Below are 72,089 nucleotides of genomic sequence, written 5' to 3'. Positions count from 1 at the left end.
ACTGTGTAGATGTCTGACCACTGTGCTGTACACCTGAAGCTGAAGCTGAATAATATTGAATGTCAACTATAAATATAATCAATAGTGGAGTACAGCATAGAGAATAGAGTCAATGGAATTGTAACAGCTATATACAATATCACAGGGGTAGTTGATTGGGGGAGGGGAGTTATCACTTTGTGAGGGGTGTAAATGTCTAACTATTACATTGTTTTGTATACCTGAAACTAATTTAAAAAGTGTATGTTTAAAGATATCCACTGCAGCATTATTTGTAATTGCCAAGGTTGACAGCCTACATGTTCATTGAAAGGGAACTGGATAAGTACATTATAGTAATCTTTATACTAAACAACTTTAAAAAATAATGTCGTAGATATATATGTGCTGATAGAGAACAATCCTGAGAAAAGAAGGTCCCAAAACATCAAGTATGATCACTGTCTCTAGTTTTACTCCTTCTGTTCTCTCCAACTCACTCTAACCAATTCTTGGCAAGTTCTCTATTACTAATTACCTCAGTGATGCTAATGTTCAATCTCAGGTCTAATGTGCAATTCTCAGTTCTCACATTACTTGAAATAGTTGATCACTGCTTCATTCTTGAAACACTTTTTTTTCACTTGGCTTCCAGGCCATGACACACTCCTGTTTCCTCTTGGCCCTATTGGCTCTTTTCTCTGTCTCCTTTATAATTCTCTCTTCCTTTCCCCAACTTCCTCAATAATAGAGTTTCCAGGGCTTCATCCTGGTCCACCTTTTTACTATTTCTGTCCTCACTCCATATCCTATCTCAAGGCTTGAAATACATTTCATGTGCTGTTGTCTCATTAATTTACTTCTTCAGTCAACCCTCTCTCCATGAACTCCAGACTCATATAGACAACTGCCTATCAGATATCTCCTCTTAGCTGTCGAGTAGACATCTTAAACCTTTCTGTCCCAAACTGAACTTCTGAGTTCACTCCAAAACCTTCTCTTCTCTTAATCTTCTATATCTCAGTAAATGGCAACTCCACTTATCCAGCTGCTCAGGCCAAAAATCTGGGTGTCATCCTTGACTCCTCTCTTTCTCTCACACTCCATGTCTAATATTAAATTTACTGTGAAGCTAATGAAGCTTAAGTGCCAGAGCCCCTCACTTGAAGCAGTTTCTTTCAAAGTCCTAACAGTGGGATAACATGGCTATATGCTTTTGTAAAATTTGCAAAAGTAACATATTTTTTCCCCAAAGATTTATTGGGGAATTGGGGGAGGAGAACAGCATTTGGGAATTGGGAAAGGGGAATAGACCAGTTGCTGTCCTTTTATTCTTCAGTCTTGTTGTGGAGGACGTCGCTTCACTGGCCCATGTTGGTATTATTGTGTTTTTACTGGCTGAGGCAGTCGCTTGCCGGCTACTGGATAGCCGCTCACGGTAGCTTACGGGAGCCCACTGCAGCCCCATTGCAGCCTATGCTCTCACCGGCGACTCACGGCAGCCCAGCTCCTGGTCGAGCTGTTGTTCACCATCTTAGCTGTAGAGGGCGCAGTGTCACTGGCCCTTATGTGGGATCCAAACCGGGGCCCTGCTGCTCAGGCCTGGCATCCCAAGCCAACTCTTAACTAACATGCCACTCGGCCGGCCCCAACTTTTAAATATATTTAAATTGTTCATATAAATGCCTTATTTTCAGATCAATTATTTTTTTATTTTTGGAATTTTTGATGAACAATAATTTAAATATGTTAGGAAGGAAGCTAAATATGTAAACTGAGACAAAGAAGATTAGCTTGTCAAAACCTGTCTTGGAGTGGCCAGTTGGCTCAGGTGGTTAGAGCACAGTGCTCATAACACCAAGGTTACCGGTTCAACCTCCACATGGGCCACTGAGTTGCACCCTCCACAACTAGATTGAAACAACTACTTGACTTGGAACTGATGGGCCCTGGAAAAACACACTGTTCCCCAATAAAATTTAAATAAATAAATAAATAAAAATAAAATTGATGCTTTAAACCCACCCCCAAAACCTGTCTTAATATTGTCAAAATGGCAATTAAAACTCTATTAATGATAGAAATGAAATAGAAGTATCAATAATAAAGTATAAATTTTGATCAACTATGCTGGAGGAATTATCTTTTTCTTCTTTTATAGAAAATATTATAAACTCATCATATGGGCAGGTAAATAAATAGTATACAACCAACAGTATAGGAATAAGGCCTTATAGGGGTGTGTCAGGAAGTTAATATTAAATTATATTTCTAGATTTTCTGATGTTTGTAGTATTTGTCAGCTTTTATAAATTTATAATATATTGTGATTTCTTTTCCTATTGTACATAAACACTTTGTATTTAATTTTGTATCCTTTTTTAAACAGAGAACACCCCAAGTTGTATAAGCTTCAGGCCACACAAAACCTAGATCTACCCCTGCCCATATTCACTCCTTCAGCAAATGCCGTTGGCTCTACCTGCCACATATGTACAAAGTCGGAGCACTTATCATCTTCACTGCCACCATGCTGTCCTCAGTCACCATCATTTTCCACCTGTATTATTGCAATAATCTCTTAATTTTTCTTCCTGTTTCCTGCCTGGCCCTCATTCAGTCTAATCTCAACACAGCAGCCAGAGTGATCCCTTTAAACTGAAGTCACATCAGGTCCCTCCTCTGCCCAAAAATCTCTAATGATTTCCATCCTCACTCAGTAAAATCAGAAGTACTTTCTGTGGCCTTCAGAGACCTACGTGATCTGTGGTCCTCTATAACTTTCTGATCTCCTTTTCTACTCCACTCCTCTAATTTACCCCATTTTAGTCACCCTGGTTTTTTTGTTGTTTTTTTTTTTGCACATTCCAAAGCTACTTATGCCTTGGGACTTTGGCCTTGGCTATTCCCCCTGCTTGGAACACTCCTCTTTCAGATAGCTGCATGGCTTTCTCCCTCATTTCTTTCAGGTCACTGTTCAGATGTCTCTTTATCAGTGAGGCCTTCCTTGTATAAAATTTCAACCTCCCAATCATTGCTCTTCTCTGTCTTACTGTCCTGTATATGACTTATCACCATCGGACATGTAATACACACTTCCCTGTTCATTTGTTTATTTTCTTTCTCCCCCATTACAAACAAGCTCCACAAGGGGAAGGACATTTGTTGTTTTGCTCCTGAATGTATGAATGTATTCTTAGCACCTAGACATGTGTTGGCATATGGCAGGCATTCAATAAATATCTGTAGAATGGATGAATGAAGAAAGAATCCTATATGCTAACTTAATCAGTGGGCTTAGAAGGTGATCTTCCCTTTCTTCATTTTGCTTTAAAAATTGTTTATTTTTAAAATTGTGGCTAAAATATACATAGCATAAAATTTACCATTTTAACCACTTAAAAACATTTATTGGGGAAGAGTGTGTTTTTCCAGGACCCATCAGCTCCAAGTCAAGTCGCCATTTTCAATCTAGTTGCGGGAGGCGCAGCTCACCATTCCATGCGGGAATTGAACGGGCAACCTTGTTATTAAGAGCACGTGCTTTAACCAACTGAGCCCTCTGGTTGCCCCCATTTTAACCATTTTAAATGTACAGTTGTTTGGCATTAAATCTATTCACACTGCTTTGCAACTATCAGCACCATTCCATCTAAAGAACATTTTTCATTTTGCAAACTGAAACTGTACCTTCTTTCTTTTTTATACACTAGGTTAATGCCTGAATTTATTACAACAAACATTCATTGTTATAATGTTAAAAGGCCATTTCCATTTTGGGAGCAAACTAATCGGAAATTTGTATTCATTTTATAAAATGATAATTGAGAAACGACTGTGTTCCTATTCCTTGAACGGATTAAGTGTGAAGCTGTCCGGCTTTAAAAATGATTCATTAATGTGTTCCTCTGGGAGCTTGAATATTCAGTACCAGCTGTTTTCCTCAATAATATTTGAATTTAATATTTTACTTTAAGAAATCTGATATCAAAAGAATGGTAAACATTTAACTACTTATGGTATTGTTTTAATTTCACATTTTTTCTTTACTTAGAGTTTATTTAATTAGCAATACAATTGCAGTTGTGCATTAATACAAGAGAAGGAGGGAGGAAAGTTGCATGTATTGAGAGCCTACTACGTGTCAGGTTTATGATAGATATGCAAAGTGGCCTCCACTGCCACAGACCCCACTCACTTGTCAAATGCACTCCAGGCTGACTTTCACCATCTCCATTTCATGGCAATGCTCTTGACAAGAGCACCAATTACTTCCCTGTCATTAAATTTCAATCAGACACTTTTCAGTCCTTGTTTGTGTGACCTCCTAGTAGCAGTTAGCACAGATCACAACACCCTTCTTATGAAACCCCATCTTCCCTTGGTTCATCATCAGAGCATTCTGATTCTACTTCTTAAATAATTTTATTATCATTCCACTTCTGTCAATATCCACTGCCACTACCCACATTAGTCTGAAACACCATCACCTCTTGCCTGGACTACTCCAATAGTCTCTTTCAAAAGACATTTTACTGTGTGATAATTTCCCCCAGTTTTATTGATATATAACTGACAAAATTATAAAATATTTAAAGTTTACAACATGATGATTTGATATACGTATACATTGTGAAAGGATTCCCCCGTGTTCATTAACATATCCATTGTCTCACATATTAGCTTTTTTTTTCTGGTGAGAATATTTCTATTCTCTTAGCAAGTTTCAATTATACAACACAGTGCTATCAACTGTAGTCCAATAGCTTCTTAACTGGTCTCTTTGCTTCCAGTCTCTCCTATCTGCCCCCACTTCCCCACCAATCCATTTTCCATATCACTGCCAATGATCTCTCCGAACTATGACCAAACAGCTCCCTCAGTTATAACTCCTCAATGGATTCTTGCTCTGAAGTTCAGTATCCCTACTCTAGACTACTGAGTCCTTCATCCTCTGGTTCCTGCCTGACTTTGCAGACTGAGCTTGGGTCATTTTCCTTTTTCATCTTTCTCCTTGAGACCTCTTTGAGTTCTCGAATAAGTTACACATTATTTCATCTCTAGATCTTTGTACATACTCACCCTTCTGCCTGGACCACTCTTAATTCATTTATTCATTCATTCATTCAATGAATATTTATTAAGTGCCTGCTAGGTGGGAGGCATTTTTCTAAGTATTGAGGATAGAATAGTGAGTATAATAAAGATTCCTGTGCTTGTGAGGTTGCATTCTAGGAGGAAGAGAAAGATGAAAAATAATACATGTAATAAATTGATAAATTTCCTAGTGTTTTAGAAAGTGACAAGTGCTATGAGGGGAAAAACATAGAGAGCAAGTTAAATGGGATCAAGAATGCAAAGGAGGGTGAGTGAAATTATTAATAGGGAGATCAAGGTAAGCTTCATTGAGAGGGTGATACTTATACAAAGACTTGAAGGGGGTGAGACAAAAAGCTATGTGGATATCTGAAGGAAGAATTGTCTAGGGGGATGAAGAAGCCAGTGTAAACCTGTGAATGGGAATTTTGTGGGGTGTTTTGAGGAATAGCAAAGAGGATGGTGTGGATGGAGTGGAGTGACGGGGAGCATGGTAGGAGATGGGGCCAAAGAGGCTGCCTGAGGTTAGATCATGAAGGGGCATGTCAGCCGATTTACAGAGTTTGGTTTTTCTCTGACTGAGACATGAGGCTATTGGAGGGTTTTGAACAGAATAGCTATATAATCTAATTTATTTTATGAAAAGATTCCTCAGTCTGCTATGTTGACTGCTATGGGGGGAAGAAGATGGGGAAGCAGCAGGGAGAAGAAGTCAGGAGGCTATTGCAGTAATCCAGGATGATGGTGACTAGGGTCAGAGTAGTAGCGATTGAGGTGGAGAGAAGGGGTTGGATTGTGGATACATTGCAGTATAGCCATCTGAACTTGGTGGTTGAATATAGAATGTGAGATGTGAGTAGGGCCATACTCTATATGTAGGGCCTGAAGCTTATATAATTTGTGAGGCATTGTTTAAAAAATACAAAATTAAGTACAAAAGTAAGTATAGTAGTCTCCCCTTATCTGTGGGGTATACATTCCAAGACTCCCAGTGGATGCCTGAAACCGTGGATAGTTACCAAACCCTATATATGCTAGTTTTTTTTCCTATATGTAAATACTTATGATAAATTTAATTAATACTGGGTACAGTAAGAAATTAATAACAATAACAAATAATAAAATCGATTATAATAACATACTGTAATAAAAGTTATGTAAATGTGGCATTATTAAAGAAAATAAGGGTGACTTGAACACAAGCACTGCGATACCATGTCAGTTTATCTGATCACCAAGATGGCTACTAAATGACTAACGGGCAGGGAGCATATAAGCGTGGACAAGCTGGACAAAGGAATGATTCATGTCCTAGGTTGTCACGTCCAGCGTGGCAAGGGCAAACAGGTTTCTCTTAAGGGGTGACGCAGATTGAATAAGAGCAAGAGACAAAAGTAAGATTAAGAGCGAGACCAAGGGACTCAGCCAGAGAAGACTGAGTGAGCCCAAGGGACTCAGTCAGAGAATCTGATTGAGCCCCGAATCGGGTCAGCACATGGCTTTTATTGAGAAATTTGAAAAGAAGTGAAACTGTTTCATTGCTGTCAATCAATTTGCAACCTTGTGACTTATGTGTGCCTTAAGACCTTTTCCATTAGCATTCCCTTTGTGTTCCAACACATCCTGTGCCTTCACACTTCCTCCACATAGCCCCAAGACACTGTTACTGTGTCCTCCCAGGGGAGATAACTATTATCATTCTAATAGGTCCCAGTCACCTGAGACACTCCCCGAGAGAGCTTTACAGATATCATTCCATCCGGCCTCAGTTTTCCAAGACACTCTCTCTACTAATGGGTCAGAGGCTAATGTAGGGGGGTGGTCACGGAATCGGCTATAATGCAACACTAGGTGATGTGGGGCAGGACGATGCAAGATTTCATCATGCTACTCAGAACAGCATGCAATTTAAATTTTATAAATTGTTTATTTCTGGAATTTTCAATTTAATATTTCAGACTGTGTGTAACTGAAACTATGGAAAGCTAAACCACAGATAAGGGGAGACTATTGTAATATGATGCAGTTTCTTAGAAGATTTCACATATGACACAAGCATCAATTTAAATTGAAAATATGAGGGCGAGAATCATAGGTGGTCTCCAGAGGATGCTGTAGAAGTGATACTGAGTGAAGAAGAGAGGAAAAGAGACAACTGCCAGGGAAAGGAAATGACTGATCTTCCCCCTGGAAAAGTTGGTGAAGGCTCACAACCTTTAAGTCTTAGCTTGAAAGCAAGCCATGGGGATTAAGGCGTGGACATTTTTTTGGGACCATTATTCTGTCTACCATGATTCCCCATCTCTCTATTATGAAGAGGCTGTGTCTCTTGATCATCCAGACACTTTCCCTGTGGCATCTCCCACAGTGCATGGCTCTAGGCTTTCTGTTTATATTAACAGTAAAGTTATAGAAGAAACTTCTGGCTTTGGAATTTGTTGCTTTTTCTGTTTTGGTTTTAGTCAGGTGTACCTCAGAATAAAAAGGACGGTCTCAGTTCTCACTGGTAGAGTTCTCTGCCCCTGAGTCTAGACTCGCAGACCCTAGGAGGGCTCTTTTGTGTCCTGAGATATCTGGGTCTAATTTGCAATAGACTTTAAAGAATGAAGCTGATAATATACACTTCCAAGTGCCACTACAATTGGTGGTAGATAACCATTTCAGTTTTGGTCACACAAAAAATATAAAGTGTACTTCTCTCTTTATCACCAGTTGTTTAATTGTTACAGACTGATTGCTAGAAAAACAAGAGGAGAAGCTAAATTGCTTTTCCTGGCTCAAATCTATGGGGAATAAAAGCTAATTTCTGTGTAATTTTTGGCAAAAGCAGGAAGCAGTGCCTACATGGTTTCATTGGCTACTGTTTCATACCGCATCTTGCTAACATATGCTGGAGAAAATGCAATAGTTATGAGTAATAATAATAATAATGATAGATATTGTTGACTGGTAACCATAAGGCCCTTTTTTGGACAGAAAATAACTTATTGTCTTGGTTAATCATGCTAAATACTAAGAAAGAAAGTCACCCATAAGGATCATGGAGGAAAGAATTTTTTTATATATAGATTTTATTGGGGAATTGGGGGAGGGGAACAGTGTTGAGGAATCAAGGAAGGGGAACGGACAAGTTGCTGTCCTTTTGTTCTTCAGTCTAGTTGTGGAGGACTTTGCTTCACTGGCCCATGTTGGTATTATCATTGTGCTCTTCCTAGGTGAGGCAGTCGCTCACCGACCATTGGACAGCCGCTCACAGCAGCGCATGGCAGCTTCACCGGCTGCTCACGCTGGCTGCCGGCCACTCACAGTAGCTTACAGCAGCCCACTGCAGCCCCACTGCAGACTAAGCTGGTAATACTCTGGTTTGGTCTAGAGTTGGCCTCTGGGTGTGATGATTCTTGTGCCTCTTTGGCTGGGCCCTGGTGCAGAGCGATTTTAGAACAAAGGAGATCAAAAAGCACAACAGCCACCAAAAGAAACCAGATACTCTCACATGTAAAAACAACCGACAACCAACACTGAACATGCACAGAACTATCAAAAATACAAAAAAACAAAAGAAACACAAACAAAACAGCAACACCAAAAAAAAATTGCAGAAAAATGGAAAGAAGGAGGAAAAGTAGAGCGGGGAAAAGAAAAGAAGGGAGACAGAAGGGAGAAAAAAGTGTATATATATACATATATATATAAACATACACACATATATATATATATATATATATCTACAAAACTATATATGGATATATATACATATATACATATATAAAAAACTAAAAATGATAATAATAAAGTAGAAAAACAAAAACAAACAAAACAGAAAAAACAAGAACAACAACAAAAACCCTAAATCAGTGCCAGTCTTGGCTTAAGTCCACCAAGCTCTCCCCAGGTTGTCCTCTGCTGTACAAAAACTCCCCTGCATCTTGTGGAGGCAGAGCCGGCCACCTGGCGCCCACAGTGACCCTGGCAATGCAGTTCTAGATGAGTGGGGCTATGAGGTGTGGTTGGTAGTTTTTACAAAGTCAATGCCGTTTCTGCTGTCGCCGGCACAGACACGCATTGAGAGCACCGCAGCCGGGAGGTGGTGTTCTCTGCCGGGAGAGCCCAGCCGCAATTTTGAGCTGAGTCTTCTGACACAGACGCTGGACACCGTCGTGCTCTATGCTGAGCTCTTGGCAGGACTGTGGGGCGTAGGGAGGGAGCCCGTCGTCTTGCTGCTGTAACAATCTCCTATCTGCTTCCTGGGGCCCTGCATCGCCAAAGCCGTGGATACAGGCTGTGTCTCTGCACGCCTCCCTTCTCTCTTCCCCCACTTGCCCAGTTTGCCCACCTTCAAGTAATCCTCGTGCGAGTCTCTCAGCTGTTCTGTGTGATGAGCAGAGATTTCTCTGATGAGTTATGCCTGTTCAATTTGTGGTAATTTCCAGGGGAGAATTTAGGGAGCTCACCTTACTGCCGCCATTTGTATCAAGATTCTCTCCTATCTGTTTTCTGGACCCCTTCTCAACCCAAGTCCTTCCTCCATCATCAAATCTTTAGATGGGCCAATTGATTGATGATGGTTGATTTATTGATTTCCAGGACATTAGCAATGCTTAAGAGAAGGGGCTCTGTGCTGTAATGGGAAGTTTACTGAGCTAGCAACAAGAATTCTGGATTTTAGTCCTGACTCTGCCATTTATCTGTTATATGACTTTAGGAAAATCATGTGCCCTATATAGATCTCAGTTTTCCATCTCTATTTGATTTTTAAGGGCCCTTCTAATTCTGATATGCTATGGTTTTAAGGAACAATAGAATAAGAAGTCCTCCATTAAGGAGTAGAGAAGGGAACAGTTTTGGGAGTTGAAGTCAGAAGAGAGAAACTGAGATGTATCAGAAACCTACTATCACCTAAGATATTTTAAGTTAGATTCTTTTTTTTTAAGATTTTTATTGGGGAATTGGGGGATGGGAACAACGCTGGGGAATTGGGGGGAAGGGGAACAGACAAGTTGCTGTCCTTTTGTTCTTCAGTCTAGCTGTGGAAGATGTTGCTTCACTGGCCCAAGTTGGTACCATCATTGCGCTCTTCCTGGGTGAGGCAGATCAGTTGCCGGCTTCTGGATGGCCGCTCACTGCGGCTGCTGGCCGCTCACGCTGGCTGCTGGCTACACACGGTAGCGCATGGCAACCCACTGCAGCAGGGGCTGCAGCCTACGCCGCCGTCTCTGGTGACTCACAGCTGCCCAGCTCCAGGTTGAGATGTTGTTCAGCATCTTAGCTGTAGAGGGCAGTGTCACTGGCCCTCATATGTGGGATCTGAACTGGGGCCCTCTGGCGTCCCAAGCCAGCTCATAACCAACGCGCTGCTCGGCCGGCCCGGGATTTTCATTTTTTTAATTTTACTTTTCAATTATAGTTGACATACAAAATTATATTAGTTTTCGGTATACAACATTGTGATTAGACATTTATATAACTTACAAAGTGATCACCCCGGTAAGTCTAGTACCCATCTGACACCACACATAGTTGTTACAATATTATTGACTATATTCCTTATGCTGTATTTTACATCCCCATGACTATTTTTTAAATTTCTCTATTTATTATCTTTATTGGAGTGACATTGGTTAGTAAAATTATATAAGTTTCAAGTGTACATGTCTATAATACATTATCTATACATTGCATTGTGTGTTCATCACCCAGAGTCAGTTCTCCTTCCATCACCATATATTTGACCCCCTTTTCCCTCTTCTACCATCCCTCCACCCCCTTACAATCTGGTAACCACTAACCGTTGTCTGTGTCTATGAGTTTTTGTTTCTTTGTCTGTCTTGTTAGTTTGTTGCCTTCAGTTTTATATCCCACATGTGAGTGAAGTTATATGGTTCTCGACTTTTCCTGTCTGACTTATTTTGCTTAGCATGATAATCTCAAGATCCATCCATGTTGTCACAAATTGTTTAGTATGTCATCCTTTCTTATGGTTGGGTAATATTCCATTGTATACATGTTCTACATCTTCTCCCATGACTATTTTCATAACTGGCAATTTGTACTTCTTAATCCCTTTCACCTTTTCCACCCATTCCCCCAGCTCCCTCCCATCTGGTGATCATCAGTTTGTTTTCTGTATCTATGAGATTGTTTCTGTTTTGCTTGCTTGTTTATTTTGTTTTTTAGATTCCACATATAAGTGAAATCATATACTATTTGTCTTTTTCTGTCTGCCTTATTTTACTTAGTATAATATCCTCTAGGTCCATCTATTTTGTCACAAATGGCAAGGTTTCATTCTTTTTATGGCTGAGCAATATTCCATTGTACATATGTGCCACATCTTCTTTATTCATTCGTCTATCAGTGGACACTTAGGTTGCTTCCATAGCTTTGCTATTGTAAATAGTGCTTCAATGAAATAGGGGTGCATATATCTCTTCAAATTAGTGTTTTGGATTTCTTTGGATAAATACCCAGAAGTGAATTGCTGGGTCATATGGTAGATCTTTTTTAAAATAGTTTTTGAGGAACTTCCATACTGTTGTCCATAGTGGCTGCATCAATTTGCAATCCCACCAACAGTGCATGAGAGCTCGCTTCTATCCACACCCTCACCAATACTTGTTGTTTGTTGATTTATTGATGATGGCCATTCTGGCAGGTGTGAGGTGCTATCTCATTGTGATTTTAATTTGCATTTTCCTGATGATTAGTGATGTTGAGCATCTTTTCGTATGGCTGTTGGCCATCTGTATGTCCACTTTGGAGAAATGTCTATTCAGGTTCTCTGCCAATTTTTTTGATTATTTGTGTTTTTTTATGTTAAGTTGTATAAGTTCCTGATATAGTTTGGATATTAACCCCTTATCAGAGTACCACTGGCAAATATCTTCTCCCATTCAGTAGTAGGTTGTCTTTTCATTTTGTTAATGATTTCCTTCACTGTGCAAAAACTTTTCAGTTTGATGTAGTCCCATTTATTTTTTCTTTTGTTTCCCTTGCCCAAGGAAACATATCCAAAAAAAATTTTGCTAAGAGAAGTGTCAAAGGGTTTACTGCCTATGTTTTGGGGATTTTCATTTTCAAAGAGGAGGTCATGAAGACACATTTAATCCTAGAGGAAAAAATTGGACAAAGACTCATTCTGGGTGCCCCTCAAATCACTTAGCCCATGCAGAGCCACACATCTTAACAGTAAGAACAAAGAGTACCTTCACAGGCCTGGGAGCTAAGAACTTTGTAAAGAACCTGAAAAACTGCCCACACAGTAGTTCTAAGCATCTAGTATGGGGTTTGATTAAATTGACTTTGAAGTCCCTTTTAACATGAATGTTCTGTCATTGTATGATTCCAATTGATTCATTTTACAACATACAGTTCTGTTCAGGTGCTTTCTCTTCAGATCCAGAAACATGAATGACTATGGTATGTTACAAATTGCTATCCTGATCTTATTGTTTATATATGGATATAGTTATAATTAACATATAACATTGTGTAAATTTGAGATGTACAATGTGTTGGTTTGATTTATCCTGATCTTCCAAAAGAAATCTAAAAAGGAAAAAGAACCCAACATACTCACACAATAAGCACACACACACACACACACACACACATTCACACACACACAGAACACTTTGACAAGTTGGGTTTTTGCAAATTAAAGTAAACATGAAGAAAAAGGGCCATGACCTCTGGCCTTCAAAATTATCATTCCAATTGCCAAACTTAATGGAATGAGTTTGAATGCTATTTAATGATACTCGTGTGGGGGAGGAAAAAATAATTTCCTTCTACCTTTCTAAGTTTGTTTGATTATCAATTTGATTAGTAATCAGATTAATGAGAGGCAGATTAACAGAAAAGTATAACCCAATTTATTATATATGTACATATGTGTGTTCCCTACGAATATGAGACCCCAGGACAAATCCTGCAGTTGAGGTTGATACGCCATTCTGGACTAAGAAGAGGGAGGCAGGAGTCTGGGACTTCAAAGGGGAGCCAGGCAATTTACAGGTAAATGAGAAAGAAAAACCTTTGGTAAAAAAAATTCTTTCTAGGCCACTCAGAAACAATGGGACACAGAGTGGGGTCTATAAACAAAGTTTGCTAGGTTCCTCTGTGTCTGCCACACTTAGTTCATGTTGTGCTAAGGTGATTGCTCCCTTTCTTTCAGTAGGTTTTTCTATCTGGATTACTTTAGGCAGGTGAAGGGGGAGATAAAAGGCTCTTTGTGAGTCTTTTATTTCTTAAAAATAACCAGCTTAAAATAATCAATATCCCAAAAAGGCATATTTTGGGGTGGCAAACTCTGCTTCCTTTCACTCAGCAAGGAAGAAAATTCCAGTGTCAGTTTCCTCCAACCCTTCAGTTAGTTGGATGAATCTGGAGTCCAAACCAACCATTCCAACTGGCTGCCGGATGTCTGTGTGGCAATGAAAATGGAAGCAGAATCATTACACTCAGAAGCACCTGATGGATCACATCAAAAATTTTAAAATCACATTTTTATACCCCTAATACTTCATGCATAGTAGGTGTTTACGGTAGATGTGTTCAATGAATGAATAAAATACATCAGTGTGTGCAGGTCAGGACTGGGAGGGCAGGAGCAGGTTATTCCAGACTTTGTATCAAAGTCACAGAAGTGTCAGAGACCATGGTTCATTTGAGAAACAACAGGAAGTTCAGTTGACCTGAAGTATAGAGCACTCTGTGGTGGAGGTGCAACAGCTAGAAATGAGGCTGGACAGGAGGCTAGATCACCAACGGTGTTTAAATGCCACGCTGTGGGTTTGGACTCTTATCCAGAAAGCCACGGGGGTGGGGGCAGAAAGGGAGTAGAAATGGGTTTGACGCTGGGGTGGGCTTTTAAGTTGGAGTGTGGCGACATGATGATAGTTGTCTGTTAGAGACAACTCTGGCTTCTGGTGTAAAATGGATGAGGAGAGAGGAGCGTTGGGAAGTCAGCCAGGAGGCTGCAAACCTGGAGGCAAACTGCCTGGTTAGGAGGCCCTTTGGAAGTTGTGCAAAATGGATGAGGACCTGAGCAAGGCAGTGGTAGCGAGCGGAGATGAAATGTTATTTAGGACAGAATGAGCAGGCAAAATAGTGCTAGAAGATAGAAGCTAGCACCTTGACAGAGAGAGTGAAATTAGCACCCCCTCCAACAAAACCCAATAACATTTACCTCTAATCAAGTAAGGAACAGAGCCTTGTGATAACAGCAGCAGTGAACAATAGACCAGATGTGCGATGACAGTAAATCTAATATGCAATATGGCACTCAAGAGAGAACATGAGAGTCCTGGTCTGCTCTGGGCAGAAGGTGTCTGTGCCCTGGCGTTGGGGGCATGGGGAAGGGTGTAGGATAGACTCATTTTCCGCCTTACACTTGCAAAAGATATAAAGGTCTTGTAAACTCAAAGAAGAACCTTGAACCCTGGTCTGTGGAGCAACAAAGCATGGAAGAACTACAGGGCCAGAAGATTTGTCTTCAAATTGTTAGACCACCATGGGAAGAGGGGCAAAGCTGGCTTTGTGTGGCCTCAAGGGGGCAGAAGTTACAGGGGGCCTGCTTTACTCAGCCTCAAATTATGATGCAGAGAACCAAGCTGTGATCTGAGGAGCCAGCGAGTCACTGGAAGTTGTCCAGCCTAGAGGGCAGGGACCCTGTACATGGGACACACACACACCTCCAAACCCCCAAACAACCAGTGTGGATAGAGTCAGTGGATGACCTCTGAGGTTCTTACTGGCCCTGTGATATATAAATTCTGGCCAAGCGGGTGCATATTTCTCAGCAGTCCTGCCTCAGGGATGAGGTGGACAACAGTACCTCTCCGTTAGCTTTCTTATACTCGTTTGTTAAAAGGAAATAGGTCGCTTGGATGTTGCCAGACCAGGGAAGTTGCAGCTTCTAAGTCATCGTAACTTCTTGCGGTGGTTGGGGAGCCGGAGCAAAACCTGGCCATAGCCAGGAGCAACCAAGCGCGCATTGAGATAAACTTTGGCTTGGACTTTGCAAAACGAGAGGGGTGGGGCTTCTGGAATGGCTCCTCTGAAGAAGTCAATTGGCCCCGCGGGAATCGAAGGGGCGGGACTAGTTCATTGTTGCTATTGGTTCAGCGGGCAAGTTGAGGGATGGCAGCGAGGGGGCGGAGCTCGCGCGCGGAAGCAATTGGCTAGGCGAGAACGCACTGAGCGGAGCGGGCGGGTGGGTGAGCCCGCAAGCCGGCAGCCGGGACCCGCGAGCTGGGAAGCAGCTGCCGCGAGGGGCTCACGGGGCATTGGCACTGGGGCACGCGCTTGCGTCGCTGACTTGGATGCGGCGGAGACGCTTGTGCGCCTCGTGCGCTAGGGAAGCGAGCCTTTCAACAGCTGGCCTCGCCAGCCACAGTCTCAGGGAGCAACTGGGAGCGTTGCCGGTGCTGGCAAGAGGTGGAGGCAGGAGACCCGCTACCGCAGCGGAGACCAGAGCAGAGACGCAGCGGCTCCTGAGGATCCCGGTAAATGCCAGCTCTGCTCACAGAGAAGGCGTCCACGTCCCGCTGGCCTCCGGGGGCTGTGGGGCCTCGCAGACAGGGCCACTCTGGACCTTTGGTGAGGATTGCGGGAGGAGACGCGCAGGAGACCTGAATCGCCCCACCTACCCCTGCAGAGTCAGGTTTTCCAGAGTTGCGCCCAGGCTCTTCTTCCGCTTTGTCTTCTCCCTTCACCCTGGAACTTGCGGTACCTCCTCTGGCTGTGGTGCCGCACTAGGGGGCGCTCCAGCCGCTGCTCCAGCCGAGGTCACTCGGGGCCCTCCCCTGGGGTACGCTGGCAGTGGCATCCAGCTAGTGGGCACTGAAGGTGCGCTCTTCTGTTCGACTCCCACACCAGTCACCAGGGAGCCTTTACCCCTGGTCCAGCGGCACTCATCCAATTAATCATTAGCAGCCCCTCCCCCTGCCCCACAGATGACCCGGTCCTTGGCTTCAGGTACGTGTCGAGAATCTCGGCTTGAGGTTTCCAGCGCGGGTACAATTAGACGGTGTCCAATCTGACTGGGAGAGCAGGGCTCACCCACAAGGCGTGAGGAAGGGGGTCCTGAGTTGGGTTGGGCGGCAGTGGGGCTAGGGGAAGAAGCAAGTTGGAGAAACCTACGCTGTAGAAGAAAATGCTATCCCAGAACGCGGTGGAATCGTGGGACCATGTCCTTGGGACCCTGTCTGCTTTATATTTGGCTTCCTGCTTTTTGCGCTTTTATTTAAAGCCAACCACTACCGGAGAACTTTACAATGCTGCTAACTCCGAGGAGTGATTTGTATTGGAAAACTGGGTTCCAGCATGAGGACTACCCTTTGGGACTTTTCATCTTCTGTATCTTTTCTAGATTGAGAATGAGGCCTCAAATATCATGCCCAAATGTATACTGTTTTCCTGCCTGCCTGTGATCTAACTTTGGAACTTCATGCTGTTGAAAGAGTGTAAACTTGTGCAGCACAATTGGTAGGGCTCAGTCTTCATCTTAAGAAAACCACTCTTTGGGACAACACAATTGGGACCTCTCAAGTTCTGTTTTTTGTTTGCTTTTTTAAAGAATGTGGTATTCCAGTAGTCACATTTTGTTCTGTGCCTTTTCTTGTTTGTTTGTTTGATTTTTTTGGGAGGGAGTCACTCAAAGCATGGAGTAACTTGCACGAAGGTAGTTTTACGCTGACACTTGCTAAGCACAGAGAAAAGTGACAAGGGGACTAGGCCTGCTGGCACTGGTGCCCAAGCAATCCCAGCTATGCATATCAGAGGATGGGTGGAGCTGACTTGGGGTGGAGTAACACTGTGGGGGACAGGGCCACCTGAAGCCATCTTAGTTCCTGTGGTGGGTCATGTGCTTTCCATGTAGTCCTAGCCAAAGATCACACCTGCAGTGTGGCCCATGTGTTTGGGTTCCCCATCATACACATGTAGAGAAAGTGGCCTTTGAGTGGCTTCATGTGTCATCTCCAGCATCAGAAGAAAAGGTGAGGCACAGAGGTTTGGGAATGTGGAGGTAATGGTGGTGGCAGTGGTAGGGTGTGTGTGTGAGAGAGAGAAAGAGAGAAAGATATTTCCTTCAAAAGTTGAAGCAGCTCTCTGCCATGGAGACTGGCTACATGTTTATCTTCCTAGCATGCATTCCTGCCTTTGCTAGGCAGAAGGACTTTTGCTGGGTTGTTTCAGAGCCAGGGTGGTGGTACGTGTGCAACTCTGATTTAGTGTCCACTTGGGTCTATATGGGTACTGTGTTATATCCAACATGCTCCTGGAATTTTAAGAAGCTTTAAAGCCAAGCTTGGGGCTGATGTAGACTTAATTACTGGGGCCCAGTCTGAGCAAAGGTGCACTGCATGGAATCCAGTGGTCCTTTGCTCAGAAGAGACAAACAGTGTAAGCTGTGTCACTTACAGGAGGAGTGGACGGTCAGCCACAGTAATAATGGGAGCTCACATTAATTGTTTATTGGGGGGTAAGTACTTGGCTTGCATCATTTCCCTTAATCCTTCAGAAATTCTGTAAGGTAGACCCTATTATCATCTTCTGAAGCTCAAACAGGTTAGATGAATCACCCAGCTGGTCAATGACAGAGGTGGGATTTGAACGTAGGTCTGCTTGACACCAGCGCTTGAGCTTGAAAGCATTTTAATATTTACTGTCACAGAGGTTTCATAAAAGAGGTGGGATGTAAGCAAGGCTTTGAAGGTGGTGGGCCTTACTTAGGGATAGAGGACATTTGGCTGAGGGGGTGAACATGTTTGAAGGAACTCAAGGAAGACTGGCCTAGCTAGATTGGGGGATGGACACAGGGGCATGATGAAATATAAGGCTAGTGAGGCAGGGAAGGGTCATATTTTGGAGAACCTTGAAAAGAACTTGAGGTGTCATGCAGTGAGAAATAGGGAGATGTTAAGAATTTTTGAGAAAAAAACAGCATGACAAGACCAGTACCAATCACTTGGTGTGCCCTATCTGAGTCTCTGAGCCTGTCTCTGTCTCACTTTTTCTTGAGAATCTTGCCCAATTGTCATCATATTAAACCTTGTTTTTGAATTTCTTGAGCGCTTGCAGAGTGCTAGGTGAATGCAACCAAACAGATTCTTGGGTTCAGTGTGCAGAAAGAGCAAGTTAGGGGAGGGGCCAGTGGGTCAAGTTCAGCCTAGATGGGTGTGCTTCAGTCTACACAATGTTTTCAAAAGCCATTGGATTAGGGGTCAACATTGGAAAACCAAAAGATCTATAAAAAAAAAGTCAGGATTTCCAGCTTCTCTTGAAACACCAGAAGGCCTGGTGTATGTTTTGCCTGTGGAAGGCAGAGCTGTGTAATGCTGACCCCTTTATCTGGGATCTGAGTTCTCCACACCTCCCACCCCAGTCCTGGGACCTACCTGACCCTGTAGGCCCCAGACCCCTACTCTAGGGAAACAAGCCTCCACTCAGAAAGGTTCTAATTTAGGATTACCTTCTTGTATTACTGTGTAATTAGGGAATTGTTGGACATGCAGTAGAACCAACTCTGTGAAATGTGAGTAATCTTAACACACAGGGATGCTGTGGACATCACTGGGGAAAGGCTGATGGCCAGGGACTGAGCATTATCTATAGGTGGTACCTTTGCTTTGGGCTGGGGTTTCGAAGCCCGCTATGCTAGGTCCCCAAAGAGACATTCTGGTGGGCCTTACTGTTCTTTATCCTTCACTTGGACTAAGGATTTCTTTCCGCTGAATACTTGGTGTGTACAGTTTGTGCACCAAAATGATGAAAAGAGTTCAGGGGAAGAAAACAACTCAGAAATGACTACCTAAAAAGTATCATGTTGCAAAGGTTAATGTAGAAGTCCCTGAAGGCTCTCCATATGTTCTAGATGGACAGGGATAAGCCATTTCTGTACTGGCCTTTGGGGTGGAGAGTTCTTCCTTGTGCAGGTCTGTCCTGCAATACAGGTCATTTAGCATCTCTGGCCCTCTGCTCACCAAATGGCAGCAGTGCCCTTCCCTAAGCCAGTTATTGTGACAACTAAAACCAACCGTTCCTGTGCATGTCCCAAGACTCTTGAAGGGAACAGTACTAGCACATTCGAAAACCACTAAGGCATATTCCCAGAAATGTCACCACTTACTTCATGTGAAAGAGCATTAAAACCATTATCACTTTTCTGTGGCCCAAAATATCCTATGGTTCTCATGGAATTCACAATTTACTTCCTCATATTCCAGTTAATTGTTTTAATTTCTTTCTCTTTCTAGACTCAGTGCTTTGAGAATGACTCATTGTATCCCCCAAAGTGCTTTATACCGAGTAGATGCTTGGTGTACATTTGATTAATCTCCCAGTTAACTGATTAATGTTGATAGCTGTAGGAGCCTGAAAGAATAAGCAAGTCTGCATTAGCATTTCACGATTCATCTCTAGGTGCTATTGTTAGTATTTTCACTATGGAAGCAACACCTTTTAAATGTAGTTGATAAACACATTCTCTGGTTTAGTAAGATTTAGAATTATCAAGTTCCTGCTATGTGCCAGGCACCCTTCCTTCTAGGCTCTGAAGATAAAATGGTGAACCGGACACATGCAGCCCCTGCCATCATGAACTTGCAGACTAGGGGTTAGGAAGGGGCGCAGATAAAAAAAAACCACGTTAACAAATACACATGATAATTTCATCATTTCAGTGTTACCATGAAAATAAATTGGGTTGATATGCTACAACATGACAGGAGTGAGAGCAGTGCTGTTTAAAATAGTGTTCAGGGAAGACTTCCCTGAGCCACATCTGAATAATGAGAAGGAGCCAACCATGAGAAAACCTTGAGGAAGACAGCACTTCAGCTGGAGGGAACCACAAGTGCAAAGGCTCTGAGGAGTGAACTTGATGCATTTAAGGAGCAGTAAAAAGGCCAGTGTGACAGTCATTGGAGAGAACAGGGCAGTAGGGCCCAAGGGGACAAAATGAGTTGAAAGAGATGGGTAGCGGCTATATTTTGGGTAAAAGCAGTTTGGATTTTGTTCAAAGCATGGTGGAAAGCCACTGGAGGGTTTTGAACAAAGGAGTAATAGGATCTGACTTAAGGTTTTTTATTTTTAAAGCATTTTGGCTGTTTTGTAGTGTAGACTTCATGGGGGCAAGGATAGAAGAAGAAAGACTAGTTGGGAGGCTGCTACAGTAATCCAGGTTAGAGATGATGGTGGCTTGGACCTGGGAAATAGCAGTGAAGACAGAGATGAATTTGGAATGTGTGGTAAAGGTGGAGTCAAAATGACTTGCTGAAGGATTGAATGTAAGGGGAAGGGAGGAACTTGAGCACCTGGGTGGAGGGTGGCCCCATTAGGGAGATAGGAATCACTGGGTGACTCCCAAAATTTCTGTTGCACTTGTTAGGTTGAGATGCAAATGAAGCATTCAACTTGGACACATTGAATAGGCAGTTGAATATCCATATAAAGGTTGGCTGGAGCTTTAGCCTACATAAACATTAAATGCAAATTCAAGCCACTTTAAGTTGCCATTATAAACTAATTAAGGTAGCAGAAATAAAAATGATAATGGTCCAATGTAAGCAGAGCTGCACAAGGTACATGGGAATTGGGCATGTTAACACTGTGATGGCATGATAAGTTGACTTAATCCTTCAGGAGAACAATTTGACAACATGTAATGAGCCATGTGAACTTATTCCTATCCTTTGATATAGTCATACATTTTGAGGAAATCATTTAAAGAAAGATTTGGACAAAGATTTTCATTGTGTTGCCCTTTCTCATACGAGTAGTATAGAGTAGTAGTGATACTCTTTTGGAAAGAGGTGCTCTTTTTTTCCCCCTTTTTTATTAGTTTTAGGTATACAGAGCAACATAATAGTTAGACATTTGCACCCCTCACAAAGTGATAACCTCCCCAAGCTACTACCTGTCTGGCATCTTATATAGCTGGTACAGTACCATTGACTCTATTTCCTATGCTGTACTCCACATCCTGTGACTATATATATAATTGCCATTCAATATCACTCTACTTCAGCTTCAGGTGTAAAAACTAACTGGAAAATGCAAATCCCCATGAAGGGTGAATATCTAACCAAATATGTATAACTCTATAGAGTTTCTATAGAATGTCTCCTATATATAGAATTTCTACAGAAGTTTGCTATAGGCATTAAAAGTGAGAAATGTGTTGACCATATCAGTATGTGAGATTATTATGAAATAGGTGTAAAAACCAAATCATGATGGTCTATAATTACAACTGTGTAAATCTCACGTTATTCATGCAGAAAATTGTAAATATACAGTTGTTTTAGTTTTTTAATCTTTTCACCCACTTTTGACTTTATAGCTCTTTCACTCTGGCAGTGTTCCCTGGTCAGGATACTACAACACAGTGGTCCACCATGAAGAGTTCACATGAATTGTGGCTTCTCCAGTCTTTCCTCCCTTGATCACATTTTCACCATAAGGTATTGAGTAGTATCGTATTCTGCAGGATTTGTATTCAAATAAGTTTACCTTGGGATTTTAAAAAGTTTGGGAAATACTGCTGCTTTCAGAAACTACTTAGTAGCTCAAGGCCCGGTCCCATGTAAAGGCTGCTTTTGCCCTGTAGGTGGCGACTCGTGGGCAGGAAGTTTGCTGATAATTTTCTGATTGGGAAGATAAAACAGAAGTAAAACACTGGCAACTTCATAATATGCGTTTCCCACAAATAATACTCTATTTGGTGAGTGAGGCTAAAGTATGTAAGATACTCAGCCACATTCCTTGAAATCCCTGATAGCTTTTTTTTAAATGTGAAGAGGAGAAAGCAATGAGTCTACTTGAGTAGCATTATAGTAAATTAATCCAAGGTATAAAGCAGTATTCTAGGTTAGAAATGTCTGGGGAGACATGTTCTATAACAAAAACGTTCCTGGAACTAAAGAAGGGGCAAATACAAAAAGACTGCTTAGATGGGTCTGCGACTGCCCTGTGCATATTTTTAAAAATTGCTCCCTCCCTTGCCATCCTGAAGTGACTCCCATATTCACTGTTATGTAAATGCATTTGCACAGAAAGGCCTTACACAAACCTTTCTTTAGGTTTATTTGTTTTATTAGCCTTAGAAACACTTTGCTTTCACAAAAATTATCCCAGGAAGGAAATATTAGTATGATCTTTTAAAATGGGGAAGTGAAAACAGGAAAATTAAATTGTCCAAGGAGATGAATTAACATGAATCCGGTTTTCTTCATTTTAAGATCAACAGTTCTCATGCCAAACTCTCCCTTAGAGAAGCTTTTCTTTGACCGGCAGTAGAAGAGATTCTCTCGCAGTAGGACACTCATATTTCCTGGTAACAAATTTATCATTGCTGAATGGCTGTGGATCTCCAAAACTCCCTTCCTTTCTGACCTCAAAGCTCCCAGTGATCCGCTAAGCCCTTTAGGACCATCTTAATTTGGGAATTTAGTTATCTCGTAGGTTGTATATTGGCTATATTCCTATTGCAACACTGAGGGTTGCTCATTTTAATGATGTGATTTAAAAAATTTTCAAGATCATATGGTCAGCCTAAGTTTTAAAACTGTTGTTTAGGTTAGTGATGTGTTAAAACATATGAATGTTCATCCATGACTTCTTGAGTGAAGAGCTAGGGAATAGTTCTATTTGGTCAAGACTTACTCGGCTTCTGTACTAACCAGGAAATTGGCAATCAGCTACGTTGATTTAACCCAAATATATCTTGGTTGCCCTGCTGACTACAAATATATTGATATAATTTTAAATGCTTTCAAAATGACTAACTTTAAGTTTTAAAAGCCTGGAGTAAAAAGAAAGGCAGAAAATAACTACTTTGAAAGACAATATTGAGTTGTATAGATGGTCCTATTTTTTTCACTGTGTTTAGAAAAGTGCCTCATTCAAATGTCCTTGACAACAAATACTTGTGGGAGTGAGGAAAAGTGAAAGAGAATGAATGATGGATACTTTTCTAACAACTCCAGTGCTTTTAAAGTTTTAAAGTTATATTTCTGATAAAAAAACTGGAGATGTAGCAGGAATCTCTCTAGTATCTTCTGAAATGAAAGAAAGTGCTGGAGTAACTTTGAATTGCAGACCCTACAGAATGTGTTGAATTTTCACTGCAGATTAAAGCAACCATTTTAAGTTTGTGAGAACATCTCAAGACTGTTTCCTTTTCTCTCTTCTCTTCTACTGTTATTCAGTCAGCTTTGATACTAGGTATGGAGGCAAAGAAGATGAGGTGGACGGATGACTAGAGAAAGCAGCCATGTTCTCTGAGTCCACTAGAAATGTTCTGGCATGGGAAGTATGTTGAGTGAAATGCTTTGGTAAAGCTATGTACACACAATACTGCTGGAATGCACACTGTGTAAACATTGAATAACTATAATTTTTTAAGGTTAGAGGATCTCTCATTTGCCTCTGCAAAGGTATTAAACAGAAGTGATTTCAATAATGTTGCTTTTAATCAGATGAGAAGACGTGTGCCTGTGGTGTGGGGTTGGGGGATTGGGGAGGTCATGGAACATAATAGAACACGGGAATAGTAAAAAATCTTTATTGTTTTACTTTTTGATAATTTATGGAGGTCATAACTGTGGTATTCTTTGCCATCAGGGCTTGGTTTATACTAGGCTCTTAAACATTTGTTGAATAAAGTAATCTATGCATATGACAGCAATTGGTGAAATGATGGGAACATCATTAATGAATTCTACCATTGCTGTCAACTGAAGCACAGACTTATTAAAAGAGAATTTAGAGGCCAAATTAAGTTGTTCTAAATAACCAAGTTTAAGTTATAGTCTAATAACTTTTTTTTTTAAGATTTTTATTGGGGAATTGGGGGAGGGGAACAGCGCTGGGGATTCGGGGAAGGGGAACAGACAAGTTGCTGTCCTTTTGTTTTTTTTGGTTTTTTTAGATTTTTTTTTAAATTGGGGAATTGGGGGATAGGAACAGTGCTGGGGAATTGGAGGAAGGGGAACAGACAAGTTGCTTGTCGTTTTGTTCTTCAGTCTAGTTGTGGAGGACGTTGCTTCACTGGCCCAAGTTGGCACCATCATTGCGTTCTTCCCGGGCGAGGCAGATCAGTCGCTGGCTTCTGGACGGCCGCTCACGGCGGCTGCTGGCCGCTCACGCTGGCTGCTGGTACACACAGTAGCCCATGGCAACCCACTGCAGCAGGGGCTGCAGCCTACGCCGTCGCCGGCGACTCACAGCAGCCCAGCTCCAGGTTGAGCTGTTGTTCAGCATCTTAGCTGTGGAGGGCAGTGTCACTGGCCCTCATATGTGGGATCTGAACCGGGGCCCTCTGGCGTCCCAAGTCAGTTCTTAACTATCACGCCACTCGGCCGGCCCATAGTCTAATAACTTGATCTCAGTGATTCCACCTGTTTTGGTAGATCTATTTTTATTAATATATATAAAATACATAAAATGCACGAGTGTATCTACTAAATAGTGTATCTAATTTAAAATAGATTATTTAGCAGTCACTATGGAAAACAGTATGACGGTTCCTCAAAAAATTAAAAATAGAACTACTTTATGACTCAGCAATTCCACTCCTGGGTAGTATCAACTGGACAAAATAATTTTCCAGGTAGCCTGCCAAAAATAGGATTTATTCAGGGAAAGGAAAACGAAAAACTACCGCAGCAGTGTGAGAAAATGCATCTTTGGCTGGTTCCACCCCTCTCCCAAGATGGCCCCTATATGTATTCCCCTCCCCCACTTCAGGAAGTTAGAACCATAAAGTTTTAACAGAAAGTCAGGAGTAGAGAGTAACAGGAATCCCAGCTCCCAGGTCAGTTTTTTTAAAGTGCCAGTTTGCTTTTGTTAAGTCCTTACTTCTTAAAAATGACCTAAGAGACCGAGTTTTCGTTCCAAAAGCTTTATTCAGCCAAGCCTGGCGACCGCCTCACTCTGCAAGAGGACAACAGCCCCGAGGTCTTGGAGGGTGGAAGTTTTATAGGGGCTTGACTTCCGGGAGTTTGAGCAGAAGCAAGTGTACAGAAGCAAAAAAGTAGTTAGTTCTTGCAAAACGTCCTGAGCCAGGTGTGAAAATGGGTTATCTGTAAAATAATCTATTGTAACGTAATTCTTGCAAAGAAAAGCTTTTACTTATAACTGCATCCTGGCACCTTTAACAGGATGTTCTCCTATGCTCAGCTAGAGTATGACTTTTTCTTATTCCTCAGGGCGGGGGTATTTTCTAAACTGGGCTTGCTTCGTCTAGGGTCTGAGCCTGGGTCCTCACATTCCCCATTGGTCTTATGTATGGAATCAAATTGTTGATTCGAAATTCTGGAGGGGAGTGTATTGGTGGCGGAGGACTAGGAGCTTTACCTGACTGACCTGACGACGAATGAAAGTACTGAGAGTATTAAGGATACAGGGTCCAACAAGGAAGGCGAGGAGCAGAAGAACAAGCGGTCCCGCCAGGGCAGAAATGAGGGTTGTGAGCTAAGGAGACCAGTTAAAAAGTGACTGATTGTCCCTAACGGGAGGCTAAAGTGTCCCGGATGACTCCTGATTGGTTAGTATAGAAGTAGCAGGTCTCTCCTAGGGCAATATAGAGACTACCTTGTTTTGTTGTTGGGTAGAAGTGAGAACAGGAATGGGGTAGGGGCAGAAATCTGTCAAAAACGGGAACGGAAACTGTTGGGTTTAAAACGGGAACTATTTGGCTTGGGGCTTATAGTTAGGGTCTTAGAGAAGGGGTCCTTTAGAAGGGTATGGGGCGGAGTGTAACTCCCAAAGGTAGTGGGGAGGGAAAACTGGGGGCAATCTGGACTGTACGGAGGGGAACAGGGCTAGGACAGCACAGAATGTGACAGTCTTAGCTTTAAGGAGTCAGGCGAGGTGTCCTGGACCCTCTATAGTTTCTGGGCCGTCCTTAGTCAGGCAAACCTTTAGAGCCATTGGGATAGTGAGGATAACAGTGTATGGTCCATTAAAGGAGTGAGTCCGAGTCTTCGGGTTGGAAGGGACAAACAGGGTCCAACGGGGGAACAGGCAAGGCGTCCCGGATGGCTCCATAGGTACTCTTTGATGTGGTATGGAAGGCCTGTAGGGAGTTGAGTAAAGATTGGTTATGGATTTTAGTCTGTAAGTTTTGAGCACCCCACTGGTCTTTTTGGGCGCCCTCTGTTGTCTGTCTTGTTTTCCCTTAGAGACGCGATCCCTATAAAATCTCTATGGGAAGCTGAGGGACAGGAGGTCTCTTCTTCTGTATCTGCTTCCTGCTGGGCAGGGGCGTAGAGCTGTCCCTGCCTATTGGGGGATTTACGGAACTCTTATCCTATCTGATCTTAGATGAGAAGAAGGAGTCCTGAGATCTGCCTGGGAAACTATTTTGGCTTTTTTGGCGGGGACTGGTTATGTTGTTGTTGGGGTATTACCTTTATTCCCAAGGCCCTTAATTGTTGGCAGATCCTGGAAGCTTTAATCTCCAAACCTTGAGAAGGACCTCCGACCATGTCAAATTGAGAAAAGTAACAACGGGTAGCTTTAGCAGTTTAGCTTGAACAGGGGTCCAAGGTTTTTAACTGGCTCCAAGGAATATGATTGATAGTCTTTCTTTGGGGAAGTCCTGTGGAGACTTAAATGAAAAGATTAATTTAAGGGAAGTGGACCTAGTTACTGCCTCTGGAGCCTAATAGCTGTTGGTACAAAAAATTGTACAGGTTTTTTTTTATATATATATAGGAACTAACTGGTCTGTTAGAGGCCTTTTCCTAGGCTTTTAATAGTATTTTACTTTTTTTTTTAAGATATAGACTAATGGTAAGGAACAGGCTGAGTAAAATAAGTCTAAATCCGGGGGCTTTTTGTGTCTTTGTAACTGAGTAGTTTTTAGAGAAAAAGAAAAAGGCCCAGACTGAGCGGTTGAGACAGAATTAAATGGTTTTTATATTAATAGGGTTACCTGCCACGTCAGGGTCACCTACAGTTTTACCCCTATGATGAGACTAGCTTGGGAGCCACTGGGAGCTTTAGGCCTGTAGTTACTTACAGCCCCTTGTGGGGAGGGAATTGGTCCCTGCTCCCTTCAGAGTAGGGGACAATCCCTCCTCCAGGGCCCTTTAGTTTGTACAGAGGGTACGGCTGTTTAGTACTCCTTATTCCAGCCGTCTGGACTTTTATATCCAAAGCTGACTCCTTTACCCGGTGTTTCCTCTTCTGGGGCTTGTGGGGTGCCCTGAGGTGGCTTTAGCCCTGGGTGATTATAACTGTGGCCAAAAATCTGGCCTGGCTCTGGTCTCATCTTTTGCTCTGACTGTTCCTTTTATTTTTATTTTAGCTGTTAAAGATATTTAAACAACTTCCTGCCCCTCCCCCCTTTTTTTCTTTTTTTAGTTTCTGAGCCTCTTTATCAGGAGGTAACAGTGGGCCAGAACTATTAGAATATGTTGTCAGTTGTATTAGCCTAGGCTTTTTTATATTGGCCTATTTTTGATACTGAGGATGGTATATGAGCTCCAGTGGTTTCCAAAACACAGAAGTTTATATAGCTATTAGCAAAAACTCAACTCCTAAATTTAATCCCTTGAGCAACTTAAAGACCTGATTGAGACAATACAAAACATAGAAAACTATTCTGATGACATACAATCTTTACTTTCCAGGCAGAAAACCTTTTTTATAGCATTATTAGTAGACCAGCAATTTAATAAATTTTATCCCATCTAGCAAAAAGGGAAAATGTAATTAACCCTGTACTAGCTTACTTGTGATATTTGGACTTATTTAAACATATCTAGTTTAACTATACATAAAATTCTCCAAAAATTTTTTTTCTACATTCCTTTTACTTGTCTAGTTCCTTCCAGCCTGTCCCATTTATTTAGAAACAATTATCCCCAGGACAAACCATCCTCTCTCAGTTCCTTTAAAAGTGTGCCTCTATATCCTATACCTTTCTTGTATTTTTTATACCAAAATCTACAACTTTAAGACCTTAATTTTTATTGACAACCAAAACCAAGTAACCAATATTTTTATTAGTAAATCTATAATACATTGTGTAACCTTTAGAAGTATAGGTTATGTCTTTTAGCTTTTCTGTGACAAGAAGCCAAAAATAGATGAACTCAGACCTATCTAATAATTAATATTTTAGTATTTTATTATCTTGAAATATTTAGGTATTTAATAACTTTTATTATTTAACATAACTTAGTAAAATTAAAATATTAAGTTACCAACAGATGTTGAGAAACCATATCCAAGAATTTATACTATATAATTATTATTGAAAAGTTTTATCTAAAACCTTATTTTTGACAAATTTGTGACAGATAACATGAATTTATTTCTGTAAACTCAGGTAAAATAAAAGATACTATATTTAGTGCTAATAACCTTAAAGATATATTTATGTAACCGAAAGTTAAACCGACCTTAGTGTCAAACATACTTTTTAGAATACATGATCCTGAAAAGTACCTGAGTTAATTTTTAAGCTAATTAACTATAATCTGGTAATACTATTTAGAGGTAAAAATATTACATTATATTATATAAAATACAGATAAGCATAATTATTAGATATTATATATATATAAAAACAGAGTTATTAACAATTGTAGAGAGGTTGTTAGATCTTATAATTATCCCTACAAGTGCAAAGAGGCTGGAGCAAGGGCTGGGTGTCTGGCTTGAAACTTAGCTGCTTGGTTTTAAAAGTGTCTCTCTTTTTTTTCCTTCCGTTACCTCAGCCTCAGGCTTTTCTGGTTACAAGTGAGGAGATGGGTGGAGTCCCCTTTTCTCTGAACTATCAGTTTAGTTCCCTTTTTAGAATTTATTATAGAAGCTTATATATATGAAATCTTATCTTATTTCCCAGACCCTCTAACAAAATAATTTTATTTACAAGATAGTACAATTTAATGAACTATAGAGCGACCAGCGCCCTTCAGAGTTTAAATATACATTGGCCAGTAATAGTGTAATAGAACATTAATTTTTTTTTTGGTTAACAGCTTATAGCTATAGTTGTTTAATGGCCTAATATTTTGCCCAGTGGGCTTCTAGTTGGGATTGAAACTAAAAGTCAATTTACATGACAAGACGGGGATCAGGGAAGAAACTAAGGGAGATCATTAAGGAGACACTGAACAAATAGACAAAAAGGACAACAAGAAACATGGCCCATACAAGAGACTTATTTAGATACCATGTTTACTTACCGGGAACATAATAGATTTACTTACAGGATTATGAGGAACAAAACAGATTTCCTTAACGGAACATGAGGAATTTACCAGGTCCCACTGCTGACACCTCTGGAGGTGTCCCATCTCTCAGGGACAAAAATTAGACGACAAAAAGAAACATAAAACTGACTTTCCAAAGACAGACCAAGCAATGAGAAGAACAATAGAGACAAACATGGCGCCAAAACAGATAAGACAGTACAAACTCCTCCAGGAATCTAGAGGAGAGGGCCAGTGGTCACCGTGCATGACACTCCCTGACCTAAACAACAGTAGGAAATCCAACGAGCCAGTAGTCACGGATAGCCCACGTGACTCGAACATGACCCAAACAACAGGAAGAAAACCAACGGGCCCATAGCTGTGACCCAAACAACAAAGGGGAAATCAACAGGTTAGTAGCCCAAGGGGAAACCAACGGGCCAGGGGGACCCAGACAGGACAGGAGAGGAAACCAATGGGCCAGTAGTCATGGTTTGTTCCCTACGTATTAGAGTTAGTGGGTGCATGACTCCCTGACCCGAACCAGGAGAGTCGCTGCCATTGCAGGAGCTCCCATGACTCAAGGGTGTATGCTATATCTGGCCCCTTAGAGTCCCAATACCTGGGGCAAGTCCTAGGCCACGCCGGCCACAACAAGAGACCATACGGGCTCATATGGACCTCTTACCTTCGAAGGATTTCCAAATAAAGCTTTTGGAGTGAAGGGGACAGCTGCAGAGCCCAGAATCCACTCCCTGGAACGCCAACTCAGTTGCCAGGGCCCCTGAACCAGGGGTGGCCACCCCCACCGAAGCGCCAGTGAGCACCAAAGGCGGAGACAAGCCGGCTGTCCAAATCTCGCTGGGGCCTCCAAATGTGAGGTCCTTACTTCTTAAAAATGACCTAAGAGACAGTTTTTTGTTCCAAAAGCTTCATTCAGCCAAGCCTGGTGACCGCCTCACTCTGCAAGAGGACAACGGCCCCGAAGTCTTGGAGGGTGGAAGTTTTATAGGGGCTTGACTTTTGGGAGTTTGAGCAGAAGCAAGTGTACAGAAGCAAAAAAGCAGTTCTTGCAAAACGTCCTGAGCGAGGTGTGAAAATGAGTTATCTGTAAAATAATCTATTGTTGTAACCTAATTCTTGCAAAGAAAAACTTTTACTTATAACCGCATCCTGGCACCTTTAACAGGATGTTCTCCTATGCTCAGCTAGAGTATGACCTTTTCTTATTCCTCAGGGAGGAGGTATTTTCTAAACTGGGCTTGCTTCGTCTAGGGTCTGGGCCTGGGTCCTCACACTTTTATCAGTATTTACCCAAAGAAATCCAAAACACTAATTCAAAAAAATATATGCACCCCTATGTTTATTGCAGCACTATTCACAATAGCTAAGATATGGAAGCAACTGAAATGCTTATCAATAGACAATTAGATAAAGAAATTTTGATACATTTATAGTATATTATAATACAATGGATATTACTCTGCCATAAAAAAGAATGAAATCTTACCAATTGCAACAACATGGGTGAACCTAGAGGATATTATCCTAAGTGAAATAAGTCAGACTGAGAAAGACAAATACCATATGATCTCACTTATATGTGGAATCTGAGGAACTGAATAAACAAGCAAACAAAATAGAAATAGACTCATAGATACAGAGAACAAACTGATAGATGCTAGATGGGAGGGGGTAGGGGGTTGGATGAGTAAGGTGAAGGGATTAGGAAGTACAAATTGGTAGTCACAAAATAGTCACAGGGATGTGAAATATATTATGGGGAATATAATTAATAATGTTATAAAGACTATATAGAGTGTCAGATGGGTACTGGACTTATAACGGGGATCATTTCATAGACTAAATTCCTAACCACTGTGTCGTACACCAGAAACTAAAAGAAAATAATATTGAATGTCAAATATAATGAAATATATATGTGTGTATATATATATATATATATATATATATATATACACACACACACACACACATATATGTATATATATTCACAGGATGTAAAGTACAGCATAGGGAATATAGTCAATGGTATTGTAACAGCTATATATGATGTCAGAGGGGTAGTAGACTGGGGGTTTATCACTTTGTGAGGGGTGTAAATGTCTAACTATTATGTTGCTTTGTATACCTGAAACTAATAAAATAAATAAATAAAATACATTTAAATATATGTATACTTAAGTTCTGAATATAATAATTTCAAAAGGCTCACTGCCATATTATAAAATGAAGTAGTAATCTTAATTATTTTCAGTATATACTAAATATTAACTCCAAGAAAAAATAAAAAATAAAATAGATTATTTAAAAATATGTTTATTTGGTTTAAATGAGGTTAAAAACAGGGACTGTATGGGGAGAAGAGCACAAACCTTATTAAACCTATTTTCAAGAACAAAGTAGGGCCCTATGCAGCTTTAACTAGATTCAAGGATTAGCACATGGAAGCTAGGAGTTGAGGAACTATCCTGATTTAGACAAAAGCATATGTTAAAGCTGAGTATTGGATATAACTGAGTATTTTTCAAAAACATCTGGTTTTTTTTACTATAAAATTAATTAGCTATGACTTAAGCAATCTGCAGCCAGATCAGTGGTTGCTGGGGATGGGGGAAGGATTACAAAGGGGCACGAAGGAAGCTTTTTAGGATGATGGGTATTTTCACTATCTTGGCTGTGGTGATAGTTTCATATATGTGTCTACATACATCAAAATTCATCAAAATGTACTCTTGTGATACATGTGCACCTTATATTATAAAACGTGTGAAATGTATGAAACATGCCATATATCATGTTTCAATAAAGCAGTTTTTAAAAATAACTTCTGCAGCCTATGGTGTAGCTAGTATTGGATTGGCCAACTGCTTCTTCGTTATTCAAAGTCCTAATCTCCCAGGATTCAGTCATGACTCACACGAATTTGGTTATGGGTTCAGATACCTATCAGCCTTTACAGTGATGGCAGATAGAAGGGTATCTCTGATGGGGGAACGGAGTTGCTATTCTATTGATTAAGTCAGCAAAAAGTTTTATTAAAGACACTTTGCAAAAAAATTGTAACTCAATTTATGAACTTTATTCCTATGTATACATAGTTTTGACAAAAAAAATGTATCTAAAATGACACTGTAATACGTAGCTTTGAACATGTTCTTTGTTAATTTTAAATTACTTCCCTAGGATAAGTTTCTAAAACAGGTTACTGGATCCAAGGGGGTAAGAATTTTTATGATTCTTGGTTTGTTTTGCTGAATTATTCTGGAAAAAGATGTAACTAGTTTACATTACCTCTAGCAAGATATGAAGATGCCTGCTTTTTCTTTCTTCCCAAAACTCTCTCAGGAATGGGTTTTTATCATTTTTATTTGTGTGAAAACTATCAAATGGAATTATATATCTTGAAACTAATTAAAATTTAGATGTTTGTATCATCAGTTAGCTATTGTTGTATGACAAACCATCCCCAAACTTATTGACTTAAGCAACAAGCATTGATTAGCTCTCACAAGTCTGTAGGTTCTCAGGACTGTTCTCCTGATCTGTTGAGGGCTCCAGCTGATCTTGGCTGGGCTTGCTCATGTGCCATTGGTAACATGGTGGGTTGGCTGGGGGCTGGCTGGTCTAGGGTGGCCATCTGTCACAAGTGGGCTCTTCTTCATGTGGCCTCTCAGCCTCCAACAGGCTAGCCCAGGTTTGTCCTCATGGCATGGCAGAATTCCAGGAGAGTAAGGGCCACTTGACACCTAGGCTTAGATCTGGCATTTGGTAACTACTGCCACATTCTATTGGAAAAAAAGAAAACACCAACCAACCAGCTCACATTCAGGGCTGGGGAATGAATGGATTCTATCTGTTGACAGAGATAACTCAAAGTCACATTACAAAGGCTGTAGGTACAGGAAGGGGTGGAAAATTGGGATCATTTTTGCAACTATTGTACCACAACATTGATATGAATGTTGTCCTTCAGGTTGTCATCTTTCAAAGCTCTGTACCCATTCCAAAAATGTACCCACTAATTAAAGAAATTAATTAGAGGGAGGTTATCACTATGTGAAGGGTGTAAATGTCTAACTATTATGTTGCTTTGTATACCTGAAACTAATAAAAAGAAATAAAATAATTATTTAGAGCCTTTCTTGGAATGTCCTCCTACGAGCGGTTACAATAAGTCAATTAAGAAATTTGTTCTTTGTAGTCATCCATTTTGTCTAACATTTTTTTTAAAGATAACACCTTTTTTTAAGATTTTTATTGGGGAATTGGGGGATGGGAACAGACAAGTTGCTGTCCTTTGGTTCTTCAGTCTAGTTGTGGAGGACGTTGCTTCACTGGCCCAAGTTGGTACCATCATTGCGCTCTTCCCGGGCGAGGCAGATCAGTCGCCGGCTTCTGGACTGCCGCTCACGCTGGCTGCTGGCCGCTCACGCTGGCTGCTGGCTACACACGGTAGCCCATGGCAACCCACTGCAGCAGGGGCTGCAGCCTACGCTGTCGCGGCAACTCACGGCAGCCCAGCTCCAGGTTGAGCTGTTGTTCAGCATCTTAGCTGTAGAGGGTAGTGTCACTGGCCCTCATATGTGGGATCCGAACCCGGGCCCTCTGGTGTCCCAAGCCAGCTCTCAACCAATGTGCCACTTGGCCGGCCCCATCCAACATTCTTGATTCTAGATCATTTTTGATGATTTGTAAATATCAAATTCATGATAAAAGAATTTTGAAACTGGCCTCCATCAAGGCTATTTAAAAGAATGTAGGACCGGCGGCTGTCCAGAAGCCGAGGATTGATCTGCCTCACTCGGGAAGAGCGCAATGATGGTGCCAGCTTGGGCCGGTGAAGCAACGTCCTCCACAACTAGACTGAAGAACAAAAGGACAGCAACTTGTCTGTTCCCCTTCCCCCAATTCCCCAGTGCTGTTCCCATCCCCCCAATTCCCCAATAAAAATCTTAAAAAAAAAAAAAAGAATGGAGGGCCGGCCGAGTGGCGCGATGGTTAAGAACTGGCTTGGGACACCAGAGGACCCCGGTTCGGATCCCACATATGAGGGCCAGTGACACTGCCCTCCACAGCTAAGATGCTGAACAACAGCTCAACCTGGAGCTGGGCTGCCGTGAGTTGCCGGCGACAGCATAGGCTGCAGCCTCTGTGGCAGTGGGTTGCCATGGGCTACCGTGTGTAGCCAGCAGCCAGCGTGAGCGGCCAGCAGCCGCAGTGAGCGGCCGTCCAGAAGCCGGCGACTGATCTGCCTCGCCTGGGAAGAGCGCAATGATGGTGCCAACTTGGGCCAGTGAAGCGACATCCTCCACAACTAGACTGAAGAACAAAAGGACAGCAACTTGTCTGTTCCCCTTCCCCCAATTCCCAGCACTGTTCCCATCCCCCCAATTCCCCAATAAAAATCTTTAAAAATAAATAAATAAATAAAAGAATGTAACCGACTTTGAAATCAATTCAAGAGAAGCATTCTAAAATGTTTAAAACAAAGGGAGTATCACTGGAATTAATGGAGAGCATGACAAACCTGAATACTTTGACGTGACTAACTATTTTGTGTGTACTTTTTCTGGAATATTTTTTTTAAAACAACATTGCTTTGAATTACATTGTATAAGTAAATACCTATTGACTATAGATAAATTTTTTGGTTCAGTATATCTTAATTGAATTTCAAATGAATTTTTCTCCTAAAGGAACTTAGTGTTGACTCTTATGTTGCAAATTGCAGCAAACTTACTGGATTTCTTCTCCATTTTGCTAGTTAGATAATGTTTTTGGAGAAAGAGAACATGCTCATGTCATCTCAGTTCAGTGTTGCTATCTTAAGGATTTCTAGAACCTAGTATCTCAGATACTGCTTTTGGTGGTCTTTTAAAGGACTTGGATTGTCCAAAAGGACTTGGATTGTCCTTCAGGGACAGTTATTAAAGAAATATGTACTTTGGCCTTCCAGACGCCGCCGCCCGGACCTCCCTCCGCTCAACCATGGTCAACCCCACCGTGTTCTTCGACATCGCCGTCGATGGCGAGCCCTTGGGCCGTGTCTCCTTCGAGCTGTTTGCAGACAAAGTTCCAAAGACAGCAGAAAACTTTTGTGCCCTGAGCACTGGGGAGAAAGGATTTGGTTATAAGGGTTCCTGCTTTCACAGAATTATTCCAGGATTTATGTGCCAGGGTGGTGGCTTTACACGCCATAACGGCACAGGTGGCAAGTCCATCTATGGGGAGAAGTTTGAAGATGAGAATTTCCTCCTGAAGCATACAGGTCCTGGCATCCTGTCCATGGCAAACGCTGGATCCAACACAAACGGTTCTCAGTTTTTCATCTGCACGGCGAAGACTGAGTGGTTGGATGGCAAGCATGTGGTCTTCGGCAGGGTGAAAGACGGCATGAATATCATGGAAGCCATGGAGCACTTTGGGTCCAGAAATGGCAAGATGAGCAAGAAGATCACCATTGCTGACTGTGGACAACTCTGATGCATTTGACTGGTTTTATCTTAACCAGACCATTCCTTCTGTAGTCAGGAGAGCACCCCTGCCCCATCTGCTCGGAACACCCCATTATCTTTGTGCTCTCGCTGCAGCTCATTGGGTTCCATATTTTCCTTGCCCCCTCCAAGTATAGCCTGGGTTGCAGAGTTAAGTTTATGATTATGAAATAAAAGCTAAACAAACAAACAAACAAAAGAAATATGTACTTATAATGTTAACCAAGATTTAGTAGTAAATTTTGTGTTAGAATTTCCATCATCTGGCCATATATATTTGGGCCTAAATCTCCCCTAAGTTGACATTAATGAGAAACTCTGGTGATGTAGACTCTGAATACATTCACTTTTAGAAAAAGTAAACTCTTTTATTGGGAAGTGCTGCTTCAAGTCAGCAAATAGGAGCAGAAATCCCTAATTCCCAGTATTAGTGATCTTATTCACCTTAGAACAACTTAAAAGAGTTTGTTAATATGAATGCCAGCAAACACTCATGTTTTGGGATTTTTCTAGTCCAAAAGTAGAGTACAAATTCACTTTGTCACTTTTAGAAAAGATTGTCTCCTCTTCACTTGAACTTAAAGTTCAGTTTAGTTAAAGTCAATAGACTGGAAGAATAAGAGTAGATATTTTCATGTAAGACTTAGAAACCAACCTGAGCAAAGGATGCTAAATCAGCTGGGTGCATGTTCACAAATGTGCTACATGTATTTTATCCTTGCCCTGTTTCTGTGCCACCCCCAGTAGGTTTTTATGGGGCTTTATATTTGAGATCAATTATACAATAGATTGGAGATATGGAATCTTGGGGTCCCAGTGTATAGGGAGCTTGTTTAATTTTCCTGAATCTGTCTGAATTCCCCCATCAGTAAAACAGACATGAAAATACCTACTCACAGGTTGCTTCATGAATCAAAGGATATAAATTAGAATAAATAGTAGTCATAGCTTATGTTTATTGAAAAATTCCTGTGTGCCAGGCACTATTCTAAGGATTTTACACGTACTCACTCATTTCATCCTCCCTGAAACACTACTATTTCTGTTTTACAGTTAAGGAAACCGAGACACAGTGTATAGAAACTTTGAAACCTAAAACACATTAAACAAATGTAAGCTATTGTCTTAATTCTCCCTATAGTAGCCTTTCCCCTCTCAATTTGACCTAAGTCCAGCACCATTCAAAATCCAAATCTGTGCTTTGCTCCATTTGTATGAAATTGTTCTCTTTTGCCCTCTGAGGTTTCCTGAGGATACGATGATGGTAACCGTGGTGTATGATAACTGAGGCAACAGATCCCTATGCAGCTCAACAACTCTACCTGAAGCCCATAGCAAAACTGATGATCAGTGTATTGCTCCCAGAGAGTACAGAACCTATGAGGCCTTTCTTGAACTGGGAAGTCCTTGACCAGCTGAAGAGCCTGATTTGCCCTGATCAGTTCACCACAGTTCAGCTTTCCAAGAGTACGAAGGACTTCATCTGATTTGAGGGGCAGGCTGAAACATGAAGTTTGATTCAGATCCTGAAGGCAAAGTTACATGGGAAGATCATCAAGCTAAATGGTTTGAAAACAGACTTGAAAGTAGTGGCTTCAGATGCCCAAGGAGAGTGGGAGCGCTTCTCCAAGGAACAGGAAACCCCATCAAGTGATGGAGCTGATGAGCAGGGCCGTGATAAGAGCCTGGATTCCATACATTTTGAAGGCTTACCCTGCAACTGGTTTGCACCTAAAGGTTCCAGTGGGGAAAAGCCATGTGAAGAGATTCTTCGGGTGGTCTTTGAGTGTTTTGGGAAGATCAAGAATGTGGATATCCCTATGCTTGACCCCTACAGAGAGGCAATGACTGGTGAGAGCTTTGGGGGCTTTAGCTTCTGCTTGGAGATGTTTGAGGCTTTTATACAGTACCAGGAGTCAACTGACTTCATAAAAGCCATGGAGTCCCTTCGAGGCATGAAGCTGATGCTTAAAGGGGAGGAAGGGAAAGCTCTGGCATGTAACATTAAGGTAAGAAGTAGCCAGAGTTTCTTTTATTTCCCACTGTTCTGGTCATCCTAAGTAAAAGCTAGAAGGACGCATCTAGAATAAATTTCCATAGACCCCACTAGGCTCTGATCAATATCTAATATAAAATTTGTGTTGTCATTAATAAATGGACGTGTAGGAAGAAAAATAATCTTGACTTCAGCATTCTTCTGCAATCAGGCATGCTGCCAGCTGTGGTTTTAAAGTAATGGTTGTTATAATCTGGGGCTCTGCCCTAACTTCTTGAGGGTATTAAAGGATGCTTCATGGCCCTTATGAAAGTATCTCAGGTACTTATTCTACTTGACAAGTTGCTGAGAGAGAGGAATACGTGCAGTTTGAAATTACAAGGAAAACAGTTTACTCCCTTTTTATTATTGGGACCACAACTTGTATTTTCAGGATGTTTGTCAGGTAAATTGCTAAAACATAATCCCAACAAACTTGGACCCTTTCCTCTGAAAATCAGCCTGACTATCCAGTCATGTCACCTCATTGATATCTGAATGCTTGCTTAGTCATCTCCTTCTTGAAATCTTAATCCAGCAGAGGAAACGACACTTTTAGATGCTCCTTTTTCTCTAAATCAGTCTTCAGCATGAATTCGGACTTTCAGTTTAAGTAGCTTCCTGTATATGAGTGAGTGTATGTGTGTGTGTGTGTGTGTGTGTGTGTGTCTGTGTGTGTATTATGTGTGATGCTTCTTACGTTAAAATGTACATTTTAAAATTATGAGCTATTGAGTCAGACAAATGATATAGCAAATATTATAATGACAACCCATATACCACTGCCCAGCTTGTGCCCATAAGAGCCTGTGCCCATAATGGCTTTGTGATGTCACCTATGACTGTAAAGTGAGCTCCTCATGGTTCTGCCAAACAAAATCCTGGGTCCCACAGAACTGTTTGGAAGGTTCGTGTGAAGCAGTGGTAGGTACAGTATGGGTACTAGGTTACAGAGAGAACATTTTTAATTCATTTGGTTTTGAATTGCCATGTCAATATTAGTTTTATGTCTCTAGCCTGGGATATACAAAACCAGCTGGCAAAATTTTCTAATGAAACTTTGAATTGTTTTGCAGCAGGTTTTGTTTGATACAACCAAACACTTCAGTGAAGGAACTTTAAAGAGGAGAGATCAAGAAAGTCTAAAATTACAAGAGCTGGAAGAAGAAAGGAAAAAACAAAAGAAGAGAGAAGAGGAAGAGGCTGAAAAGTAAGGAGTCCAACTTGAACAAAGGTTTTTTACGTTTGATTTATGGATTTATCCCTTTGGGTAAATGGCTAAACTTGATATAGATAACATTGCGGTGGGGAGGGGGGCAGGAATTGGTTCGGGTTGGAGAGCTCCATGGAAGCCCACTGTCTTTTAACTGTGTGTTACAAAACCAAAATGACAAAAACAGTTGGAAACAAGAGACTTTAAAAGAAAGTGTTCTTGTCAGGGAGAACAAGTAATGAGAAATAATGGAACTAGCCAGATTAAGCTGTCTGGAAAGAAATTATTAAAAAAAAAGGACCAGGAACTTTTATAGTGAAAATTGAAACCTACTAAATTAAAATTTTTTACCGATTTACTTATAATTTACCAAGTTTTACCTAGCCTGCCAATCTAAAATGTAAAAAAAAATCTTTTTAGGTCTGGAGAAGGTTTTCCTCCATAGAATGATCAATATTCAAACAAGCCCACAGGCAAGAAGGTATGGATTAGTTGGGACTATTTTTCTCATTGGCCTAAGTTCCTTTTGTGAATTTAAAGAGTGTCCATGTTTATTTCTTTGAGCTTATCATTGTTTCCTTAGGAGCTTGAGACTAGGAAGGGCTATTTGTTTTGTCAATGGTTTTCCAAGAGGGTACAAATGGGCCAGAGCTACAGGGTTCTGAAAACCAGTTTTACCTCCTGGCCCCTCCCCTTGCATGTTTATTCTTGCAGTCTTTCATGTAAATTATAGCCATTCAAACAGGGAGATAAAGAGTATCCTTCCTGTGCCTCTCACTTTTTTTGGCTGGCAAGGTGATAGGAGTTGCTTGAAGTTGGTTACACCTGTGAAACTTGGCCAGAATTTGAGCCCAGTCAATGTAACTATTCCCACCACATTTCTAGCCTGAACATGCAGTTTAGGCAATCCTCCAGCTTTTGGCTAAGTCCTCACTCAGGTAATTGTCCTTTTTTCTCCCTTCCCATGTTTTTATAAGGGCCTAACCAAAACAGTTTGAATTTTCAAAAAGCAGTGGTTAAAAAAAAAGTCCCTATTCTTCTAAGCCAGTATGTTTTTATGATAGTGTACTGTGTTAGGTAATATGTACCAAGGACCAGTTTTCATCCTTAAGGTTTTCTAGTGCCTTGACTTACGTTTATTTGCCTATGTGAAACCAGCTCAAGGAAGGTTTTGATCTCAAGAAAAACGAAATAATTACTGTGAAAGTTGATCCAGTGTTCCTTCCTGTGATTTGAGAAAGTGAGGGCTAGAGGCCCTTCCTTTGAATTCTGTAATCTCTTTTTCATACTCTCTGTATAACGTCTCCTGTACATGCTTCTAACTGACCAAATCAATTATGTGTCTTTCCACTTTGATGGATGTGGCACAATGTCTTTTATCATCAGTTGTCTCTGTCAGGCCTTGGAGTTAGCAGTGAGAGGTCTGGAATCCTAAATGATCTGCTGTTTGTCCATGTTGTGCCCCCTCCCCCTCCCCCTCTGCCTGGCAGTAAGGAAAGAGTGGGGAGGAGAGCAAATGCCTAATAAATACCTTCTGAAGGGTTCACATTTAATCATTGTCCAGAAAAAGGAAAGAGGAGAGGAAAGCCCAGAAAAAGAGAAGGAAGGCCAGGGTCAGGAGGCGAGCCTTGAAGGAAAGGGACAGACGCTGATGAAGCAGGTGGGACAGAGCCAAAGTAGAGGTGCCTCAGGAGCCTAACTCTTCGGAGGAGTGGGAGGAGAGAAAGTTCCTGCTGGCTCAGAGGCGTTTGGAGGCCTTTTGGTTGCTACAGGTGCTCCTGAGGAAAATTACATAAGGCTCTTTCCCATTTGTTGATTCTTCAGTTGTGGTAGGTACTGACCTTTCTGAAACAAAAGCTTTCAATTTAAGTATTGGGTCTGCGGAAAAGTCATGATGTATTTTGTCTATGTTTTTTAAAGGTCATTTATTTTTATAAAGAACAAAGATCAATCAATGATATATTGCCCGTTTTGTTCAATAACCTTTTGCCATCTTTCAGTGAGTTTCATAATTCCTTGTTCATAGAAGAACCTGTCTTTATTTGCGAAAAGCTGAACAAGGTGCTGACTGCCAGCCTCATCTGAATTGAATGTTATACTATGCAAGGAGTTTTGAAGAGAGCGAAACAAGTGGAAGTCTGATGGCACAAGGTCAGGCGAGTATGGTGGGTGTGGCAACACATTCCATCCAAGCTCCAGTAATTTTTAACGGGTGATCAAATGTGTGTGCGGCCTCGTGCTGTCGCAATGGAACATGACTCCTTTACAATTAACAAGCTCTGGACGTTTCTGGATGATGGATTTGTTCAAACTGTCCAATTGCCGACAGTACACATTTGAATTGATTGTTTGGTTCCTTGGTAAGAGCTCAAAAAACACAACACCTTTAAAATCCCACCACACTGAGAGCATAACCTTCGTCTGATGAATGTCTGCTTTCAATGTCGTTTGAGGTGAATCATCATGTCGGGACCAAGATTGTTTGCGCACCACATTGTTGCAAACAATCCACTTCTCATCACCAGTTATCAGTTGCTTCAAAAAAGGATCGTTTTCGTCACATTTAGTGAGCATATTGCAGATTTTATATGCGCCATCAAATGAACTTCTTTGAGTTCATGCGGAACCCAAATATTGAGCTTGCTTACGTATCCCAGCTTCTTCAGGTGGTCGTGAACACTTGAATGATGGATGTTCAATGTTTCTGCAATCTCTTGTGTCATGTAATGTGGTTTTGACTCGATCAGTGCCTTTATTTTGTCATCATCAACCTTGGTGGGCCTCGCTGACTGAGGAGCATCGCTGAGATCAAACTCACCAAACTCACTTCCGTGAACCATTGTTGGCACTGACGTTCTTGTAGAACATTGTCACTGTAAACTTTATGCAAGTAAAAGAGTAAAATATGGCAAAAATGCACAGTTTGGTCTTCCATCTTCAACTTGTAAAATCTCCAAAATTCAACCAAATCGCTCAATTTTTTTTTAGAATGAAGCTAAAACTGTCAGCTGTCAAATGACATAGCAATAACATAGATGTGAATGACTCTAGTAGTTCCAAAAATGAACTAGTGCCATCTGTTGCAAACATGCATCATGACTTTTCCGAAGACCCAATAGTTGCCTATTTAAAATAGACTTCATGGAAAACACATTCATTGGGGTTTATTTTCAATAGGTTGATTTCCAATAACCCCAATTATGGGTTCACAAAAGGGGTACCCAAATTCTGTCAAGTTTTGTCTCATTGTTGCCATCTAGTGTATACTTTGTGATGCTAAACTTCAGGACGGTTTTACCCAGGGCAGTATAGCTAGTGTATCTACTTTTCTGAGTTCGTAATGCATTTAACAGAAAATGCCAGGGGGGAAAATGGATGGTGTAGGTGTTAGTTTTGTACTCTTCCTTAACTTTACTTGTTCATTTATCTGCAACATGTATGAATTAGAAGGGAGAGCCTTGAACAGAGAACTTTGTGTGGCAAGCTCATGTTAGTCTGGTCTTAAAGTATTTGCTAAGGAATTTCTCACACCACAGAGCAATTGTTTTGTTTGGAAAGTTCCAGTTTTGGCAGTTCCCCCCTCCCCCACTTACTGACCTTCTAAAGATAATCAGATATGGCAGATGTCCCAGAGTAAAGGCCAGAAATGCTCCCAAACTGTTAATTTACAAATCCGTATTCAGTGTTTTTTAAATACTATACAAAGAACAAATGGCATTAGCATTAGATAGAGTTGATGTAATGTTTATTTGTGGTCTCAGTCTTTTTCTCATGAGTGTAGACAAACATAGTGAAATCAGGATCAGAAAAATATCACATTTCCGTTTATAATAAGGCTAATTGGATCTTTTGTAGTTTATCTTAATGACCACCGAGGGTGATTCCTTTTAAAGAATGTATGTCTTTAAATGTGTGTGATGCCTAATTCTTGGTCCCATTGATACCTTATACGGATTATGCAGTCCCCACATTCTTATCCCAGGTAATGAGTAAGCACTATACTCTGATTTGTGCCAGGTGTCAGTGGGAGTACCGTACAAACTCTCCCAGCAGGGTGGGACTGTAGGCAGCACCTTTCACTTGCCCCATGGTTGTGAAAAGCTGATAGCACCACATATAGAACCATTGTTATGGCCACATTTTCTACTTGACGTGTTGATTTTGACTGAGGGCAGGCAGAGGCACTCTCACCTGCAATCCACTGGAAGATGCTGGAATGAAAAACAGAAAGGCAGGTTATCTTTTAAGCCAGTTGACCCCCTTGTAGATACACATTTCACCCACCAGTCTTTTCTTGTTCCAGAATTTTCTGGGAGGGCTATAGATCACTTCTTATTCCTCTTCATATCCCCAGTTTGTGAACAAATAAAAAAGGGTCATGTACTTTGAAGATACATAAACCGTGGTGCCTTCTAACATAAGGATGCACAGACCTAGTAAAAGCAGCTCATATTAGACTGAGACATTTAATTTTGTACCTTCTGTTTCCTCAGTGCAATATTGTTCCTAATTTGCATCTGTTCTAGGTGTTATTAGAAGCCTCTTCACAACAGTGTCAAAAATCCCAATTTTCTTTGAAATTTTTAATCTGTTTAGTTTTTCATGTGAGATTTTTAACCTTTTTCTTTGAAGGAATCCACACAGGAGGTAGATGTTGCAGGCCCTGAAGCTAATCATGATCTGGTGAACACATTGGAAACGCTGAAGAAAAAAGTGTTAAATATGCAGTATCTTCAAAATCAGGAGGAAATGCCAAATATCAGTTGTCAATTGATATTGTCAATACAGACAATAAACAAACACAAAAAATGAAGAAAGGAACTGGGGCTCACTTACATAAATCTCCCAACTACCATCAGAAAATACAAAAAAGATATTCAGCTAGAAAAGAGAAAACTAGAAAATTATTAACTGATGGATACAGGCACAGTTTTGTCTCTAACCAGGAGTCCTTACAAATTACATTAATTCAAGGTCAGCTTCTTGAGAAAGAAAATCATCTGAGTTCTAATAAATGCTATCCTTCCAAATTATCTAAGAGAGACCATGGCAGGAAACAGAAGATCTATGAAACAGATGAATTTATTGACTACCTATTAAACTATTACAACTATCAGACTCCAAAATATGCCTCTGTCTGCCTAGAACCAAGTCACACAACAAGCACACGTCAGTGGCAGAGGTCTATCCATGCCAAGGAAATGGATTTCAAATCAATTTGAGAAAGTGTAAGTGTCACTCAACCAGGTTGAGTCAAATGCAAAACCTGGAAAGCAGAAAACAAGTTCAAGAAGATGATTACAGGAGAAAGATTTGTACTCAGCGTCCTGTGCATAAATCACAAAAAAGAGGAAAAGGGACTTGTACCAAATAACGTACGAAGGAATTTAAATATCATTGTAAGGACACAGCCAATGAAGTTGGTGATCAGCTGACTCCAGCTGATGGAAAGGGCCATCTGTTGGAAAAGACCCATGCTTACCAGGTCAAAGATTCCAAATCCAGAAGTCAAAGCTAAGTTTCCTCACCCAACAGGTCAGCAGGCTTACATTTGGAGTTGACAGATTTCTTAGAGGATATTAGTAGTGACTCTGACTGCTTCAATGAAACCCTTAGCATAAACCAAGAGGAGAAAGAGAAATCTGTGGTCACATATGAAAGCGTCCCAGAAAAAGGATCTCTTGACACTGATAAAACCATCACTTGCAATCAAGAAATTAGGTCAAGTCAGCAGACCTTGTATTCAAAGTGGAAACATGATGGGGAGGAGAAATACTCTAAATACCAGCTTAGGAAATCAGGCAACAGGTCCAAGTATGAATTGAGATGTTCATGGCTTAAAAGGAAAAACAATTCCATGAGCGATGAGAAGAGCAACTGCAAAAAGAGGGAACTACTAGCCCCCAAATACTTGTTTGATAAAGGCAACTACCACAAATCCAGTTCCAGTGACCTATTAGACCATATCACAAGAAAGAGGAGGAGGATTAGTAATTATTTATTTGGCCAGAAGGTGAACTATAGGCCCTCTCATGTGCCAATAACATCATCAAAATGTGCTAATGTTTTCTATTTGGGGGATTTCCCCAATAGAAGAGAGACTCTGTGGAAGTCAGAATATAACCAGGATTCAAGAAGGTTTAAAAGACATTAGAATTCTACAGATTTCGTGCTGACTTCTGGTAATTATATTAGACATAACAGTCAGGAGCACATGGACTATAGAAGCTATTAAACAACAGCTACACTACTTCTTTATATTTTTTAATGTTTTGGAGTTCTTTTAGATAAGGAACATCCTTATTCACAATAAACAATTTGCAAAAAGAACATTTAAAATCAAATACAGCTGTGTCGTTAGCAATGACAAGGGCAAGAAAGCAACATTTAAAAGCTTGAGCAAGGTCAAATAAAAAACCTTGTTTATCTTGCCAGAGTATAAAGCATAGGTCAAAAGCACTGCAGGTGTGTTGGCAAGCTTTGGAAATATAAAACATCCAGTTTCTGAAGCTTGGTAAAACAATGTGATTGAAAAACTTGATCCAAGGACAGACATTTCTACAGTTCAACTGCAACTTTAATTTCGTGCAAGGAAGGAGCAAATTAACATCGACAGGTGTTTGGCCCTTTAGCTGTCATAAGGTCGTCATTTAGTGTAATTTATCTTCAAAGTGGACAACAGTGAATAAATAAGGATCTTTTTACATGTTTTTTTATTTGGTCAGAACACCATGTACAACAAACTTTCCTGAATTTTTACCTAGAAATACCTATAGATAAAAGAAGAGAGATAACAGCTTGAACATATAATAGACTTCTTCATGACATTTGAAGGTTTCATGAACACCCATCAGAAGGAAATTAATCTTATTAATATGTTCATAGAACTCAAAGAGTTGCCCTTTTAGAAACAAAGTCTTGGAAGAAGAATCTAAAAGGGGCTCAGATTGTCGAGGCTTAAACAGACAGTGGACCATTAGCAGAGTTATTTTTGAAGAACCCATGTCATTCCAGCCTAGAAAAGCAACAGGAATGAGGTGATACAACCAGTGGGATTTGCAAAATGAAATATTGAGAGATACTGGGGCACCAGTAATGGCACTTGGCAAGAGAGGACATGACAATATTCCATTTTAGGTTATGTAATCCTTTCACTCAGGGTTGGGTGACATCAGTTTATGAAAAGCCACTGACTATCCCCAAACTGACTTTTATTAAGCAGTAACAAGTGCCTCCTCAATCCTCAATAATGCCTTGGAGTTAGGAAGAGTCGAAGGAAACACCCATAGTTTTCTACCTGGGGTAAGTCATACATATGCAGGATTTGTAAACTCTTGATACAAGCAATTTATCTTTTTACCTACTGGTTTTGGACTTCTTGAATATGTTTTTAAATTGAGATATTTTATAGATTCATAAGGACTTAACATCTTAACACAGTGCATCTTCTATTGAAAGCTGATTCATTCTGCCTTATATTGGATTTAGACTTTAGGGGCAGTAGATGAACTTTTTTCCCCAACCTTGACTTGGCAATTGAAAACATCAATGAAATTAGACTACCTGCAGCAGGAAAAGGTGATTTTAATCCACAGAAGTATTGGAAGGCAACATTATCATATGACATGATTCATTTCCGATAATCCTAATTTGATAGAAAAGTACCAGCCAGCTGGCACAGCCAAAGTAGGATGCCAGTCAGTGTGGTTGCCCAGAATGAAAAAGGATGATATATGCTCATAACCAGCCTTTTGAGCAACCTGATATCTGAAGAGGCTACAAAATCTAGTTTATCTGAAGTGAGAGTCACATGTTGTCTCATTGATCTCTTCTAAGCACATTTAATAGAGGTATGCTAGTACATGCAAAAGTTCAGAAATGAATGTAATGTAGCAGATTGTTTATTATTAATAAGGATAATAACTGAGAAATGATTTGTTGGCTCTCTTGTCTTCAATTCCACTTTCAAGCCAGTGACTCTGCCATCAAAACTAGGTTTGGCTTGTCAAATCTGAAAAATCGCTCATGGGGTGAGTGCCTTTTCTCCTCTGAGGACTAGCAATGACTATTAATGTTCAAAGCACTGTTGTCCAGGGCAGCAAACTACCAACAGCTTGTATTTTGTCAGACAACTTTTGTGCAACTAGATATCATTTTCCTCCAATGAGACCCTGCCTCCTTATTTTTTCATGTTTCAAGTCATTGAAACAAAGAACATTATGGGTTTGTGGGCTGGCCGAGTGGCGCGATGGTTAAGAACTGGATTGGGATGCCAGAGGGCCCCGGTTCGGATCCCACATATGAGGGCCAGTGACACTGCCCTCTGCAGCTAAGATGCTGAACAACAGCTCAACCTGGAGCTGGGCTGCCGTGAGTTGCCTGCGATGGCATAGGCTGCAGGGTTGCCATGGGCTACCGCATGTAGCCAGCAGCCAGCGTGAGCGGCCAGCAGCCGCAGTGAGCGGCCGTCCAGAAGCCAGCGACGGATCTGCCTTGCCCGGGAAGAGCGCAATCAATGATGGTGCCAAATTGGGCCAGTGAAGCAACGTCCTCCACAACTAGACTGAAGAACAAAAACGACAGTGACTTGTCTGTTCCCCTTCCCCCAATTCCCCAGCGCTGTTCCCATCCCGCCAATTCCCCAATAAAAATCTTAAAAAAAAGAACATTATGGGTTTGTAATGAAAGCAGCTATACTTGTTTTGAAACAAAAATCTCAATTTCTTGTCATTTGATAATCTTTCTTTGTAGAGATGTTAAGCATGGAAGCAATTTGCTGCTCAGTAACGAGAAATAAAAAATGAATTGCTGAAAACAGCATGTGCTCTTTTTTTTGGTATAATAAAACTGGTGCTAAGTCACATCTATATATTTTTGTTTGTTTGCTAACTAAATACCATCCTGGGACCCAGAAGTAAGTAAAAATACTGTAGTTTTATATTTACTTTCTGTACAATCTTGGATTTTTATGTCTTGTAACACATTCTAGGTTTGAGTAAACCTCTTTTTTTGTATAGGATTTAAAAGAGGAAAAGAACAATTTATCTCGTACTTTTCAAGTGAATGGCTTAGTAAGGAATGAAATGGAGCTGAAAATATTGTCATCACTTTCTGTTAACATTGTTATTCTTTGTTGTGCTGTTATTTAAGTGGGGCAAACATATTTCCTCGTACCTTTTTTCTGTCCTATTAAGTAAGCACCTGAACTTTAAACTTTGTCTTTTTAAATAGGTGTTTTCATGGTGTTTTTTTTTGTGTGTGTGCTGCTGATAGTGTTTTTAAAAAGGTCAAAATTTGTCAATGTGTTTTTGTTCAATCTGTTTGAATTTCTCAGGTGGAAAGCCATGTGCACTGGTAATTTTGAAAATAAGAATCAAATAAATGTATTTTTATTTGTTGCAAAACTGTTTTAAAATGTAAACTTTTAAGTAAATTCTGTTGATTCCAATGGGAGGGGGTAAGTTCCTACCTGTGGTACGCTGCCTTGCACTACCTTTACTGATCCTTTTTCTCATGTGTTGGTAGAGAAATAATACATATTTAATTTTCAGATAAGTTAAAAATAAAATTGCCATAGTGAATAGAGTCTTGGTTCATTAACCATATTATTGGCTGGAATTTTGGACATCTACAATAACATTTTCTATGAAAATATGCATGTCTAGTTTCAATATTGTTTCTATGCAACTTCTCCCTTGATGATGCTAGTTTATAGGAATTGACTGTCAGAGATCATGAAACCAGTTTTATTTTCATTTTGGATAAATTGAAATGATGATATTGGACTTAAATCTCTTCTCCCTTCGGCCAAGGCTATACCAGTGCTATGGAAAGGTAACAGATGGATCGAATCCATGGAATCTCCTTTCTTCCTTTCAGCCCTTGGTGGAAGTTATAGTGTCCCAAAACAAGTGTGGGTGTGGGATGGGGTGTCTAGTCAGAGAAGCTAGGGGCCTCAGTAATCAGTCTTTGACCATTCGCGAGTTAACTATATTTTCATATGAAATGTACAGAAATTGCCTCTAAGTATTATTTATACAATGAAGGCAGACTGTACCTTAGAGTCCAATTTGGGCACTTGAGAGCTGAAAGGGTCCTTGTTGGGTTCAAAGGGCTTTTCTGACACAGCAAGGGCTATATGGATGCTTTTTCTGGATTTCAGATTTGCATGTTTGGCCCTCTGTAGTAAGGTGAATGTAACATTATGTAAAGAAGCCACAGATTTGGAGAGATACTGAAAACACTTAGAGAATGCTTAGAACCCAGAGATGCTGGTACTGAGAACAGTGTCTCTGCAGGGGTTGGATGAAAGCAGGTGGGGAGCAAACATGTTCTCCTACTTCCCCCACTGGCCCAAGGTGGTTGCAACCCTTCCCTCATCTTCTTGAATGGCGCCTTTTACATAAAATGCCTCACAAATATGTGAGCTGGATTTGCGGTTTTTTAGATCAAAGTCCTGCCTTATAGTAATATCCTTTAACCTATAGTCAACACAATGTTGATTTAGTTCTGAATGGAGGGAAATCAGGCTATTTGGGATTGACACTTTAAATAGGTTCTGGATGTTTTCGTGTTGGCATCAGACAGATCTGTTTAACTTTGGAAAAGGAGTAGCCTAATCTTCACATCTAAATGAGATTTCAGGCAGCAAAGGTGGCCCAAGTTGTTCTCGCCCACTCCTCCCCCAAAGCATAGGAGGATGCATAACATTGTTTGGCACAAGACAGGCAACTCGAATATTTGTTGAATGCAATCTAGTTGGGGACAGGGGCATGTTTAAAAACAAAACCATGGAATAATATGGTTTAATAACATAAAACAAGGCAAAGCTGTCAGCCCTCTTTGGTTCAGGGAGTACATCTCTTGTCAGAAAACTGCCAACTTTAAAAGGACAAAACACTTAACATTCAGAATAATCATATGTCTGTGTTCATACAGCTGACTATATGCAAATCTGCTATCCTCCTTTTGACATGAAGTGAATTAACTTTGCTACTCTAAGGTTTCCTGAATACTTTCCTGATCAGATACATCAAAACAAAAACAAAACAAAACCGTGCCTTGGCACTTGGTAACAATGCCTTCTGTAAAATTACCCCTTAAAACCCTTGCTATATATAGACCTCAAATGTAGAGGTCTGCCTTTGAGTTTAGAAAGTTCTGATTTAAAGAGGCAGAATTTGACAAGTCACCAAAAATCAATTAAATTCACCATTTCTTAACAGGACAAGCTGGTATTTGGTTTGTGGTGTGAGGCATCTGAAGTTTTAGCTCTCGTTTCTTTTGGAATACAAAAAAACACTCAAAAGTGAAACTTAGTATTAAGATAAAGTAAAATGATTGAATCTGGTTCTTAGATTAAGGTTTTAAAAGAATAAAACCCACCACACTATACTGGGTAAAACTATTTTATTAACTGACCAAAGCACTTCATTTTGTTTTCTGATTTGAGGTAAAACCATTAAACACGGTTCACAAGAAAATACAATGAAAATACTATTCAACTACAATTACAAGAGTTTGAAACCTCACTAGTTGTTCATATACCTTTACAAATTCATACAACTGTACAGTCTACTTAGGCTAAGTTTATTGTTAACCAAAAGACCAGTGTCAAAGATCTAGACACTTTACTACTCTTGCAGTGGCTATAGTTTTGTGACAACAGAAGAGTAACTGTTACCTTATGAATATACTTCACTTCTTCAAAAACTGCTTGGCTACTGATGTGTAGTGTTTCCTCATTCTTCGGGGCTATGTGTGAAGGCTCTCAGGAGAGCAAACACCTGTTCTACATGCCTCTCTCATGTCAGATCGTGTAAAATAACCATTGCCCCACCATGAATACAGGAATTGGGAAGATAGTCCTACAATCTTTTTCATGTATTTAGGTTTTGAGGCAAGCCAGTTGATTTTCCCCCAAAGCTTTCTTTTGAATGTTCAGATCCGTTTTTAATCCTCACTATAGATTACTGTTAGTGAGGGTGTTCCTGAGGGTCTGAAGGACAATGAAGCTGCTGTCTCAAAAAATTTAATGTATTTCTTCCAGCTAAGCCCAGCTTTGAAATTTCATTTTGTTACTGGACACCTCTGTTTAATCGATACTAAATAAAGCCTTTGAGATACTGCAGATTTGCTTTAGAGGTAGATAAAACAGAAATCATGCAGCTAAATCAATTGAGAAATAAGAAATTTGCTGTCTTTAGAGAATATCATGACTAAAAGTTGATCCTTTGTTTTAGGTGCTTGAAAGGACTTCGCACATTTTACATTTTTACCTGTTTCAGGGAAATACCCAAGTTTTACCTGCTCTCAGGAAAACAAATGTAGATTCAGCCTGTACTAACTACAGATAGAAGAAAAACAGTACTAACATTTGTATTACAGCACTGCAATTCACTTTCTGGATTTGTGACACAAACATATCATGCATTCTAAGACAAGTTAATTTTATCGGGTCACTAGTGATGTTAATTTAAAAATTTTACAGCAAGTTCAAAACTTTTCTAAATATTGAAATCACCACGTTTTAAAGACAGACTGGAATGTTACAAATGATTCTTCAAAATACAAAAATAGATATGCTTCCACTGAATGCTTTAATCATTTTTCCGAGCATTTTCATCTTTTGGTTCATCCTCATCTGAGTACACGGTGGGCTCCTCCCCCTCCTTCAGCAGTTTGCCCACATGATGATACTTGACTAGAGGTAGAGAGGAAAACACAAATGGTCATTCTCATGCTTGACAGGAAATCACATTTCATGTTAAAGCGTTTGAGGCCTACAATCTACACAGCAATGTACTGGGCTTCTTAGTTTTGTTCAGAAGACAAAAATATAAAACAGGTAGTGATGTCTGACAATGAGTATGCAATGAGTGTCCAAACGAGTTGTGTTTGTGTTTATTGTGAGTAAGTGTTTAGAAGAACAGGGGCTTGTTATGAGTTAGTAAGAAGGGTTGCAGAACACTTCATAGAAGAAGGATGTGCTTTGAAAAATGTACAGAAGGATTTGAGGCGGGGGGATTTCCAGAAAATGAAAACACCACATACAAAAGCATGCAGGTGAGACTGAATGTATCTGGGGAGCAATTACAGAGCCCAAGTTGGCAGAAATACAGTAAGAATAAGGTTGGCTGAGCAGTGTGGGGAAATATGAAAGATGTGGAAAGCCAGCCTGAGGAGTTTGGACTTATCCTATAGGTGGCAAAGGGCACTGAAGGTTTATGACAAAGGATAAAATAGTACTTTGGCAACAGTGATATCACTGTGGTATTAAGGGCAGATTACAGTAAGGAGAGAGCAAGAACAGGGTGACCAGGAGGCTGGTGGGCAGATCCACATGTGAAAGAACAAGAGGCAGGAGTAGGGGAGTGTGGGAATGGAAAGGAAACATGAGATAATTTAAAGAACTGGAAACATGAGTTAATGAAGTGAAAACTGGAGATTCCATGGACTGAAATGGGGACTCTGGAGAGGGAGCCACTTTGGAGGGGAACATGACAGATTTACTACAAGGTCTGGAGAAGTGAAGTTAGTATTGGCAAGAAGCAGGTCCCTGGAAACCTTTTAGAAAGTTCAGTCGAATTGTGGGTCTAGAAACCATACTGTAGGGAGTAAGGAGGTACAGAGAGGAAATGAAGCAGTGGCTAGGAACCATCACTTACTAGGTGGTGGTTGACAGTCCAAGTGAAGGAATGATAATAGTCTAGTGGATGGAGAGGATAGACAGCAGATGAAATTTTTCTCCAACATGATGAAAAAGTGTTAGGTAATTAAAGGAAGTGGTAAAGGAGGCAGGAGAGCACTGGAGATGTTGGGGAAAACAGATTTAAAAGGATAAACCAGAATGCAAGACTTGAGAAGGGATGGAGTTAGCAAACCATCATCAAAATGGCTTGTACCACTGTGGCCAAGCTAATACAGGGTTAATCATCTCAATGTCAGAGGCCAAAATGGCAGAGCCTTCTTTCCCAATATGGGTAGGAATTACAGGAGTACCCAACCTGTCTAACCAGGTAATCAGAGCTGCTTTTGTGTGAAATAATCACCAGAAACAATTGGAACTTCCCTGTCTGAACATATTATAAATGTCCCTAAGGGTGCTGGGGACTGTGCAAGACAAATAAAAGCCATGGGGCCTGAGAAACCTGCTTTAAGGGAAATCCACACCAGCCCTGAGTGTAGCGGAAGTTTCCCAACAGTATTTGGGGCTAGCCTTAGTTTAAAGGGGGAAAACCCACACTTTTTACCCCACCGATGAAGGCAAGCCCTAGATAATAGAGCTTTGTAAGTTATAAATTACAACTCATTGGTTTCTTATAGAAAAACCTATGGTTACAAAGGCATCTTGAGGATGCAAAAAATGAGGGACTATGTTAGATAGCTGATTAGGTTTTTCAACTAAAAAGACTTGCCTCTAGACTTGAAAGCTCTAGTCTGTTTGGGATCCAAACTCTAAAGGTAGAGCCATGTCTGCCTAATTATTAACCCAGAACTCTCTCTGAAGTAAGCCTTAATTTCAAAGAAAATTGTTGGATTTAGCCAACAAAAGTCAGCAATATTTAACTGATTATAGGGAACAGCAAATAGAAACCACATTTTGAATGAAAAATCTTCCTCAAAAAAAGGATTGTGGTCTTTATATACTGTTTGAAAGTCAGGAAAGATTATCATTCAAATTCTTAGCAATGAAATATTGCTAAAGGGATAATAAAACACGTGGGTTTGACAAAAGCCAATTCCTCAGAAGTTGAACTTAACCTCCATCCTTACTTATCCCCAAAGACCTCGGCCCATAGCAGAAGCCAGGAAACAAGTGTCTCTTTTTTCTTTTAAAAAATGCAGACACCATGGTTGCTGGGCAGATTATGAGCATCATTTGTAGATGAGGCCTATAGTTAGACTCAATTAAATCCAAAGAGAAGCTGTTCTGTGGAATACAAGTCTCCCATTCTTAACAGAAATATGGGCTGCTTTTAAACAGCAAGTTCTACAAGTGAGGAATTAGGAAAACCCTTTTCTACTGTAACTAAGATGGCTGCTCTCCTTCCCCCTCACACCAAGCACCAAATCCTAGTGTGGAATCTATGCAAACCTCTCAAATCTGAGTTTTCATGGAGGACGAGCTAAAAATTGGTATGCAATCATGGCAAGTGACTCAGCACTGCTGCAATTACTTCAAGCCATGAACTTGATCTGTCTAAGATTCAGAAGCCAATGAAAGTGTTTCCAAGTTTCAGCTGTTTAGTAGTAACTATTGGACTGCTGCGAATCCCATTACTGGTCAAAAGTTGATCCAGACACAATTTTAAAAAATGCTTACAAGTGAACTGAGAGTCCCAGTCACTCAGGGTCTCCTGCTGGGCAGGAGTGAGGTCAGAAAGGTCATCGTACTCATCCTTCAGCGCTTCCTTATCCAGGCAAAATGTGGCGAGGCCCCTGGATGCATCTCTTCCCGCAAAGACCCCATACGGCCCCTCTTTTAAAGACAAAACAAAACCAAAGACCAATTTTTTATTAGACAGTCAAGTTCTCTGTTGTTCATACACAGAAAATGGCTTCCTTACCTGTCAGCATAGAAAGCCCTCTTTTGGAATACCCAGTTCCATTTGGAAAACATAAGTGATGGTTATGCTTTAATCATTATGTAGTGGATAGTAAAAGACATGTTGTTATTAAACTTTTAAATAACTAAATCTAAATCAAAATGTTATACATTATCATCCATTTCCTGTAGTTTTCAAACAGCTAATAAAAAGGCCATAAAAGACTATCGGACCCATCCAAGATAATAATGAGTCCACGGCTCAGAATTCAGCTTTAGGACATTGAACCCAAAGCCTGGCTCTGTTCTGGGCACCTGGGCTACACCAGGGAAAGTTATGGTTTCTTAAGATAATAAACACTAAGGTTTTAGTAAATGAGACCATCTTCTTATAAATGTATTCTAATATGTTTTAATGAGTCAAAAGTATTGTAGAGAGATTTTTGTTGTGACACTGTATTAAACATTAACATGTGGCACCTGCAGGATAAATCATTTTATAAGACTATCAGAAATCTATCCACATTGCATAATCTTCACTGTCAATAAAGAGATAGTACAGAGATCAGCTCTGTCACTATTTTTGGTGGGCTTGAAGAGAAAGAAGACTAAAACTTTCATGGGAAATAAAGGCTGAATCAATACCCCAAAATAATTCTATAAAACATTAGAATGCTATTACACATATTATACTGAACTTTTGTCTAAGAGAGCAGTGACTCATCCTGTAGGTACTTAAAGTAGATGTTTACACTTATTTAAATATTGCACAAATAAATGAAAAGAATCCAGTGTACTTTAAACAATGTGTGTTTCCCCAAAGGTTGACTGGGTAGCAACCCTGACATTAAAAAGTTTGTAGGTAACCACTATGCCAAGTATGACACTGGGTCAAGCTTCAATATGGCCTGGTCACCTGTAACCTCAATCCACCAGGCTTTTTTTTTTAATTAGACGAAATTTAAGATCAACTTTTAAATGCAAATAAGATTCCAAAGAAAAATGGTTATTTTTAATCATTATTATATGCTCTCATTTCCACTGTTGGTGGAAAACAAAAACAAAAACAAAAAACCTTCACAAAATTTTCACGCATATAGACCTCTAATGGAAATAGTAGCATCTAGTGCTTGAAAATAGTCCAATTATACTGGCTTGGACCTTATCATTTCAGAAATTATGGTCACAGAATACTTAAACACAGTCTGAGAGGAACATAACAGACTTTGGAGAATATGTATTATTCACCAGAATATTCACTAGAATGTAAGATCCATGTGCAGAGATTTGTGTTTCTTGTTGTTCACTGCCATAGTCCCAGCACCTACAAAAGTGCCATGCATAGAATAGGCACTCAAATGTATGATACTTAGGAATCCTTTGTAACTTGAAGTATCCTTTCCACGTGATGTTATATATTCATGGTATCACGGGATAATACTGTAGGGTAGAGAGACTCAGAGTGGGCCATCCTTATGATTTTAAAGAGGGACAACTAAGGCCCAGAGAGGACAATGCTTTGCACTGGGTCACACAGCTGGTCAATTATCCAACCAGGGCTAGAACCCAGGTTGCCTGACTCCATTTTGTGCTCTGTGCACAGGCCTACATTCCTCTTAATGACTTTGCAAACTACAATCATATGATGATGCCCCCTGCATGTGTTTTGACACCTTTATGGTGTAGCTCAGTAATAACAGGTATTTACAGGATTATGTTTATTGATAATGTCTCTAGGAGTGCTGCTATAAGTGACAATATAGGTGTGGTTTTCAAGTTATTTTGACAGTTACATGTCTGCAGAAAGTAGGTCTTCTAAATGAGCCACAAGGAAAAACTGCTAAGTGGGAGAGTTCTTTAAGAATTTTAACACATCTGAGTTTGATTCGTTAGACAGGGAGAGTAAGACAAAGCAGAAGTGGGGATGTCTAGATTGCTGCCTTCTGTACTCTTCCGGCTCTTCAGAGCAGCAGGAAAGAGAGTGCTGTCAATGTGGACACACTCCTTGAACTTCCTAATTTTAGAAGAGTCCATATTGGAGGAGTTAAAATAAAATGTCTTCCACCTCCTCTGCAAATACTCTATAAAGCAGGGCTTTTCAAACCGGGCTGCATTGGCCTGGGGAAACATGTTAAAAGTGCAGATTCCAGGTGATCTCCCCCACACACTCTTCCGTTGTTATGGTGATTAGAAGGGAATCAGTATTTCAACTCATTTGCATCAAATGACTCTAATCCAGCCAGGTTTAAAAAGCCTCATCTCTAAGGCCCCTTCAAGCCTGCCCCCTCCAACAGCTCAGCAGTCATCCATCCACCCCTCATTTCCCTTCTGGTTGGCTTATCCCGAATCCCCACAGCCAGCAGCCTTCAGAGCCCTACCCCTTTTGTTTCTCAGGATCCTCCCACTTCTCCCTCCCTCCATTTTTCATTCTGGCTTCTAGTCCTTTCTCTCCTGATGTAGTCTAAAGTATTAGCTTCTCATATTGCTACATTCCCACTGTCCACCGCATCCAGCCTTTATTCCTCCTTCAACCAGCTCTCTTCCCCCTACGGAACGTCCCTTGTTCACCTTTCAGCTTTTCCCAGTCTGCCACACACAGCGCGCGCGCACACATGCCACACACGTACCTGACACATGCCACATTCCAAGCACGCGCGCACGCGCACACACACGCCTGACAAGCCACATACACTGACAATGCATATAGAGTGCACACTCACATCATTCGCCCCCACGCACGATGCGTCTACCTGCTGCTAATCCCATCTCCCTTTCCTTCTCCCACACCCTCACATTCCACCATGGCTACTCCTGGCGTCATCGGCCTTCGCGTCCTCTCCAAGGCTGGACCTCCCTCCTCCTGCCCTCCCCCCCCGGCCTCCCTCAAGACACCCCCGTCTCCTTTCTTCAGCCCAACACCACCCCCTCCTTTCAGGAAAACCCAAACCTGATACCTTTAAAACTCCCCCAACACTGCATTGTGCTGTGCCCCCTACTCCTTTTACAGCTTCGCGATCTCATCCACCCACCCCGGCTTAAAGGCATCAGCCTCTCCATCCCCTATGCCGACGCTAGCGGCGCAAGGCCGGGAATCTACGTCCCCCACTGGCCCACAGCCCTTCTGGAGCGCCCTTTGCCCCTCGCCCGCTGGGGGAGCCGCCCTGCCACCACCGCCTGGCTCTCCGCTTGCCCGCCCTCACTGTCTCGTCGCCATTCCTCTCCCCGGGGGCGCTCTGCTCCCCCCTCGACCCTCCCGGATCTTGCCCCGTGCCGGGGCCCCTTCCTTTGTCTCCGCGCCCCCAGGGCAGGCCGCCATACCGGGCCCGTAGAACTTGCGACCTTTGGTCACGTCGAACACCTTGCCGTTGATGGCCATGAGTATGCGCGGGTCCTGGACGCCGTCGAAGTGCCGCAGCTCAGCAGGGGTGAAGTCGCGCCGCTTAAGGCGGGGCAGCGGGGGCGGCTCGTCGTCGTCGCCGTCGCTGCTGGCCGCCGGCTGGTCCCCGCGCACGATCTTGTAAAGCAGGAAGATGCAGAGGCCGAGCAGCAGCAGGTTGAGCGGCGACATGAAAATCTCGTTCAGCAGCCCGCCCTCCAGCTCGTTCGGGTCGGCGCCCGTCGCCACCACATCGTCGGCAGCCATGATCGCTGGAGCAAAGGTTGGCCTCGGCTGGGGAGGGCTCCGGAACTCACTGCTTTCTCCTCCCTCTCTGAGAGCTAGTGGCGCCTGAGGATCGGCGGACAAGGACTAGGAGGGGGAGGAGGCGGGGCCAAATGGGAGGAGCCTCCAGCTCCTCCTCTCCCGAAGCTGCGGATGCTCGCAGCCCAGCTGAGTCCCGCTCCGCCCAGCCCAGGCCCCCCACCTTCCTGTGGATCGTAGGCCCCCTCCCCCAGCCGGATCCGGCCTTCCCGCCAGAGAAAGAGCTGAGCCGACCCCTCAGTTCCAACTGGGAGGCCTCGGCCCCCTCTAGACGTAATCCTCACGCCAACTGGCTCACCGCTACGCAGGGCGTAGCCGTCCTCCGCACCCCGCTCGCTCCTCGCGCACAGGCCCACTCAGAGAGCCTGGGTTCTGCTAACCTCTGTCTAAGACCCCCTCCGTCATTTGATGCTCACCAAACACCGACTCCACTTCTCTTGCTTCAGGCTTCTCCCTCGCTTCAATTCCAAAGCCTCATCTTTCCCCGGCCATACCCCAGGACCTCGAAGCCTTCTTAGAAGACAGTAAATTTACTCCCCGAGCTCCTTTTCCACCTTTGAGACCCAGCCTACCTATTTTCCACCTTAGGAGCCCCCATTCGCTCTCATGACGACACTTCTCCAATCTGCCCCCACATGCTGTGGGGCAAACACCCCAGGAATAGCTAGTCAGGGCACAGGCCCCCGTCTGACAGCTCCCCCAAACTGGGGAAACGGATCAAATTGCGCGATTTACTATGGGTTGTTTCTCAGAAAACTAAACCCTTCTGCAATCACTGATTTGTTCAGTCCCCACACGTCCGCAAGTAACATTCTGTTGCGCTTTTTTTCTCTCTCAGAATAATGAGCAAAAGTTTCTTTGTTTGGCAGCGTTCTATTTGAAGTCTGTCGAACTACCCTTGGCAGTCATCATAACCCTGTGATGAAGCCCAGACTAAGGCGGGAGTTTGGAAGGATCCTAGGTTTGGTTCCTTCCTTTCCTAGGTATTTCATCCAGCCTTTGATGTGCTAACCGGCTGCACAGGAGCAGGCCTTATGGAGGAAGGGCTGTCTATGCCCTTTAGCGTCTTAATCTGGCTGCCCTCTTTATTGTGGCAGGGGGAGGGGAGCCGAAGAAAGGATGGGGGGTAATAATTAAAACCAAGCCATGCCCACATCTGCAGCCCAGAGCTTTACTTTTCCATCAGGAATTCTGTTCGCTTGCCCATAATTTATTCCCCCTCCCAACATGCAAGCTTCTTACTTCAGAATTCTGAAAATTTCTGGCAAAAACTGCTTCCATCCCTGCCCCGTCCCATCTTCTTAAATCATTTGAAAGTGCATGTGAGCTGAACAATCTTTAAATCTGCCCACACATGTTTTTTTTTTCCACAGATCTAAATTTAGGATAACCTGAAATGGCCATTTTAAATCCTTCGTCAAACCTCTTCAATTTACTCAAGGAGAAACTGGCTCAAAATCGTCTGTACTTAGTATCTAATTATTTTTTAAAAAAAGATTTTATTGAGGAATTGGGGGAGGAGAACAGACAAGTTGCTGTCCTTTTGTTCTTCAGTCTAGTTGTGGAGGAGGTCGCTTCACTGGCCCATGTTGGCATTATCATTGCGCTCTTCCCTGGTGAGGCAGTCGCTCACCAGCCATTGGATGGCCGCTCATGGCGGCTCACAGCAGCTCACGAAAGCGCATGCCAACTGCCGGCCTGCCCCACTGCAGCCTATGCTGTCTCCAGCGACTCACGGCAGCCGAGCTCCATGTCGAGCTGTTGTTCACCAATCTTAGCTATAGAGGGTGCAGCATTACTAGCCCTCATGTGGGATCCCAACCAGGGCCATGCTGCTCAGAGCTGGTGTCCCAAGCCAACTCCTAACCAACGTGCCACTTGGCCGGCTCTAATTATCTTTTTAAAAAATTATATGGCCAAGACATTTTTACAAACCAACAAACTTGTGAAAAATATTTTCACTTGAAACCAATATAATAGACAAAACAATATCTTTTAAGAGCTCATTTTAATTGATAAGAAACCCCAGAAGACTAGGCAATAAATGGGCAATAATAGAAATAGGTAGTACACAGAGGAGGAGATACTAATGGTGGATAAGTATATGAGAAATGCTTAGTCTCACTAGTAATAAGAAATGGAGATACTGCTGTCACCGTCAACATTGCTATAGGAAAGATAAAAGAAAAAAAGGATGCTATACAATGCTGGCAAGAAAGTGGTGAGACTCTAGTCACATCGTTGGGGGGAGTAAAAATTGGTATAACCTTTTGTTATCCATAAAAATATTTCTATCCATTAATCCCACCTCTAGAAGTCTGCTCTTTGATCCAGCAATTCCACTTCTAGGAATCTATCCCAAGGAAACACTTAGAAATGCAAACAAAGATTTCATTACTGAGATGCTCATCAGAAAGTAATTTTTAATATGGAAAAACTGGAAATAACCTGAATGTTCTATTTCAAGAAATAGCTAATTAGTTGACTTGAATTGTGACAAAACTATAAAATGGTATATGATACAGCCATCCAAATAGTATCATGATGTGGGAAAATACGTGTACTTATGTTTTAATCTTAAGCAGCAAAACAAGATACAAAACTATACACAGTATGAACTCAACTATGTAAAAAAAAAACGGAGTGAACGGTAGCATGAAAGAAAACATGCTAAAATGTTAACCATTGGGATTGTTAGTTCCTTCTTTATACTTTTCTACATTTTCCACTATGAGCACAGGCTCTTTTAACTTCAGGGAGGAAAATGGTTTATTATTTCTTTTCTGAAAAAATGTAGAATGGTAATACATGCTTACTATAGCAAACTTAATATGTACGTGTATAGAGTAAAAAAATGAAACTCATCTCCTTCTCCCAGCTCCCCAAACAATCTTTAGATCAGGCCCACACATTTGCAGTTTGGTTTATATTCCTATAGACATATGAAACACACACACACACGCACAGATTTTGACATAAAACTGGGGAAATCTTTATTTTTATTTTTCAATTGCAGTTAACATTCAATATTATATTAGTTTCAGGTATATATCATAGTGGCTAGACATTTATATAACTTACAAAGTGGTCCTCCCAATAAGCCTAGTACCCACTGGGCACCATACATAGTTATAACAATATTATGTACTATATTCCCTATGCTGTACTTAAAATAATAAAAGATTCATCCGTTTTTTTTCTAATAAAGAGATACAAAGTAAAAAATAAGAACAAGACAATAGCTCCCATCCAGATAACCTCTTTTGGAATTTTTTTAAAGTCATATTCATTTAAGGTAAAAAATTCAAACTATGGAACGATACAAAAGGTAAATTAAAGCCCCTCTCCCCACCCCTGATTCTCTCTCCTCAAAGGTAACCACTATTAAAAGTGGGGGATATGTCAGACAGAGAAAGACAAATACTGTATGATGGCTCTTGTATGAGCTCTGACAATTAAGTTTGCAAACTTGCCACCGTGCACTTACATTGACAGCACTGTACAAACAACTCGGTAAGGTTTCCTTACCTCAGGATATCAGTGCCTCACAGCTGTGTTCATGTCAACTTGTGGTGGTGTCTTGCTGAGTGATGTTCATTATTGTTGTTGTGTGTTTTCGTGTGCTGTTGTGAGAATGTCGGAGCTTGAATTAGAGCAAGGAACAAACACTAGATTTCTTGTTAAACTTGGCAAGAGTGGAAGTGAAATCAAGGACATGTTATTCCAAGTTTATGGGGATATTGCCATGAAGAAAATGGCAGTGTACAATGGATGAACCAGTTTTCTGAGGGGAGAGAGTGCATCATTGCTGAAGAGAGGTCAGGTCGGCCAGTAATGAGCAGAACTGATGAAAACATTACAAAGATTCATTGAATTGTGCGTCAAAATCATAGGCGGACTGTGAGAAGCATAGCCGACCAAGTACCGTAATTCCCATGTATAAGATGTACCCTTTCTCAAAAATTTGGGGGTCTAAAAACTAGGTGCATCTTATACAGTGGCTGTAGCTAATGTTTGGGAGTTTTGACAGTGATGGGGAGTTGTATGAATTTTATGATGAATAAAGCTAGAGTTCAATAACTTTATGTAATACATTTTTTTTTCAAATTTCGGGCCCCCAAATTAAGGTGTGTCTTATACATAGGGAAATACGATAAATATTGATAGAGAAACAGGAAAATCTTAACTGAAAATCTTAGCATGAGAAAGGTGTGTGAGAAAATGGTCCCACAAAATGGATTAAAGGCTTAAGTATAAAACCTGGGACCATAAAACTCCTAGAAGAAAATATAGGGTCTAAATTTGCAGACATCACCCTGAGCAATGTTTTTACTGATACATCCCCACGGGCTAAGGAAGTAAAAGAAAAAATGAACATATGGGACTATATCAAACTTAAAAGTTTTTTCACAACAAAAGAAACCATCAATAAAACAAAAAGGAGCCTACTGAATGGGAGAAGATATTTGCCAATGATATATCTGATAAGGGGTTAATATCCAAAATATACAAAATGTTCACGCAACTCAACACCAAAAAAACAAACAACCCAATTAAAAAATGGGCAGAGGATATGAAGAGACATTTCTCCATAGAGGACATACAGATGGCCAACAGGCATACGAAAAAATGTTCAACCTCGGGCTGGCCGAGTGGCGCGATGGTTAAGAGCTGGCTTGGGATGCCAGAGGGCCCCAGTTCGGATCCCACATATGAGGGCCAGTGACACTGCCCTCTACGGCTAAGATGCTGAACAACAGCTCAACCCAGAGCTGGGCTGCCGGGAGTGGCCGGCGAAGGCATCGGCTGCAGCCCCTGCTGCAGTGGGTTGCCATGGTCTACCGTGTGTAGCCAGCAGCCAGTGTGAGCGGCCATCCAGAAGTTGGCGACTGATCTGCCTCGCCCAGGAAGAGCGCAATGATGGTGCCAACTTGGGCCAGTGAAGCAACATCTTCCACAACTAGACTGAAGAACAAAAGGACAGCAACTTGTCTGTTCCCCTTTCCCCCAATTCCCCAGCGCTGTTCTCATCCCCCCAATTCCCCAATAAAAATCTTTAAAAAAAATGTTCAACCTCACTTAGCATTCGGGAAATGCAAATAAAAACCATGATGAGATACCACCTCACCCCGGTCAGAATGGCTATCATCAATAAATCAACAAACAACAAATGCTGGTGAGGTTGTGAGAAAAAGGGAACCCTGGTGCACTGCTGGTGGGACTGCAGACTGGTGCAGCCACTATGGAAATCAATATGGAGATATCTCAAAAAACTGGAAATGGAACTACCTTATGACCCAGCAATCCCACTCTTAGGTATTTATCCAAAAAAACCCCAAGACATTAATCCGAAAAAAATATATGCACCCCTATGTTCATTGTGGCGCTATTCACAATAGCCAAGACTTGGAAACAATCGAAATGCCCATTGGTAGATGACTGGATTAAGAAACTTTGGTACGTTTACACAATGGAGTATTACTCAGCTATAAAGAAGAAGGAAATAGTACCATTTGCAACAATATGGATGGACCTAGAGAACATTATGCTAAGTAAAATAAGTGAGTCAGAGAAAGACAAATACCATATGATCTCACTTATACATGGATTCTAAAAAACTGAATACATGAGAAATGTAAACAGAAATAGTCTCAGAGACACAGAGGAAAAACTGATGTTTGCTAGTTGGGAGGGGGTGGGGATGAAGGAGAAGGGGAAGGGATGAGACAATACAAATTGGTAACTACAATATGGCCTCAGGGATAGAAAAGACAGTCTTGTGAATATAATCAATAATGTAAATATTTATTAGGGGGCCAGATGGACTCATGTCTTGTTAGGGAGACCACTTCATAGTCAGTTTAGAGGCCTGACCACTGCACTGTATTTCTGAAGCTGTTGTTGAATAATATTGTTTGTCAACTATAATTATATATACATATAGTCACGGGACATGGAGTAGAGAGTGGGAATGGAGTTAATGGAATTGTAATAGATAAGCAAGATATCAGAGGTGGGAGGGCAGTAGATGGCGGGAGGTGGTTGTTACTTTGGGAGGGTGAAAGGATAACTATTGCATTGTTCTGTACACCTGAAACTAACAATAAAAAGTTTAAAAAAAGAAGTGGATTAGAATCAAGATAAAAAAATAAAATAAAATTTTAAATCACACACACACACAGAAAAAAACAACCCCAAAAATAGTCCCAAAGGAGCTCACCAATGAACAAAAGCAAAGGAGAGTTGAAGTTTAGCATGGCCTTTTGCAGAGGCAACACGATGTTTTGGGCCGTGTTATCACTGGTGATGAAACATAGGTGTACCAATACGACCCTGAAATAAAATGTCGAAGTCCACAATGGAAGTTATCCAATTCTCCATGACCAAAAAGTTCCATCAGCCCAAAACAAGAGTTAAAATGATGTTGCTAACCTTTTTTTAATATTGGAGGAATTATTCATTATGAATTTGTACCACCTGAACAAAGAGTTAACCAAGTTTACTACTTGGAAGTGCTGAAAAGGCTCCATGAAAAAGTTAGACAAAAGTTACCTGAACTTTTCACCAACAATTCATGGTTCTTGCATCATGACAATGCACCAGCTCACAGGGCACCGTCTGTGGGGGAGGTTTTAGCCAATAAACAAATAATTGTATTGGAACACCCTTCTTACTCACCTGATAGGGCCACTAATGACTTCTTTGTTTACCTGAAGATAAAGGAAATATTGAAAGGAAGACATTTTGATGCCACTCAGGATATCAAGAGTAATACGATGACAGTTCTGATGGCCATTCCAGAAAAAGAGTTCCAAAATGGCTTTGAAGATTGGACTAGGCACTGGCATCAGTGTGTAGCTTCCCAAAGGGAGTACTTCAAAGGTGACAATAGTGATATTCAGCAATGAGGTATATAGCACTTTTTCTAGGATGAGTTTGCAAAATTAATTGTCAGACTTCATATAAAAGCGTTAAAACCAGATTTGATGTTAAGTAAAGTGGGATCTTAGGTAACACTGGGATGTTGAGATTGTTGAAGAAAAGCATCCCACCATTCTGGCTCATGTCACAATATTGGGTGGAAAGGTCTTGTCCATAATGATAGTTCTTTTTTTTTTTTTACTGTTTCATTCTTTCTTTTTCCTCTTTATTATTATTATTATTATTATTATTATTATTATTATTATTATTATTAGTTTCAGGTATACAAAACAATGCAATAGTTATCCTTTTCACCCCTCACAAAGTGACAACCCACCTCCTCTCATTCACTGCCCCCCACCCCCGATATCATACATATCTATTACAATTCCATTGACTCCATTCCCACAATACACTCTACATCCCATGACTGTATATGTATTAAATTATAGTTGACATATAATATTATTCAACAGCAGCTTCAGGTGTACAGGCCTCTACACCATTCATGAAGTGGTCTAGTTCATAAGTTCTCTGGAAGTAAGCAAGGTGCTCCCGACTAAAAGAATCCTCTTCAGAAAATGAAAGTTGCATGTTCTTTGGCTTCAAATCAAGTACTAAAGCCTATTTACTTGACCTGAGGACTACTTATTTCCCAAGACATGTATGTTAAGTCTTTTAATGTTTCCAAACTTCCTGCCTCCTTTAAATTATTTTCAAAGATTTTTAAGGGCTTTTAAAGAGAAATAGCACAATTGGCAGACTAGCTTGAAAATGTGTGGGAAGTAATTGAATCTGACTAGTAATCAAACAAACCCAAAGGGACATAATAACAATACACCCTTTTTCATCATTCAAATTGCTGAAGTGTTCTTTTTTTGCCTTTGGCTTCTTGAAGCTTTTTAAGAAAGGTAATATTTGGTGTTGGGAAGCATGTAGTAAGACAAACACTCTGACACAATGCTGGTGAGAGTGAAATTGCTAGAACGAAAGATTCAGTTTGTTCAGCAATGTATTTAAGCTGCTAGACCATGTCTGCCATGTAGTAGGTGGCCAATAAATATTTGTTGAATTAAAGTATATTGTAAGTGGATATATACCTTCTAGAAAGTCCTTTCAGCAATATACATTAAGAGTCTCAAATTATTTGTAACCTGTGATGAAGGAATCTAACTTCCAGAAATTTTTCCTAGGGAAGTACTGAGGGATATGAACAGAGATTTGTATAGAAAAATCACAAAGCATGATAAAGTAGCAAAAACCTGGAAACCACCTAAGTATCCAAAGATGTTCCCCATCTCAATCAGAGTGAAAGCCCTAAGTCCTACAAGGCCCTACAGGATTTGAACCGCTCCACCTTACTCTTACCTTTAGGACTCTAGGACCTTGTTTCCCACTTCCTTCCCTCATCACTATACTCTAGCCACAGTGGCCTCCTTGCTGGCCCTTGAGCAATCAGGCATATTCCAGTTCTTCTATACCTGTGATTTGTTTTGCTGGAATGCTCTTTCCCAGATATTGTTATGTATCATTCTCTCACTGCTTTCAAATCTCAAAACATCCTTTCCCGATTCTCCATTCCTTTCCTCAGCTTTTCTTTTTCCATTGTATTTACTGCTTCTTTTTTCTTTCAGTGGCGTTTTAAAAATTATTATTATTAGTTTCTGCAATCCCACCAACAGTGCATAAGTGTTCCCTTTTCTTCACATCCTTGCCAGCACTTGTTTGTTGATTTATTGATGATAACCATTCTGACCGGAGTGAGGTGATATCTCATTGTGGTTTTTATTTGCATTTCTCTAATGATTAGTGAGGTTGAACATTTTTTCATGTCTGTTGGCCATCTGTATGTCTTCTTAATATACAGCAGAATTTCCTCACTTGTGGGTTATCCCCTCCAACTTCAATATAAGCTACAAGAGAACAGAGATTTTGTCTGTTTCACTCACCGCTGTATCTACTGTATTTAGAATAGTGACTGTCATACAGTAGGTGTTCAATAGATATTTGTGGACTTGAATTGATTAGAATATGAAAACACATTATGTTAAATATACATGCACAGAAAAAAATCTGAAGGAAATACACCTAAAAGTTAATTGCAGTTATCTCTGGGTTGCAAGATTATGGGTAATTTTTGCTTTCTTTTTTATACAATGAGCTTAAACTACTTTTATTATTGTAAAAAGCAATACAAAGTTCAAACTTTTAAAGGATAAAAAGAACAAAACACTAAAGTTTCCAACTATGTCTTGAGCAATAGAAGTATATGAATTCCATATTTCCAATTTCAGAGACTAAAATAGACAATGCTTGGTAATGAAACTTTAAAGAGACTCAAAAGGAGCTTGTCCACCCACATCCACTTGACTATCTTCTATTGAGCTCCTGCTCTATGCTAGGCTCTGTGGCAGATGCTAGGGATGTAAATTCTTGCCTCTCAAGGAAAAACCTCACCATATAGCAAGAGGAGACAACAGACAGTCAAAAGGTAATAGATGCTGTGGTTGAGGTCTGCACATGGTCAGGGGGATGTAGGCAAAGGAAAGATGGGGATGTTCTGATCTACGAAGGTTTCATACAGGAGGTAACATTTGAGCTGAGTCTTTAAAATGTTTACCAGGTGGACAAAGGAGGTATGAGTTTTCTAGGGAAACCAATGGTTCTCAAACTTTAGTGAGGATCAGAATAATCTGAAGTGTGGAGAGTACTTATTAAAATGTCTATTCCTAGGATAAACCCCCAAAGATTCTGATCCATTAAGTCTAAGGTAAAGCCTGGAAATCTTTGGTAATAGCTATCATTGAGCACTTATTATGGGCCAGGGATTATGCTAAGTGAGATAAATCAGACAGAGAAAGACAAATACTGTATGATATCACTCATATGTGGAATCTAAAAAAGCCAAACTTGGAAAAACAGAGAGTAAAATGATGGTTACCAGGGGTTGGGGGGTGGGGAGTATGACAGATGTTGTCTAAGAGTATGAACTTGCAGAGAGTAGTAAATAAGCCCTAGAGATTTAATGTACAGTACAGTGAATATGAACAACAATATTGTATTATGGTCAAACTGGCTAAGAGACTAGACCTTAATGATCCCAACCACTAAAAAGAAATTATAATTATGGTACATGATAGAGGTGCTAGTTATCACTACAAAATGGCAATCATATTACCTATGTAAATTTATCAAATTAACATCTTGTATACCTTAAATTTACTCAATGCTGTACGTCAAATACATTTCCAAAAAATTTAAATAAACCCTTTGTATGGAGTAATTCATGTATGCTTCATAACACACTGTGAAGTAATTGGTTATATTATCACCAGTTCACAGCTGAAGAAAGTTAGGTATAGAGAAGTTAGGCAACTTGCCCACTGTCACAGAGTTAGTCAGGTGGCAATGTCAGAAAACAAATGTAGTCAGTGTGGCTCCAACACTTGGCTGCTCACTATTTAGCTGTTTCATCTCCACCTCCAACAAGTGCACAAGCATCACAGGTGATTCCAATCCACGTAAGAAACACCAAAGATAAAGGAAGCAATCTGAACAAAGGCACAGTAGTGCTAAACAGCATGCCCCATTCTGGGGAAACCCTTTAATGACTCCCCATTGTCATTGAAGTCAAGTCCAGCGTTCTTAGCATGGTTTATCACAGTGGTGTGCTACCCAAATTTCACCTCCTACCCCCACTTATGAGACCCAAGCATTCACTCATGTCCCCTGCTCCCTAACTGCTGAAAGTGTTAGTGGCTAATAGCTTGCAACAAATATTCCTCCTGAGATAGCACTGGGCCAAAGAGAGCTTCCTGGTCCAAAGTCACACCTCCTTCTTAAGGGAGCCTGCTGGGAATGAATGATCAATATAGGGATAATGTCCCCATTGCCCCTACTGAGGATGATTCTATGGGGCAGGCCCAGCCTTAGAGCTCCCTGGTGGGATTGACTGAAGCTGTGTTGTGACTGCACTTTAGCTCAACTTATCCCTTTCCCTGACTCTGTTTTCTTGTCTTACCTTCAGGTATAGATCCCAAAACCACTCCCCAATAAAATTTCTACATACTAATCCCCATTGCAGAGCCTGTTTTTCCAGGAAATCCAACCCAGTACTCTAGCCTTCCATGATCTGGCCTCAGCCTACTTGTCCAGCTTTATCTCTTTCTACTTCCTCCTTACTCCCAACACTTCAACTATCCTGAAGCTAGAAGTGACAAGGCCAGCATCATAGCTAATGTGTATTTATTGAGTGTTACAAACACTTTACATATATTGCCTCATTTATCTCACAGTGAGTTAGATTCTATTATCATCTTCTTTTTTATAGATGAGGAAACTTATACACAGAGAGGTTAAGTTACTTTCCCAAAGTCACACAGTTAGTAAGAGGCAGAGCTGGGATTTAAACCCAGATGTCTAGTTCCAGAACTCAGGGCTTCACATGACATTTTACTTTTGAAAAGTATCATGCTGGGATTTCCGGTCAAGAAGTCAGGGTGGGTAAACACTGTGCTTGCCTCCTCTCATGACCACATCAAAATTACAGCTAAACTACAGAAGAACCATTATTGAGAATTGCCTGAAGTTTAGCTGAACAGAAGTTATATAACTAAAGATATACAGAAGAAGCCATGTGGAGCCTGGTATGAGGGATGGAGATGTGGAATGGGCTTGTTCCACACTGAGATGTGGCAGTTAAAAATGGTGAGGGTTATCTCAGCTGTGGAGGTCCCCCTGAGAAGCAAGGGGTGCCAGACCCACATTAAGCTCCCCGGCCCAAGTTTCAAGTGCCAGGAAGAGAAGTCCCTACAACATCTGTCTGTGAAAACCAGCAGAGGTTGTGGCTGAGTGAGACAGAGTATGGTTTCAGTCCCTGGAGCTCCTCTTAAAGGGCCCACACACAAACATACTCATTGACAGACTCACTCATTCTGAGCTCCAGCACTGGGACAGCAGCCTGAAAGTCATCAAGGACATATGGAGAGGAACTGAGTTCTCTAGCTTCAGGATGAGGGCTGGAAGGGCAGCTTTCTCCCAGACAGAAGTGCTGGCAGAATCCATTGTCTCTTTGTTGAGCCCTCCACCCTCCTGGTGTGCAGACCCCAGCAGCCACCATACCTGTGTCTCCATCAACCTGGCTAACACTGTTTGTCCACCCTGCCCTGCTGATACCCTGAGACTCCACCCCACACAACTTTTGGGCACACCCAAGCCACTTCCAGTGGCTTTTCCATACAAATGGCCTGTCTTGGCTCATGCTTCAGACTTTCCTAAAATATCTCAAAGGTTCACAAAACTCAAACAAGCAGCACCTGGATGTAGCATGTCTCCTACCACTTGCTGAGCAGCCCCAAGCCTGGCACTAGCCTCTCAAGGTACCTCCAAGCCCAGCACAGGTGGCAGTCATTTTTGGATTGCTTTGTGGCTCATATCAGGTGGCTCCAGTCAAGGCACAGGCTGAAGCTGAACTTGACCTGTGGTGGGGCTCCTCCCAGGAGACCCGGGGCCTGTCATGCCTGTTATCCAGCTTCAGATAGAGCCAGAACACTGTCCACCTGCCTCTGAGAATGACACACCCAAAGGACAAACTGGGAAGGCACTAGAGCCCTGCTAAAGCAAATCCTGCTCTACAGAGTGAGCATCTGCCCAGCAGCTTCTCCACTGCAGTTACAGCCAGTTCTCATAAGCAATTAGCCTAAGGGTCAATCTTTTGCACTGACATGGAAATAGCAACCAAAGCTCAACTACAATAGGAGGGCACACACAATTCACACAAGGGACACACCTGAAGCACCCAGTTCAAGTGCTCAGGGAAACTGTACCACTGGGCCCCATAGGGCATTTATTACATAAGGCCACTCTACTAAGACCAGGCGACATAGCAGCCCTACCTAATACATATAAACAAATACAGGGAGTCAGCCAAAATGGGGAGACAAAGAAACATGTCCCAAACAAAAGAACAAAACAAAGCTTCAGAAAAAGAACTAAACAAAATGGAGACAAGCAATTTACAAGATGCAATGGTTAAAACACTGGATGCTCAATGCTCTCAGGGCGAACTTCAACAAAGAGATAGGAAACATAAAAATGGAGATAGAAACTATAAAAAACAACCAGTACGAAATGAACAATACAATAAGTGAAATGAATAATACATTAGAGGGAAACAACAATAGATTAGATGAAGCAGAGAAATGAATCAGAGATTTAGAGGCTAAGGTTGCAGGAAACACCAAATCAGAATAGCAAAAAGAAAAAAAATCCAAAAAAATGAGGAGAGCTTGAGAGCCTTTGGAATGACATCAAGTATACCATCATTCACATCATAGGGGTGCCAGAAGGAGAAGGGAAAGAGCAAGGAATTGAAAACCTATTTGAAGAAATAATGATAGAAACTTCCCTAACCTGGTGAAGGAAATAAAAATACAAGCCCAAGAAGTGCAGAGAGACCCAACAAGATGAACCAAAAACTGCCCAAATCAAGATACATTATAATTAAAATGCCAGAGGATAAAGACAAAGAGAAAATCTTAAAAGCAGCAAGAGAAAAGCAGTTAGTTACCTACAAGGGAGCTTCCATAATACTCTCAAGCTGATTTCTCAACAGAAACTTTGCAAGCCAGAAGGGATTGACAGGAAATAGTCAAAGTGATGAAAATCAAGCACCTACAACCAAGATTACTCTACCCAGCAAAGCCATCATGTAGCATCAAAGGAAAGTTAAACAGCTACTCAGACAAGAAAAAGCTAAATAAATTCACTACCACCAAGCCAGTATTATAAGAAATGTTAAAGGGACTCTTTTTACGAAGATGAAGGAGGAGGAGGAAGAGGAGAAGGAGAGAAAGCAAACAAAGG

The 72,089-nt window shown here is 41.1% G+C and overlaps 2 protein-coding genes across 12 annotated transcripts; one reads left to right on the top strand and one right to left on the bottom strand.

Moving 5' to 3' along the window:
- Positions 1 to 15,495: 15,495 nt before the first annotated feature.
- LOC109396216 (peptidyl-prolyl cis-trans isomerase A-like) lies at positions 15,496 to 47,357 on the top strand. 11 transcript variants are annotated; one of them, XR_002126818.1, is made up of 5 exons: positions 15,967 to 16,053; positions 21,422 to 21,542; positions 38,924 to 39,054; positions 39,478 to 39,538; positions 43,690 to 47,357. XR_002126818.1 is itself a non-coding variant. In XM_019667852.1 (3 exons), the coding sequence occupies exon 3, from the start codon at positions 35,304 to 35,306 to the stop codon at positions 35,796 to 35,798; it is 495 nt and encodes a 164-aa protein (XP_019523397.1). In that variant the 5' UTR covers positions 15,496 to 15,581; positions 21,422 to 21,542; positions 35,272 to 35,303; the 3' UTR covers positions 35,799 to 35,994. The 11 variants fall into 11 exon arrangements, 2 of the variants coding, with proteins under 2 accessions (XP_019523397.1, XP_019523396.1); XR_002126816.1 differs by having other exon boundaries at positions 38,921 to 39,054; XR_002126820.1 differs by lacking the exons at positions 15,967 to 16,053; positions 21,422 to 21,542 and adding an exon at positions 15,519 to 15,581 and having other exon boundaries at positions 38,921 to 39,054.
- Positions 47,358 to 50,449: 3,092 nt separating this feature from the next.
- PGRMC1 (progesterone receptor membrane component 1) lies at positions 50,450 to 58,343 on the bottom strand. The gene is made up of 3 exons (XM_019667853.1): positions 57,923 to 58,343; positions 54,383 to 54,538; positions 50,450 to 51,760 (listed from the first exon to the last, which is right to left on the bottom strand). The coding sequence occupies exons 1-3, from the start codon at positions 58,245 to 58,247 to the stop codon at positions 51,657 to 51,659; spliced, it is 585 nt and encodes a 194-aa protein (XP_019523398.1). The 5' UTR covers positions 58,248 to 58,343; the 3' UTR covers positions 50,450 to 51,656.
- Between the last annotated feature and the right edge of the window lie 13,746 nt (positions 58,344 to 72,089).

The sequence above is a fragment of the Hipposideros armiger genome, unplaced genomic scaffold, assembly GCF_001890085.2.
Source record: "Hipposideros armiger isolate ML-2016 unplaced genomic scaffold, ASM189008v1 scaffold_508, whole genome shotgun sequence".
Classification (NCBI taxonomy): domain Eukaryota; kingdom Metazoa; phylum Chordata; class Mammalia; order Chiroptera; family Hipposideridae; genus Hipposideros; species Hipposideros armiger.
This window is presented reverse-complemented; position numbering and strand designations above follow the sequence as displayed.

Coding starts and splice junctions, on each gene's coding strand:
- LOC109396216 (XM_019667851.1), top strand. CDS start 16,032: ATGACCCGGTCCTTGGCTTCAG. Junction 16,054..35,271: donor GACCCGGTCCTTGGCTTCAG/GTACGTGTCGAG, acceptor TTGGCCTTCCAG/ACGCCGCCGCCCGGACCTCC.
- PGRMC1 (XM_019667853.1), bottom strand. CDS start 58,247: ATGGCTGCCGACGATGTGGTGGCGACGGGCGCCGACCCGAACGAGCTG. Junction 54,539..57,922: donor TCGCAAGTTCTACGGGCCCG/GTATGGCGGCCT, acceptor TGTCTTTAAAAG/AGGGGCCGTATGGGGTCTTT. Junction 51,761..54,382: donor CTGGGACTCTCAGTTCACTT/GTAAGCATTTTT, acceptor CTCTACCTCTAG/TCAAGTATCATCATGTGGGC.